At 35.1% G+C, this 69,901-nt stretch overlaps 8 protein-coding genes and 1 long non-coding RNA gene across 11 annotated transcripts; 8 read left to right on the top strand and 1 right to left on the bottom strand.

Moving 5' to 3' along the window:
- The first annotated feature begins 469 nt into the window (after window positions 1–469).
- LOC144543820 (cinnamoyl-CoA reductase CAD2-like) lies at window positions 470–3,406 on the top strand. The gene is made up of 6 exons (XM_078292235.1): window positions 470–693; window positions 952–1,121; window positions 1,496–1,687; window positions 2,011–2,173; window positions 2,335–2,521; window positions 3,195–3,406. The coding sequence occupies exons 1-6, from the start codon at window positions 579–581 to the stop codon at window positions 3,337–3,339; spliced, it is 972 nt and encodes a 323-aa protein (XP_078148361.1). The 5' UTR covers window positions 470–578; the 3' UTR covers window positions 3,340–3,406.
- Window positions 3,407–8,205: 4,799 nt separating this feature from the next.
- On the top strand, window positions 8,206–11,229 carry LOC144543785 (phenylacetaldehyde reductase-like). Of its 2 annotated transcripts, none has more exons than XM_078292194.1 (6): window positions 8,206–8,405; window positions 8,892–9,061; window positions 9,525–9,716; window positions 9,916–10,078; window positions 10,671–10,871; window positions 10,971–11,229. In XM_078292194.1, the coding sequence occupies exons 1-6, from the start codon at window positions 8,288–8,290 to the stop codon at window positions 11,048–11,050; spliced, it is 924 nt and encodes a 307-aa protein (XP_078148320.1). In that variant the 5' UTR covers window positions 8,206–8,287; the 3' UTR covers window positions 11,051–11,229. The 2 variants fall into 2 exon arrangements, with proteins under 2 accessions (XP_078148320.1, XP_078148314.1); XM_078292188.1 differs by having other exon boundaries at window positions 8,207–8,405; window positions 10,671–10,857.
- Window positions 11,230–20,040: 8,811 nt separating this feature from the next.
- On the top strand, window positions 20,041–25,283 carry LOC144543825 (phenylacetaldehyde reductase-like). Its single transcript, XM_078292262.1, has 6 exons — window positions 20,041–20,182; window positions 21,697–21,866; window positions 22,998–23,189; window positions 23,463–23,625; window positions 23,990–24,176; window positions 24,837–25,283. The coding sequence occupies exons 1-6, from the start codon at window positions 20,071–20,073 to the stop codon at window positions 24,979–24,981; spliced, it is 969 nt and encodes a 322-aa protein (XP_078148388.1). The 5' UTR covers window positions 20,041–20,070; the 3' UTR covers window positions 24,982–25,283.
- Window positions 25,284–27,718: 2,435 nt separating this feature from the next.
- Window positions 27,719–31,644, top strand: LOC144543823 (phenylacetaldehyde reductase-like). The gene is made up of 6 exons (XM_078292250.1): window positions 27,719–27,890; window positions 28,659–28,828; window positions 29,252–29,443; window positions 29,723–29,885; window positions 30,369–30,555; window positions 31,199–31,644. Exons 1-6 carry the CDS (start codon window positions 27,779–27,781, stop codon window positions 31,341–31,343), a joined length of 969 nt encoding a protein of 322 aa, XP_078148376.1. The 5' UTR covers window positions 27,719–27,778; the 3' UTR covers window positions 31,344–31,644.
- An 8,234-nt stretch (window positions 31,645–39,878) lies between these two features.
- Window positions 39,879–43,107, top strand: LOC144543797 (phenylacetaldehyde reductase-like). Its single transcript, XM_078292206.1, has 6 exons — window positions 39,879–40,067; window positions 40,484–40,653; window positions 41,223–41,414; window positions 41,680–41,842; window positions 42,152–42,338; window positions 42,578–43,107. The coding sequence occupies exons 1-6, from the start codon at window positions 39,950–39,952 to the stop codon at window positions 42,720–42,722; spliced, it is 975 nt and encodes a 324-aa protein (XP_078148332.1). The 5' UTR covers window positions 39,879–39,949; the 3' UTR covers window positions 42,723–43,107.
- Window positions 43,108–45,058: 1,951 nt separating this feature from the next.
- On the top strand, window positions 45,059–46,527 carry LOC144567465 (uncharacterized). Its single transcript, XR_013515417.1, has 3 exons — window positions 45,059–45,664; window positions 45,743–46,188; window positions 46,268–46,527. It is a non-coding gene; the product is annotated as an uncharacterized LOC144567465 (long non-coding RNA).
- Window positions 46,528–46,624: 97 nt separating this feature from the next.
- On the top strand, window positions 46,625–47,948 carry LOC144567007 (uncharacterized). 2 transcript variants are annotated; one of them, XR_013515341.1, is made up of 3 exons: window positions 46,625–46,868; window positions 46,963–47,308; window positions 47,519–47,948. XR_013515341.1 is itself a non-coding variant. In XM_078317031.1 (2 exons), exons 1-2 carry the CDS (start codon window positions 46,658–46,660, stop codon window positions 47,127–47,129), a joined length of 378 nt encoding a protein of 125 aa, XP_078173157.1. In that variant the 5' UTR covers window positions 46,625–46,657; the 3' UTR covers window positions 47,130–47,948. The 2 variants fall into 2 exon arrangements, 1 of the variants encoding a protein (XP_078173157.1); XM_078317031.1 differs by having other exon boundaries at window positions 46,963–47,948.
- A 2,380-nt stretch (window positions 47,949–50,328) lies between these two features.
- Window positions 50,329–51,325, top strand: MEE60 (maternal effect embryo arrest 60). The gene has a single exon (XM_078298563.1). The coding sequence runs from the start codon at window positions 50,513–50,515 to the stop codon at window positions 51,029–51,031; it is 519 nt and encodes a 172-aa protein (XP_078154689.1). The 5' UTR covers window positions 50,329–50,512; the 3' UTR covers window positions 51,032–51,325.
- Window positions 51,326–54,253: 2,928 nt separating this feature from the next.
- Window positions 54,254–61,863, bottom strand: LOC144543777 (ABC transporter G family member 15-like). The gene is made up of 9 exons (XM_078292175.1): window positions 61,271–61,863; window positions 60,224–60,303; window positions 59,074–59,245; window positions 58,125–58,417; window positions 57,668–57,793; window positions 57,442–57,571; window positions 55,944–56,497; window positions 55,332–55,439; window positions 54,254–54,846 (listed from the first exon to the last, which is right to left on the bottom strand). The coding sequence occupies exons 1-9, from the start codon at window positions 61,503–61,505 to the stop codon at window positions 54,487–54,489; spliced, it is 2,058 nt and encodes a 685-aa protein (XP_078148301.1). The 5' UTR covers window positions 61,506–61,863; the 3' UTR covers window positions 54,254–54,486.
- Between the last annotated feature and the right edge of the window lie 8,038 nt (window positions 61,864–69,901).

Raw genomic sequence — 69,901 nt, 5'->3', positions numbered from 1 at the left:
CCTCAAAACATTGTGATGTTGTTAGTTTATGTTTTTGAATTTATGTTGGATTTTTATTAGTGCTGCTTTAGTTTTTGTTGATTGTTTTTTGTTGATGCTATTGTTAGTTTATGTTGTTATTATTCTATTTTTGTAATACCGTTGATTTTTTTGTTATTATTTTATTTAATTGAATTATGACAATTTATTAAATTTTAGTACTCATAACTCGTGAGCCGCTCATAACTCGCTCATTTATCCGCTCGCTTGAACTCGCTCATTTATTAAATGAGCGAGCACGAGCATACCCTAACTCGCTCATGCTCGCTCATTACTCACCCCTAGAGGATACGCACTCGCCACAGGGGCCCAAGCCCAAGAGCCTAGTCAGATCCAGTGCAATACGCCAATACCAGACCGTGTAGACTGAGATCTGAATGGTCCGTTTTAAATCTGGCACTAATCTTGAAGTAGCCTGATGCCTCGAATTGATTTTGGCCTGTAAGTATTCCGGTCAGCCGGTCAGGTACGAGAGGGTATACTCCGCATTTCCGCAAGAGCGAGCGAGCGAAAAATCGAGAGAGAGGTAAGAGGGGAAGATGAGTGGAAAGGAGGTCGTATGCGTTACTGGTGCTTCGGGCTATATCGCGTCGTGGCTTGTCAAGCTTCTCCTCCACCGTGGCTACACCGTGCGCGCCACTGTTCGCGACCCCTGTACAGTTCCAAGATTATTTTTACTCTTTATTCTGCTCCGATATTTTTAATTTTGGTCAGCAATACTGCCCCGACGAAAGTTGTGCTGATGATTTGTTCAATCAGATTTCTTGCTTGATTTATTCATGCCTATGTCTAACTGTTAGGTTCTGTTTCACTTTGAATAGGATAAAGAATCAAATTAGTCTTAAAAGAAATTCAATCAGTCCAACTTCAATCTTGACAGTATTTATTTTTATTATTTATATTGGTCTGTAGCTGATGCAAAGAAAACTGAGCACTTGCGGGCACTAGATGGAGCTGGGGAGAGGCTGCACTTGTTTAAAGCAGACTTATTGGAAGAAGGCTCCTTCGATGATGTAATTGATGGCTGTGCTGGCGTTTTTCACACAGCTTCTCCTTTTTATCTGTCTGTCACTGATCCACAGGTTTGTCTGATTTGTTTTAGACTTGCGTAAATTCTAAACTCGTGCAATTTTTTTCCTTGAAAATTTGTTGTACAAATTATAATTGGTTTTCACTCTGCTTTTGTTACATAATCTCAATTGGTAAATTAGTGGGACGGGGAAGTCTTTTTAAGTCATGTATTCAACTTTATGTTGCCAGTTGGGAACTACAGTGAAATAACAATAGTGATAAAGCCAAGTTTTAAGCTTCTTAATTTTTTCCAGGCACTTCAGTTACATTTGTTCAAAATATTTTTTGAAACTGATTTACTGATTATAATTGTTTACTCTAGTCTACTTGTACCTTTTCCTTTGTATACTTTGAGCAAGCCAATTAATTAAAATACTTTCTGCAGGCCGAGTTGATTGACCCAGCTGTTAAGGGCACACTAAATGTACTCAAATCGTGTGCGAAAGCTTCCTCTGTAAAAAGGGTTATAGTGACATCATCAATGGCAGCTGTTGAGCAAAATGGAAGACCGAAGAATCCTGATGTAGTTGTTGATGAGACCTGGTTTTCTATCTCTGAATTCTGTGAGAAATCAAAGGTAATGCCAGCAGTTGATCCAATAAGTTTTCAACTGTACAATTTTATTCTATTGTTCAGATGGGTACCCTCTTAAAATGTGAAAAAAATATCCTTTTAACCGTGATGCATATTTGAAAATGACATAAATTAGTAAATTACTAAATTGTAATGCTGATTTCTAACAGAGTTTGGTAATAGCTTCGAGTATCTAATTTGTAGGAAAATCATTTGTACATCGGCAGGATGCTGGTTTTACTTGAAAAAAAAATCTCTTAGTTTCAAAATTACTTATATACAATGCTTGTTTAGCTTGGCTAACTTGTAATATTTGCATGTTACCAGCTGTGGTATCCACTGTCAAAAACCCTAGCTGAGGAAGCTGCTTGGAAATTTTCAAAGGAAAATGGAATCGACATTGTTACAATTAACCCAGGAATGGTCATTGGGCCTCTTCTGCAGCCTATACTCAATACGAGTTCTGCTACAATCCTAAACCTGATTAACGGTACCATTCTATATTAGCTGTCACCAGCTTAATTTGCAAAATTTACCCTTTTTTTGTCCGTTGTACCTAAATTGGTAATTTATCTGAGTTTTGGATGAACTTTTGGTCAAAAAATTAGGAAAAGAAATATGTTTGCAGAATTACCATTTATCATTCTATAGGATCAAAAACATTTCCGAATGCTAGTGTTCGTTGGGTTAATGTGAAAGATGTGGCATTGGCACATATTCTGGCTTACGAGGTTCCTTCTGCTTCCGGGAGATACTGTTTGGTGGAAAGAGTTGCTCACTACTCGGAAGTCGTTGAGATAATTCGCGACCTCTATCCATCTGTTGCACTTCCTGAAAAGTAAGTGATATTATTGCCTTTTTCCTTGCTCTTGTGCAGGGTGGACCCAAATAGGCCCAGGGTACCCCTGAATTTTGAAAAGAAAAAAATTAGCCCATGATTTTCTGGGCTATTTATTGCCTACTTGTGGTGAACAAGTTTTCCAGCCCAACTCATTTTCTTCCCCGTCCAACTTATTTTTTGCCTATGCCTGACCAAATTACTGGGTCCGCCCCTGCTCTTGTGGATAAAGAACAAATTCCAATACGGGTTACTTTTTTCTAAGAGTTTTTGCAAAGCTTGAATAAATCCCCAACAGAGGCAAAATTCTCTCTGGAGTTGAGGTATCTGAGCCCAAGGGAATTCATATCCTGAGTTAACTCAAATTTTGAGTTAAGATCTGGACCGTCCGATTTAGATCCACACTAGTATTGAAGGGCCCCGTGCGTTATAGGCATGAGCCAGATTGGCCTGAATTCTGATCTCACGGTCGAAAAAATAACTCAAGTGGTATGTTAATGCAGAGGATGCATATTCAGCCCAAGTTCCTCACTTGCCCACAACACTGCTAGCAACCTACCAAATTTTGACAATGAAATTTTTTCTTTGTCATCCTCATCATGTAAAACCCTTGTTACAGAAATTCTTATATATTTAAAAATATAGTGTTACCTATTCTTCATTGTACTTTCAGGTGTGCAGATGACAAGCCCTATGCGCCGATTTACCAGGTCTCAAAGGAAAGAGCAAAAAGTTTGGGGGTCAACTTTAGTCCTCTGGAGACGAACATCAAGGAGACCATAGAGAGCCTCAGAGACAAAGGTTTTGTTTCCTTCTAAATATGTCTTTAATGAGAGAGGCGACCAACTTAGTAGCAGCTGAAAATGCACTGCTCAGATATGTATTTAATAAATAAATAATGGCGCACTGATATAGTACATAAGTTTGCATATTGATGGTCTTTTGACCTTCGTCATGCTTAGTAGTAATGGCAAACAGTACATCAGATAGCTTGTAATGGTACATATCATGTTAATCAATTAGTTGAAGGTTTGGGCTGATAATTTCACCAAAAAAAAAAAATTGCGCGGACAAAGTATAAGGCTATGAAATCACATTCTTGAAACCATTAATAAATTAAAACGTAAATTGCTCGGCATTTAATACAATGATTTTTTAAACGTACAAAGTGTCGAGAATGGAATTTTGTTTTGGGGTATCAAAAAATTCGGAATGAGGCAAATTTGGAATATGAAAAATGCGCTGGATGGTTAGAATTTTTTAATCTAATTTTTATTACCTATAAAAAGGCTTTCTAATTTTTTTTTAGTATTTTGGGAGTAAATCTGCACTATCAAATTTTATTAAGGTCAATGCTCGCGTTTGTTTGGTCCTATCTAAATTCATAATCTATAAAGATACTACCTCCTTAACTATGCCATATTACATGTATTTTTATGTTGTATTATATATATAATGCAAATAATGCGTCTAGGAGCTTTTTCATTATTATGTGGGATTAGGGGTGTTAATGGAGTGGATACTATTTGATCCATATTCGAAAATAAGATACGGATGATATCCGAATATCTATGTGGATACTGATATGGATTTAAATTTTAATTATCCCAGCCCAGTCCAGTTGCCGCTCGTCTTCCTTTCTCCTTCCCCTTTAGATAGACCAATTTGGAGGTGGAATAGGAATTGTAATTCAGTCTACTTCTCGAGGTATAATTATAAATCGAGAAGCTCGACTTCAAAGAATTGGAGAAATTTTATGTTATACATGGTAATTCTAAAAAAAATAAAAAATATTCAAATAGTAGATATATATCATATAGTTTAATATATAGGGGCATGGTAATTGTCCCCCCACTCTCATCCCCCCATTATTCTCCCAATTTTATTTGTTCAATCTCGTCCACATTTCTCATGATCTATAAGGAATTTTGCGAATCTAAAACCACGAATGTCTTCTACGCAATTTTATCTTTCAAATGAGATCCATGATTACATACTTTCAAGCTCGTCATCACGCAAGTATTTATATATCGTCATTTAAATATTTATACCTAGTATTTTACACATGACACTGTTGACATTTAAAAGTATTAATATCAAGTATTACAAGTATTTATACCTATGCACTGAATTATTTATACCTATGTGGTCAATTTTTTTTGTTAGAGAAAAGTTGACGCAGGGACGATTGGGAAAGGTTGATGCGGAGATGTGGGGTCCACGATTGGGGATAAATACTTACAAGTATAGGTATAAATACTTGCACGATGAGGTATAAATATTTGTGTGACGATGAGCCCGAAAGTATATCATCATGGATCTCATTTGAAAGATAAAATTGCGTAGAATACGTTCGTGATTTTAGATTCGCAAAATTCCTCATAGATCGTGAGAAATGTGGACGACATTGAAAAAAAAAAAACTAAAAACGTGTATGATTATTTTTCCCATGTAGTTTGAGTGGGCCCCCCATATAGTCATATTAAGTTAGACATGCAAGTATTAATATCTTAGTTTGCAAGTATTAATTTATTATCTTCCAAGTATTTATACCTATGAATTTAATTAAACTTGGAAGACCACAGTGTTTTGAATAAGTTTAATTAAACTAGTTAGTTAAGTTAGTTTATGGAAGTTAAACACAATTGGAGATAAATACTTACAAGTATAGATATAAATACTTGCACGATGAGGTATAAAATACTTGTGTGACGATGAGCCCGAAAGCATGTCATCACGGATCTCATTTGAAACATAAAATTGCGTAGAATACGTTCGTGGTTTTAGATTCGCAAAATTTCACATAGATCGTGAGAAATATGGATGATATTCGCAAAATTCTACATAAATAGAGGTTTAAAAGATGGAGGGATGATGAGGGGATGGGAGTGGGGGGATTCATATAATTATTCTAATATATATTATGAAAAAAATGTATGTTATTCACTATAATAATTAGATGAATATTATGAAATTTTGATATTTTTAATAAATAATGTAATGAAAAAAATGATTTATGATAGATTTCAATGATTTTTATATAATTTAAGTAAGTTTTACATCCATATTCTTATTCAAATAATATTTGTATCCGTATCTGTCTAATAATCTGATCCATTTTCACCCTATGTGGGATCCACCTACTTTAATTTTATTAATTGAATTATTATATCGTGTGATTCTTTATTTAAAAATTTATCATATTTCAGTATTGTATTTAATTTAATACTTTATATCTCAATTAAAAAAAATAATATTCTTGCAATATATGTTTTTCTCGAGTAGAAATTTGAAAAATAATTCAAGTGTATAATGTTGAAAGAAAAATCCGGTTTTGTGGTCAATTCTGATGGAAATCAGTGACTATATAACCACAATCAAGAAAATGATGTTTTGTATGGCTTGATCTATGTCATGTGTGGCCGCCAACATAATTCACATTTCTAAGACCAATAAGTTAGTTATATCCATTAAAGATTTAATTTCTTTTGAAGCATATATATAAGTTTATTGGATTTCATCATTAACTCAAATTATCATCTGAATGTTTTTACATATGATCCTATATGACAATATATTTAGGTTAATTGCTGATTTATAATTTAAGTACATCGATATATCTTTTTTCCATTATAAAAAAACAAACTTTCTTCGATCTCATTTTTTTTTATTAAAGACTAATGTATTATTTTTCTGAATTGGAGGTCTTTCTTTTATTTTGAACTCGCCGATTAAAAAGCCAAATTGTTTTGATTCTTAAGTTTGAAACAAATTAACATAATTGCACCGAGCTAAATCAGAAATCAATTAACAAACGAGAACCTCGTAAAAGTCCAAGAAAGTGGATTTTCTATCAGGTCATGCGCTAGTCTGATTTGATTTTGTTTGGGACCAAGTGGAGCTAAATTATATATCAAACAAGAGGAGGGATCAAGTTACAACAATTTTTGAGTTACAACAAGTTACAACAACCATTTTTTACATTTTTAAAGTTCAAATTGTCGATCCAAACTGTTAGATGCGATCTTTACAATAAAATGCGCTTGGAGACCAAATTTTACATTTTTTTAGAATTTTTTTATTATTTATTAAGATGGGTAAAAACTAGTCAAATTCATATCATTGAATTTTGTATCCATCTTAATAAATACTAAAAAAATTCCAAAAAAATGTAAAATTTGGTCTCCAAGCACATTTTATTGTAGATATCACATCTAACGGTTTGGATCGACGATTTGGACTTTGAAAATGTAGAAAATGGTTGTTGTAACTTGTTGTAATTCAAAAATTGTTGTAACTCCCTCCTCATCAAACAAACAAAGTCAAACAACATTTTGTCCTTAAAAATTGGATATCCGAACTCGTAGAAAGCAATGAATAGAAGTCATTAAAATTAAATAAATGTCTTTAATTTGGGAGGAGGGTTGTATAGGTTATTTTAATTTCTAATATAAGATTAATAATAGATTAAATAAGAAAAAAAAACTTCTTATTAGGTTAACGAAGAAATACGATATTTTGATAGAAAAATATATTTTTTTTGAACGTTTGGAGCTAGAAAGTGGAGTAATTAGCCCACAAATTTATACAAGGGGCATATGAATTCCATAAAAACTATTATGATGTAGATTTTATAAAAAGTTAAATTTATATATAAAGAGTATTGTAGCGAGAAGATAATATTTCCACCATCGGATTGAAAGGTTACAGAGAGGAGAAGGAGAAAGAGAAGAAGGAAGCAGCACGGTTCAATGTCTGAAGAGGGCATAATGAGAGAATAGAAAAACAATTGGAATTTGAAATAGATTTTTATTTTATATTATTCATGTCGTGTTCAATTGAGAATGCAAAAGTAAAATAATGTAAGAGAAAAAAAATATTGATAAATAAATCAATTATATTTTTAAGTAAAGATCAATTCCTCTATTTTATCACTTTTATATAATAAAAAATGAGTTGCAAAAATACAGAGAAGAGATCTAGTTGTAAAAAGTATGAATTTAACTGCAAAATAGAAACTCAATTTCGCTTTTTTAATTTTCACAATTCCTCTTAATTTATTTTTTATTCAGTGAAACAAACCTCTATTTCAATCTATTTGTTTTTTCTTTCCAGGCAAGCCGGCCCCCGTGAATAGAAAGATCTGCAAGCGGGTCCTATTTATCAGACTACTCTACTGTAGCGACTAGCGAGAACAGTAGAAAACGCAATTCTACTGGCTAACGAATGCGATTCCGTATCCTCTCAGGTATTGCAGAGGAACACCCTCACTTTACGGTTGAGATTAAATGTCAACCGGTTTGGGATTCGGGTGCAGTATATTTGGGCTTTGAGATTCGTGCCAAGTTAAAAAGAACGATCCAGATCTAGTAATTGTAAAAGATTCCCTTATCAGGTATTGGAGAGGATGTGAGCTGAACGAATGCAAGTTGAATCAATTCATTAAATTCTGATAATGATATCGATATGTCATCATATATTGGCCCATTCGGCCATTTACCTCCCTGCTTAGAGTGCGTATCCTCTGAGATATGTCATATTTTGCGTGACCGACGTGTCCGGTGCCTATTCGGGGGTGACGTAGGGGGCCAGTATTATTTGAGCTTTGAGACTCGCGCAGAACGTATTACAACGGTTGAGATTTTCCAAAAAGTCACGCAAAATATGAGATATCTCAGAGGATGCGAATTCGCTTGGTTACCCACTTCAAATCTCCAACTTCCCAGTTCTCCGCTTCGTCGGGGTGAGAAGGAGAGACTGAGGAGGATGAGCGCGAGCGGAAGGATCGTGTGTGTGACGGGTGCTTCGGGATTCATAGCTTCTTGGCTCGTTAAGTTGCTCCTCCAGCGCGGATACACTGTGCGCGCCACTGTTCGCGACCCCTGTTTGTAACCCCAATTCTCTTTCGTTTCACATTTTAATTAATCAAGCCACTTCATTTACTAGGGTTTAGGGTTTTGTTTGGTAAAGATTGTTACCTGAATACCTGGTTTAGGGATCAGATAGTCACATAACCTACTGTGCATTCCTAGGGTACATTTTTTACTTGTAATAAGAAGGAAATGTTGAGGTGATTGAGGACCGATGTTAGGTAATACTATTTAGTCAGGAATTTCATGTTCAACATGAATCACAAGTGAATTCAGATTTTGCAAATATATATATATTTTCAGAACATGGTGGGCGTCATCAAAGCAGGGCACATTATTTATTTTTCATAAATTTACCTTATTTCATTGAATGTTAACATTTTTATTTTGATTCATTTTTCTTCTTTTAACAAGCCACATCTTTCTCTAGTGGAAGGTTTCAGCATGGCTTGCTTGGGCTACATTTATTGGGCCTCATAGAATTTTTCCTTGTATTTCAGCTGACCCAAAGAGAACCAAGCACTTGCGTGAACTGGATGGAGCCAGCGAGAGGCTCCACTTGTTTAAAGCAGATTTAATGGATGAAGGCTCATTTGATGCTGCAATTGATGGTTGTGAAGGAGTTTTTCATGCAGCATCTCCTGTTACATTTACTGTCACAGATCCACAGGTTGTTCTTGATATTTGATATCAGTAAAAGGAGTGGTACTGTATTTGTGATTAATGAACCCAAATGTTGCCAGTAGTAGTTTGTGCATAAAACCTCTTATTGAGCTCTGATCTTTAGCATAAGACCAGTATCACAAAACAAGAAATCCTGTTTAATTGGCTATATATATCATTGAATCAAGTGAATTGTAATATTAGTCGGTAGCCAACATATGCTTGACTTCGGTAATGACAATTTATTGCCAAGATCATATGTGACTGTGTGACTAACATGCTAGACCATATTTATGTACTACAAGTTTTGAGTTGTAATCATGGTATATGGTTCAGGGAGTGTAATTTTAAAGTACTATTTGGACCAACAGTATTGTTAAGAAATAATAACCTTTTCTCCTTGCACACCTTTTACTATCAAGCCATTAATTTTTCTGACAAGTAGAAAATTGCTGGATTTCCTTTTTTAGGCAGAGTTAATTGACCCAGCAGTTAAGGGCACATTAAATGTTCTGAGATCATGTTCTAAAGCTGCTACTGTGAAGAGAGTGGTGATGACATCGTCAATGGCTGCAGTATCAAACAATGGAAGGCCAAGAAGTACTGATGCAGTCATTGATGAGACCTGGTTTTCCATTCCCGAGATTTGTGAGAATTTAAAGGTAATGGTGAAAATGGTGCGAACATGGGTAGAATAGCCAAGCTGGTGGTTGTTACCATTTTTGTATCCATATCTTTTGAAAATATTCTGTTTATACATGTTGAATCATGGTCGGTAAAGTTTAATTAGCTCTGAATGTTTTCTGATGTTGAATGGCAGAACCATTTGAAAATTTTAATTAACTCTTGATTTTGGACCAGTTGTGGTATGCACTATCCAAGACACTAGCAGAGGAGGCGGCTTGGAAATTTTCGAAGGATAATGGGATTGACATGGTAACATTGAACCCGGCCATGGTCATTGGGCCCCTTCTCCAGCCTACTCTCAATGCTACCTGTGCTGATATCTTTAACTTAATCAATGGTAATTATATGAACTTTAGTTAAAAATATTATATCTTTGATGTACTTTATTGGACACGCCTCTTCCCATCCCCCACTCTCCCCCCCCCGCCCCCCCCCCCCCCCCCCCCACCCACACACACAACACACCCCAAAACCCCCCCAAAAAAATAATAAAAAAACGTAAAACGGTTGATAAATAAAGGAAGAGACAACATGAAATTTCAGGGATATTATAGTAATTTTGTGTATCTAGTGGTGTTAGCTAAAACTAAAAAGGGATATTAGCTAAAACCATCCCAGTGCATGCATGAAGGTTGGGGCCAATTGCTACAATTAAAAAGTTTCATTTTAGGAGTGTTTTGGTAGGATTTACTATTTATTTGTTGAAGAATTATGTTCCTAAATTTGTCCAGACAAACCGGCTTATTCTGGAATTGTACTGGGCACTATCAGTCAAATTATTGTTTAAACTCAATTATGTTCTTTGTTTGGAGCTTAATTGCTTCTGAGGGGGGATCCTTAATTAGAGCTTTTTCTAAAGAAAGGTTAACATGATTCTTTATTTTGAGTTGAAGATTATCGTGTTTCTTAACATATTAGTTATCCTCCAGGATCACCGACATATCCAAATTTAAACTTTGGATGGATCCATGTGAAAGATGTGGCAACAGCACATATTTTAGCTTTTGAGGTTCCTTCAGCGAGGGGAAGATATTGTTTAGTTGAAAGAGTGCTGCACTTCTCTGAGATTGTGGCAATAATTCATGAGCTTTATCCTTCTCTTCAACTCCCCAACAAGCAAGTTTTCTTAAGTAACATTTTTTCGCAACAAAAATTTAAACCTTCTATTTAGAGAAGTTGCAAAAGAAGAAAACCTCCAAATTCTCAATTTGCTTAATTTACTATTGTAGGTGCGCGGATGACAAGCCATTCGTACCACCTTATTATTTCTCAAATGAGAAGGCGAAAGAGTTGGGTCTCAGTAACTTGATTCCCCTCAAGAGCAGCCTGAAGGATACCATAGAAAGCTTGAGAGAGAAGGGTTTCATTAGTTTCTGATCATTTGCAATAAAAAGGGAATACTGATATTTCTTATTATCCAAGACAAAATAACAACCTTTTTTGTAAAATTGAAAATATCAAGACATTTACACGTTTTCGGTTCCTTTATGTTAACTTCTTGTTATCGTTTGGTTAGTATACTGCCAAAACTTACATCACAAATAAGCGCTCTAAATGCTTGCTCGCAACAACTTTATAAGGCATCTAAAATCAACATGACTAAAAGTGGGTAAAAACTTCGCCTTCGCAGAAAGCTGCGAAGATCAAAAAAAAAAAAAAAAAAAAAGTGGGTAAAATTGATGTTAGCACATGTACTGACGTACATGTATTACTTCAGTGTTCAAGGATCTCAGTCTACAGGGGAGCCGCGGTGTTACGGTGTACACCTCATCAAACAAGCGACTAACATGACTTCACTTGCTACATAAATGGGCCCAACATAAATTAGGCACAAACCAAGTCTCTTTCTGGCGGGCCCAAGGTCGGAGTCGGCGCTCTAAACCAAAAGACGGGTAACATTGAAGAATAGAAAATATGCAAAAGTTTGAGTGAGTCTATGGTACTATGCATATCACGGGTTGTTACCGTGCTACGGCTCTATATTCGAGTTTTCAAATCCTAACGGTCGATCCGAACCATTCATCTTGTTCTCCATATTAATATGTGTTTGGAGACCAAATTTTACATTTTTTTGAAAATTTTTACTATTTCTTTAGATATTTAGAAAATCACTTGATCTGAAAATTCTAGACCATCCAAAAACAGTGATTTTCAATAAATCTAAGAAAATAGTAAAAAAAATTCAAAAAATGTTAAATTTGGTCTCCAAACACATATTAATATGGAGAACAAGATGAACGGTTCGGATCGACTATTAGAATTTGAAAACTCAAATATAGAGCCGTAGCACGGTACCAAATCGTAATATGCATAGTACCATAGACTCACTCCAAAAGTTTTCTTTTTGATATTCCACAAGTACCATATTTAAGTATTTTAGGAACTCCAAGCGCATTAAAACTAAACCTGTAAATTATTTATTGTGCGATCAGTCCAATTTCCAAAATCAAGAAGCATATATTAAATCAAAATGAAATATGCGGGGAGTCTTATGAGTGCTTTTCTTATCTCAAATCTTTTAAAAAATGCTCCCTATGGAGATTATATTTGAGTATTTTTGAAGTACAGAGGGGCTGATCCTTTTGGTATTTTTTTTTTAATTTAATTATCATTCTAAGTTAACTTCGATTCTAAAATCAAAATTTCTTTCTTTTCATTGGTTAAGTTTAAACACGCAGGTATTTTTTTTTTTTTTTCTAAAATCACCTCTCCAGAATCTGTATCCTCTGAGTTAACTCAGATTTTGAGTTTAGATCCGAATCGTCCGATTTAAATCCACACAAATATTAAAGGGTCCATGCATAACAAATGTGGGACAAATTGGCCCGTATTCTGATCAGACGGTCTAGAGCTAAACTCAAAATTTGAGCGAAATATAAAAATATAGAGGTCATCCATTCATATTAAATTACTAGTAATCGTGCCCGTGCACAGCAACGAGAGCAAATTATGTAGTAGAAAACATTAAGCTCCTTAATAAGGAGGAGATATAATTTAAATCAAATTTGTAGAGAAAAATAGTTAAATACTATATTTATCTACAAGATAACACATGCGAACTCTAGTGTAGTGGTAAGAATTTTGGCACCAACAGAACCCAACTGGGTTCGAATCCCGCCTTCAGTAGAAAAAAAGAAAAAGGGTGCACGGTGCATAGGCTCGGTCCGCAGGTGCCGTGCGTGGTTCAGAGGCGCGGTCCACGGTCTACAGACACTGGGATCATATGCGGTGCGACCAATGCATACTTAAGTGTTGAAGCTCATAATTTGGAAAATTCATCTTTGTGCGATCTGGAAATTCAACGGATGAGTATCATTCCGAAAAAAAAAACAGTAAATCAGAACCCTTGTAGAATCTAGACATTAAGCTCCTTAATAAGGAGGAGAGATAAAAAAAAAAAGCAGATCGAACAAATGATAATATAATTGATATAACATGAATAAGGACTTTGAGCACTGAGCAAAGTTTATTTTTACTGTAAAATTAGCTAATAATTTTTAAAATGATTCAAAGTTTATTTTATTTCCAATTTAGAATAAAAGCATTGAGCAAAGAAACATGAAATTGAGGTAATGCATGATTTATTAGAGCTGATGAGCTGTGATTCGAAAATTTGTTTGTTTATCAATAGCATAAAAAATAAAGTTTGGACAAATGCAATTCAAACTAGACTAGTTTTGGCGGATAATAAAGAAATTCTGAAAAAAAATACTTTTATTTTTTATACAATATAACGATTTGGTGTAAATAAAATTATAATGATGTACAAGGCACAAACTTGTTAACTGAATCTTTTCTAGAGGTAATTGTCATTTTTTAGTTCAAAATAAAGAGTCCAAAAATAACAAAAAGAAACTAACTATGAAATACATCTGCACTGCGAGATGGAGCCATTTTCAAGCTCGATACTTGGCTGTCAATATATAGCGCCAGTACAATTCAATGCATGTTGAATTTATATGCGAATAATTTGTAATACAATAAACAATAACAAAAATATGTTTTATTAATTAATTTATTTTTGGATACTTATGATGACTAATCAAGTGATTAGTTTTTATTTTCGGTAAATTACTATCAAGAAAATTCATGAGCAACATCAATTAAAATGAGATTGAGATTACACAAACAAAATTTGTCTCGATCTTTTCTTTTCTTCTTCTTATTAGTGGTGCTTGATATAGGTCAACACAATATTTGACGTACAATAGGTACGTGATTAATGGCATTTATCACCACAACAATAACATAAATTCTCTTGTTCGTTATTCTATCATTTTTCTCATTCTTTTTGTTCAATATTTTTCTACTTTTGGTGGTAATTATTTTTGTTCATTATTTTTCCACTTCTAGTGGAATAATGCATATTTTCTTCATTACTACATCTGTATTTAACAGTTTGTCTATCATATTATTTTTTCACTTCTGGTGAATTATTATTCTGTTCAACCATAAGAAGACAAAAAATATACTCAAAATATTTTTAGAAATCTTCTTTATGAAGATTAAATTACTAAAAAAAAATATATGAACATCACATTCATTTTTGCATATTATTTAAATTTTCTTCATTATCTTTCCACTTCGGGTAGAAATGTGTTTTTTGTAATAATCACCATGATAATAAACTCATTCTTGTCCACGTCCACGTCCATAATTTTTTTTTTCAATACTATAGCTTCGGGCTATCAGTTAATAAAATAATAATAAATGTTAATTGAATTGGCTTCGGACCAATAAATACGACATCCGATTAAATACCAATACCATGATATGTTAAAATCAAAATTGAACTATCCAAACTTACCCTCTTTTCATTCCTTTAGTTAGAACATAGCTATATGTTGTATATTAAGTAGAAAGAAGGTTGGCTTCGGGCTAGTTTTTTTTTTTTTTTTCAATAATATGAATTGAGAAAATTGTTACAATGGCTTCGAGCGGCCATTTTTATTAATAACCCAAAAAAAAAAGTTTTTTACAAAAATAACCTCAAAATCTGATTTTTTTCAAATATAACCAAACCGCCAGGGTTGCTGGCGGTCCACTTCTATAGCGGACCGCCACGATCCCTGGCGGTCCACTATTTTTTTTTTTTTTTTTTAGAGATCTGATTTTTTCTTAATATTTTCATTTGTGAAGTTTTAGTTTTTTTTTGTTTAGGGTATTTGGGGTATTTGTCAAAAAATTAAGGACTTGGCCTTTATTAAAATTTTAAATTTCAAGTTCTGACAGCTTGGGCGGTCCACTAGGGACCAGACCGCCAGTATCCCTGGCGGTCCGCTAGCTGTCTTATAAGCACGCTTTCTCTCTCTCTCCAGCACACAGTCTCATTTGTTAAACCACAGAGAAGAAAGAGAGAGCGATTTTGGCGATTTTGAAGCGATTTTAGGCGATTGCTACAGGTATTTTATTTTTTATTTAATTATTTTCTGTTTAATTTTTAATTAATAATTATTATACCCGCAGTATGTAATACTATAAATTAGTCTTTAATTAATATTATAATTAACTTTTAAATTGCAAAAAATAATGAATCTATTATACTGTAATTCTTATGAATTTTTTTTTTAAATGTAGTTTGTTAAGGAAAAAATGTTGGTTGCACTGTACGTGGGCGGTAAGCTAACTAAGGGTGTAGAGGGCGTGTATTACTCGAAAGATGCCTCATTCGGCTTGCAGGTTAATGAAAGAACCACATTTATTGAACTTAAGCAACTAGCATACGAAAAGACTGGTGTAAACCCCAACCGGTATGACTTAGAATTGGCTACCCGAATTGACACACAACGGGCTGGGGCGGGTAAACCTTACTTTGTGAGTTTTCCTATAACAGATGAGGAGTTGTGGAAGGCTGTGTACCAACAATTTGAGTCTAGGGGGGTCGCGATGATAGACTTATATTCCAGGAGGGTTCCCCAGGCCGGGGCTAGACCTTTTAGTGCGGCTGGGGCTGGACCTTCTAGGGCTCCCCCTGCTGGACCTTCAGGTTATGACAATTCGGCTTATGACAACCAGGGGTACTACCACTCCCCTCATGACAACCAGGGGTACCACCACTCCCCTCATGACAACCAGGGGTACCACAGTCCCTGTTATGACAACCCGGGGTACCATAACTCCCGTGAGTTTACTGAAGTTGTACCACCACCACCACCACCCAGACAGGCACCCATAATCCCTACATTTCCAGCTATACCAGAGTCAGTACCAATACAGTTATCTGTTAATCAAAATGATACTAATATTGATGTTGATGCTATTGATGCCATACCGGAAAGAGAAATGGAAACTGGAGATGAATACCAAGGAATTTGGGAATCTGATGACTTATCAGATGGTGATGCAAATGTACCAGGTTTGTCCAGGGAAGAAAAATTCCCAATCAGGGGTCGAGGGAATAGGCATCCTGTCGCCACATTCAACGATACCACAGCTTTTGAAGAGGCTGACATTAGTTTCTTTGGTTCTCGTGTTGTATACAATCGTGAACTTGCCCCAGGGCAACTTTATACCAACATAGATGAACTTGTAAAGAAAATCCATGAGACTCATGTTCACGGCAACTGGGAATGTATATTACAAAAAAGGGAATCAAAAAGATTGGTTGTGATATGCAAAAATGCCCCTCGTTGCGAGTTTCGCCTTTATGCAACCCCTGCGGGTTCGGGGGAAGCATGGATAATTAAAAAGTGTGAATCACCTCATACATGCAAGTCTGCGTCCACAAGGACAGACCATTCAAATCTGACAGCATCACTAATTGCCGATGCAATTGAGGCAGACATTAAGTTGGACCCATCGATGAGCATCACGGCGGTGGCTATAGCCGTCAGACACAAATACATACATGTAATTCCAAAATATAATAGGTTGTGGAGAGGTCGTGAACTTGCGATTTGCAGAATATTCGGTAGTTGGAAGGATTCATACAACTATCTGGCACCATTGCTCCAGGCCATGGCAAGTACAAATGTTGGCACTGTATTTCAGCGGTGGCATGGCCCCATTTATGACAGTAATGGAGTACTAATAGAGGGAGTTCAACAATTCAAGGGCATAGCATGGGCTTTTGGTCCTTGTAACCAAGCTGTGCCATTCATCAGACCCGTTATCAGCATTGATGCATGCTTCATGACTGGCCGTTACGAGGGGAGGCTACTGATAGCATGTGCATATGATGCTGAGAACCAGCTGTTGCCTTTGGTGTTTGCAATTGTTCAGAAAGAGGATGGTGAGAACTGGAGATTCTTTATGCAGTTTTTAAGAAGACGGGTGATTGGGCCAACAAAGTTTTTCTCTGTAATATCAGACCAGCACAAAGGAATAAAATATGTTTTTGATCGGGAAGAATACGGTTGGTCAACACATACTGGCGAGTGTGTGCACAGGTTGTGTATGCAACACGTTGCGGAGAACCTTAGCAAGGCAACCGGACACGATACATGGGTCCTAGAAACATTCAGACGTAATTGCAAAAAGAAGAAGCCGAGAAGGGTGGAAGAGATGAGTAAAGAATTTGCAAAGGTATGTGTTTGTTAATTGTTTACATGTCTTATTGTACTTCGTGGACATATTTTTATTTTAATTGTTTACTTATATTATTTTATTTCCTTATTTATATCTAGTATATGCCGAAAGCAAATCTCTACTTAATGAAGGTGGGCAAAAATAATCCCAGAGATGTCCAAGAGCCACCAGCATACGAGAAAATATATCAAGCACGTGATGGAGGTTACCGTTGGGGAATTATGACCACCAATGGTTCTGAATCCCTGAATGTAGTCTTCAAGGAGAGCCGGACGTTGCCTGTGGCTGCAGTTGTAGAAGACACTTTCTACAAGTTAAATACCTGGTTTCAGGAACGGCGTGCTAAGGCAGCAGAATTAATAAGGATGAACCAGTCATTTTCAACAAGGGTGGAGGAGAAAGTAAGAAAACACAGGAACAAAGGTGCAACTATGACCGTGATCCCGATGGGTAATGATGGTACAGAATTCGAAGTGCACAATCCAAATGAGTACGTTCCTTCCAGCCGTAGACCAGATGGCACTATGGAGTTTGTGAAGAGGGCTTTCAAGTACGTAGTGCAATTCCGAGAGGCAAGAGAGGTGACCTGTACATGCCAAGGACCCGAACTAACACAAATACCTTGTAGTCACGTGATGGCGGTATGCCGAGTGAGAAACTTCTGCGAGGATCACTATGTCGCTGACATGTATCGTACCGATTACCTTGCTTCTACTTGGGGTGGATCTTTCCATTCTTATCCTAACCAGCATGAGTGGCCTGCGTATGTCGGTGATAGAATACTCCCTTCAGAAGGATGGATAAGGAAGGGGAGGAGGAGACACAAACGTGCTATAATGACCATGGACGAGATGGGTGGTAGGAGGCCATCGGGAAATCAGGCTTGCCGTTCCGTTTCTGACAGGCGCAGGGCAGGTATGTATCATTTTTCGGAATTAATTTATGATTTTATTATATTAATAATTGAATTCTGTTGTTATGTTCAGATGCCATAAACGAACACAATGAAAGAGAAAATGCGAGAGTTGTTGCTGAAGCAACTGGTAGAACACAACCACCTCTTGCGACCCAATCATCTAGTAGCCAAGGGTCTACAAGTACTGCTGCTCCTGCAGCTAACACCAGAAAATCTTCTCGTCTATTGGGTCTATTCCGACGTCGTGAAAGATGAACTTATTATTTTGCTTAGGTGAACTAAGTTATGAATATTTGTGAACTTCAGTTGTATCGTTGAACTTTAATTGTATTTGTGAACTTATTATTCCGACGTCGTGAAAGATACGTTGTAATTTCAGAAGACCATTTCGATGTAAAGCAGAAAAAACATAAAAACCAACATGAAATATAAAATAAAACTGCAATCATAATAAAGAGCTATAGTCCAAAATACATCATAAAAAAACTGCAATCATAATAAATACATCATAAAAAAACTGTATATGTATATATGTATGTGTATATGTATGTATGTATATATGTATGTATGTATGTATGTATGTATGTATGTATGTATGTATGTATATATGTATATATTATACATATATTATAAAAACCGAAAAAAAAAGACCAACAAGCTGTCAGAACTTGAAATTTAAAATTTTAATAAATGCCAAGTCCTTAATTTTTTGACAAAACCCCAAATACCCTAAACAAAAAAAAACTAAAACTTCACAAATGAAAATATTAAGAAAAAAATCAGATCTCTAAAAAAAAAAAAAAAAAAAAAGTGGACCGCCAGGGATCGTGGCGGTCCGCTATAGAAGTGGACCGCCAGCAACCCTGGCGGTTTGGTTATATTTGAAAAAAATCAGATTTTGAGGTTATTTTTGTAAAAAACTTTTTTTTTTGGGTTATTAATAAAAATGACCGGGCTTCGAGCCAATTGATAAAATTGAGAATTATGAGAAACAAATGACTTCAGTCCATTTTATAAAATTTAGAATTTTCTTAATATCTCTTGAAATCTTCTTCAAGAAGATTGAATTATTGAAAAAAAAATATATGAACCACTATATAATATTTGTACATCATATAAATCTTATTCAAGAAAGATTTCTTAAAGTCTTCTCAAATTAATTTTTTTATATCATATATATCTTCTTCAGGAAAATTTCTCTAAATCTTCTTCTTTCGGAAGATTAAAAAATTGCACTTTATATAAAATTATATGAACTATACTAAACATCTTAAAATAAATGTACATAAATTGATAAATTATTTCATTTAGCAATTACTAAGAAGTATTATTTATATAAATGAAATTGAAATAAAAGAGATTAAAATTACCTTGAATCTTAGAGCTCTCGTGCTGATAACGTGTTATAAAATAAAGATGAACAAACATAAAAAAGAATAAACAAGATAGAGAAGAAAATATGACAATATCTTTATTCATACATTTCTCGTATGTACAATACAAGATTCAAATGTCTCTATTTATATGCCACAAATTGTAAATAAAAGCCATTACAATAATAAATAATAATCAATTACAAATAGTAATGAGATATAAATTTCAATAATGGTAGGTAGTGAATAAGAATTAATATTAGGTGTTACAGTATAATGGACCATCCATTAATATTCATAACATTATTTCCTTTTTTGGCAATTTAAAGGGATGGTGGGTGACCTATAAATGAAACGGTTCAGATTGCGCATCATTTATGTGTGCGTCTCCGCCAGAGGACACGAACACATGCGGGTGGTATATTATCAGTTATCACTATTCCAAGCTTCCTACTTCCCACTTTCTCTAAACGACGACGGAGGAGGATCAGTCGCTCAGAAGGAGAAAGAGAGATGAGTCAGAAAGTGGTGTGCGTGACGGGTGGATCGGGTTACATCGCGTCATGGCTTGTGAAGCTTCTTCTCCAGCGCGGATTCATCGTGCGTGCCTCCGTTCGTGATGCTTGTGAGTACCTCCTCTCCGTTCCTCTCTATCTACATTTGAAGTAGGGTTACGGTTAGGATTTCTCAAAAGCACACAAGACACAAGATGTGGAGGCCAATGCCAATTTTCTAATTTCTCTCACTTAACAAAATTAGGTTACAAAGTCTTTAAATAGACGTCACAATTACAAAGAGGTTGAAACAAAAGATATTGATTACATAAACAACAAAATTTACAAATAAGTCAATGAGGTTGGGACCCAACATGAAGCTTGCTTGGAATGGGGGCATTGTACAATAATCTGTTTTTTACCGATTGCGTGATTTGAATAGGCAATTAAGTTCACAGGACTTGGCAGAACAGAAAAAAACACACACACACACACACATTTTTACATCAACATGTTCTTCTTTATTTCCTCTAGATTGATTAACCTTTGGAGCTGATATTTGGGGCAGATTGAATAGTTTGGAGTAATTAACTAATTATTGTGTGCATGTCTTTCCTTAGGGTTTGTCAAATTTGGCCAACTTGGACTCCTTTTACAATCCATGAAATGATTTGAAAATTCAAAAGAGTAGTTTAAAGAGCTTTATGAATTGTGATGGGTAACCAAAAAATTTCCAATATAATTGGAACAAATTGATACAACCATTTTCAGTTGACGAATGATGCAACCCAATTTCTATTTCTTATTTGGACAATTATCAATTACAGTTTGTCATAAGTTATCAAATTGATGTACCATGATAGGCTTGCGTGCTAGAATTATCTGAACTTATATTTATTAAGAACAAATATCAATTCAAGCAAGGCATGCATAACAAGGAAAATATTTCAGATTTTCTTTCTTTCTACATAACTTCAGTGCCATTACAATTTAGGACAGGTAACTTTTTATAACCAATGAAATGGGTAACCTTATTTTATTTTTAGAAATGATGCTGTGCAATTAAAAGTTCATTCCATTTAACAAATTGCAATGTGAAGATCAAATTATTACCCAAATTCATAGCACCTTGAAATTTGCATAAGAAAGTATAATAATAAAAGCAACATTCAGGGAATATTTTACTTCCTTCAAAACTTGAGTGTGTTAGTTAAAGCTGTAATTACCACAGATTGGGTTGATCTTTTCAAAGGAGAAGAAGTTTGTATTATAATTGCCACTACTCAAAATGTTTGATTATAGTGGTAGCTTTATAACAACAAGAACCAAGCCTTTAGTCCCAAACAAGTTGGGTAGGCTATAATAATGGTAGTTTTATCCAATAAAAAATGCTCTCAGATTTTTTTTTTCTTTTGTTGAGAACCAGGTAGCAGCTACCAGGATTACAAAAATGCTCTCAGATTAATGTGACCTCTTATGCTGTGTTCATATTTTTATTTTGTTGTTAGAAGACCTTTTTTGTAGTCAATTTCCTGGTTTATGCCATAGAATTTACAACAAACTTGATAGACACAGCTTATTTCTTTTGTTTGCTTGTCTATACTTATGTATTTATTCTTCTTATTTTTATTTTCGGCTGTCTCAGCTGATCCAAAGAAAACAGAGCACTTGCGAGCACTGGATGGAGCCAGTGAAAGGCTCCAACTATTCAAAGCCGACTTACTAGAAGAAGGCTCTTTTGATAATGTAATTGCGGGTTGTGTTGGTGTTTTTCACACTGCATCTCCTTGTTTTTACAATGCAACTGATTTTCAGGTTTGTCTTATCATTGATTCTTGTTGCCTTGGTATTTTTCAGGGCATATCCACTGGTCAGATTGCCAAACTTTTTTCAAGTTAGCATTTAAAAAAATTGAGAATCAAAAGTTAGCTACCTTTTAAAAAGAACTCAATAGTTAGCAGATATGCGTATATAGATTGGGACATTGGGCACCCAGAGGAGGGGTACGCAGGCTAGATCTGTGCACTACGAGTCACACCTCTCCTTTGGGGTGCACAGACCAGAACTCCGTATCTTTTTTTTTTTTTGGTAAAATCTGTTTGTAAAAATCGGTCCAGCTCGTCTCCTCTGCCCACACTGACCCCGATAAAATATCTCAGCTCTCTCTCAGTCTCTGTGGCACCTGTGATTTGAATAAAATATTCTTAGTCTCTCATGAGTGCCTTGGGTTCAGATAAAAAAATTCACAATTCAAAGTACTCAGAACTGTGATTTAAAAATCCAGTTTGTCTCCTTTTGTTTTGGATGCATGCATTAGGTACAGAGATTTTTTTTTTTTTTTTGAAGAGAGAGCAAAGACATCTGTACCAAATTGAGGCATTTGTTCCTTGTGCATGCATCCCAAAAAAAAAATTAGATACGCATATCAAGTCTGCGTATCTCTCTGGACAGGGTCTGCGCATCTCTTTTGAGGCATGTTGAATTGCAGATCTAGTTGGCGTGTCTACGGCTTTTGAGTTTTTTGGAAAGTCTGACTAACTTTGGATTTCGATTTTTTTTTTAAATGCTAACAAAAAAAATTCGGGTCAGATTGTATGAGTTCTAGGCAGTTAAGGTTCTCTGTTATTGGACATGATGAGCAGTCCAATAAGAAACTGGATTTTGTTGGATAGCCTTTTTGTATTTGTTGCATTTTGCTGGCCCAAACATATTCCTAATGCCTTGATTAAGCCACTGCTGCATATAAAAAAATACAATAAAGCATGCAAGAAAAGAGCCAAATGAAGAACATTGACTCAACTAATGTAGGTCGAACAGTTGGGTCTTCAATTCTTTTTACTAACAGATGAATAATATGTGTCACTAAAATAATTTTGTTATTATTTTCTTCAACTAGCAACTTCTAATACTTTGAATTTAGTAAATAAAACTCTTGTATTCTTTTAGGCTGAGCTGATAGATCCTGCAGTTAAGGGAACACTTAATGTTCTCAGATCCTGTGCGAAAGCTTCATCTGTCAAGAGGGTGGTGATGACATCATCAATGACTGCTGTTGTCTTCAATGGAAGAGCACTAAGTCCTGATGTAGTGGTTGATGAGACATGGTTCTCTGATCCTGACTTCTGTGTAAGAAACAAGGTAGGTACTTGTATATCTTATCCTCAACATACTTCACATTTCATTTCTTATTTATTTATATATTACTTTTCTTATGGCTTTATTTATAAATTATTGTTGTCATTGTTATTTGCTGATCCTTTTTTGGGGTTGGGGAGGGGGTATTGGGAGTTGTGGGAATGGATATATGACTTTATTATTGATATGGGTAAGTCTCATCACGAGGATTCATCTGATCTTATTTTTATGTTTTCTTTAATTTGATGAATTGAAATAAATTTCTTCTTTGATCAGCTATGGTATCACTTGTCAAAAACCCTCGCAGAGGAAGCTGCTTGGAAGTTCTCCAAAGAGAATGGAATCGAGTTAGTTACAATAAACCCAGGGATTGTTATTGGTCCCCTTCTGCAGCCTACACTCAATTTAAGCTCTTCATGTATCTATAACTTAATCAATGGTATATGTTTTTATGTTGCTCTTTGCTGTTAAATACACAAGTTCAAATTTCATCATTTGTATGTTTATGTTTACTCGTTTTAGTTATCTCCAGTAGTATAAATTCTGGAGAGAGATTGAGAGAAAAATAGCCTGGCCAGTGTACCAAACAATTCTCGAGAATAGCATTTAAAAGATGCTGGGGGTGTACCGGGTAGTCCATTAAGTTCTATTTGTTGGATACCACTGTACTAGCGCATGATATAATTTTTTGCTTTCAAACATGATTCATTTTTGCAGCTAGAATATTAAAGTGGTTTCTCTTAATTAGTAATAGGTGGTTATTCCTTGTGTTTATTATACTCTTCTACTGTACATGCTTTTAGGATCAACCACATTTCCAAATTCAAGTTTCCGTTGGATTCATGTGAAAGATGTTGCTATGGCACATATTCTGGCTTATGAAGTACATTCGGCAAATGGAAGGTATTGTTTAGTTGAAAGGGTCGCTCATCATTCAGAGATTGTGGAGATTATACGTAAACTCTATCCTTCTATTCCGGTTCCTGAAAAGTAAGAGTATTTTTCTTGTAAGATTGTAATGTACTTCTATTTTATTTTAAATTTCGTATGAACCATACTTAATACATTGTATGATAAGTTGAATACCTTAGTTGCAATTTACTTTCTGTGTGTCAAAACTTAAATCTACTACTTTTCTATGCTTGGGTTTCAACCTGGCTTGAGATTTACTGCACAAGAGGTGAGTGATTAGCCTATGGGCTTTTTTGTTTGAGGTTATTGGCCATTGCACCCTAGTTGTATTTCTAGAAAAATAGTTTTGACCTAGAATCTCTGTAGGCTAGGCCATTTGTCATATTATTATTTAAAGCCAAAAGATCAAATAAACTATGTGGCAAAAGTTTGTAACGTTGACCAAAATTGCACAAATATTTTAGTGTACTACTTTGGTGATTTACAGGATTGGCTGGTTTACAAGAGTAAAAAAAAAACAAAATACTCCTAATAACAGAGTTAGAAACCAATAGTCACTCTGGTGAGAACCAGTACAAAGTCTGATATTTACAGGGTTAAAATATGACATTTTGCTCTTCTGGTTTTGTCACAGTTGCAGAATCTCACTCCTTAAGTGGAGGACCTTACATGAAAACAAACTTTTCACAAGTTCTTTGCCAAAATAAGTTAATATATTTATTGGATATCTTTTATCAGGTGCGCTGATGATAAACCATTTGAGACAGTATACCAGGTCTCAAAGGAAAAGGCAAGAAGCTTGGGTTTGAAGTTCACTCCATTGGAGCAGAGCGTCAAAGAGACCATTGAGAGTCTCAAGGAGAAGGGTTTTGTTACTTCCTAATGTTAAAGAGACAATAGGCCAAGCTGAGCATGCTTGATGAAATTGTCATGAAATAAATGATTTGCAGTTCCTTGGGGCTTCTTTATGACTTTATGAATAGGACGAATACTAAATAAATCCAAAAAACTCCACTAGCTCATAGACAACTAGAAAATCTGTATCTATGCAGTAATTGAGCAATGGTAAGTATGCTAGACAACTCTCATCTTAATTTTTTCTTGAATTAGTTGAGCCATTGCAATATGATGATACTTATAATACGATAATTTGTCCTTTTAAGTGGCACAAGTTGTTGATTGAAAGTCCTCCTGTTCTTTTTGGTGCATGCATAAGCCAAAAGGAAGCTTGGCGTATTGGCACACCGTCACTTATCAGCAGTACCTTTGTCTAATGAAACATTACTATTATCTTTTGCCTATATTTACATTAATATTTTGTTTCATCCACCTAGTACATTTTGAAGTCGATCATGATTACCAAACAAAAATCAACTCGAGTATATATGTTAGCTTAAACTAACTGTTTCATAGTCTTCGTATGTAATAAATTAAATAAAAATTGATATAATATATTGGAATTTTAGGAAATGGCAAAGATGTTTTTCATCAATATATCAATATTGATCCGAAAATTGGTGCACACTAGTACATGACTTCTCCATCCCCAGAGCAACGATATTTAAAATTTGCTGGTGATACATATACGTACGCTCCATCTACGTGTAAGGGAAGTTTGATTGGGTTCAAGTATTTATGCCTCATGATTTATTTCTTGTTTCTAATTATTGTAATTAAAAACGGCTTTGTTATGAATAATTCCATGCTGTAGAGGTCGGAGGATCTTCCAAAAAAAGTGTCGGTTTCTTTATGAAAATGGGATTATAATAAATTAATAAATGAGATGAATGCCGCCGTCCGCACTCCGCACTCCGCAGTGTAAAATGTGATTATCGGGCGCGCGTGCAGTAATTTCTATACGGTCTGAGAAATTTTCAACGGCTGTTTGGAGCAAATGCTGCAAATCACGACAGTGCTTTCCTCATCTGCTTTTTAGCATTGTTCAGAGAGCTCCCTTTGAAATTTTTTTATTTTTTGAAAATAAAAAAATAAAAAAATGTAAGAAAATATTATTGTTTCTTTTCCCCCAAAAATAGCAAAGATAAGAGCAAATACTTGTACAGGTAAGAAATAATGAAAATTGGATTCGAATCATTCGATACAACCCCTGCCACGACGCTACATGCCACACCACACAGGAATGGAGTGTACCGAAGCAAATTTTCGATCCATCCCTGAACCGAATTGTTTTTTTTTTTTATGTATAACATGTATAAATAAATCGTAAAAAAATAATAAATTTCTGCAAAAATAATATGTTTATTTTATTGATGTTTTTTATTAGTATTATTACTAATTTTAATATTATTTGTATATATGTATATTGTTATTTTTTATTTTATTGTTAATGTTATTGAATTTTAATTATTCATTTTCAAATATCATATTTTGTTTGTCAAATGAAATGAATTTTTTTTTTACTGGCAATAAATATTTGTAATTAATATAAAGTAACTTGCAGCCTCAAATAAAAGTTTGAAATTTAAATGATTATACCGTTTTGACATGAAACTCCAATTTGAGTATTTGACCTTTAATTCGGAAAGCTTATAAAGAGAACTATGGAAAGATTTACAGAAAAAAGTCTGAAAGTTCCATTGTCTGATGCTTCAAAAGTTAAGTTAAAGTTTATTTAAATTATTAATAATACTAATGTTATACTAAGAGCAAAGCTAGCGTGTTCTCATCAAAATTTATTAAATTGGTATCAAATGACAAATTCCAACCGTCACAAGTGGTGCGTGTACATAATTTTTTTGAAATTGTTAAATTTATTTAATACAAAGTCAAGCGTTAAAAAAATGATGAAAAATGAATGTATTAAACTAACTTATAAAACTTCATTTTTTTTACCGTATGACTTTGTACAAAATGAATTCAATTTTTGTGAAATTTTATATGAACAAACATAACTCATGAAGTATATCGATTTTAACGGTTTAGTATCATCGCTTGAAACTAATCCGATAGATTTTTAAAATTGTGCTCACCAAATCTTTTCGATGAGCACATCACATTTAGCAAATGGCAACAATATTCGATTTTTTTTTCTAAAAATTATCTGTTAAATCTAAATTTAAATTATGCATAATTTTTATATTTAATAAAAAATTATTCGGTGAGCACATCACGTTTAGCAAATGACAACAATATTCGAATTTTATTCTAAAAATTATCAGTTAAATCTAAATTTAAATTATGCATAATTTTTATATTTAATAAAAAATTATTCGGTGAGCACATCAAGTTTAGCAGATGACAACAATATTCAAATTTTATTCTAAAAATTATCAGTTAAATCTAAATTTAAATTATGCATAATTTTTATATTTAATAAAAAATATACAAGTAAATATTTAGTAACGTCAAATTATTTATAAATCTATTTTTGAGAAATATAAACCGTGCTGTCGACTGTCGTGCATGTCAACTTTCGCTGTCAAACCTACCACAGCAAGTCCTTTCCAACAAAACAATCCGTCTCTTGTAAATTGTCCGTATGTGCAATCGAACGGTTTAGATTGCGCCATCATTTAGGATCCGTGCTCATGCTGGGTACGTTATCCGTTATCACTTATCTTTTATTTGAAAATCTTCGCAGAAGCTGCGAAGTCGTGAGGGAGAATTCAAGACGAAAGAAACGAAAGAGGAGGCATAGTCACTCAGACGGAGAAAGAGAGATGAGTGAGAAAGTGGTGTGTGTGACGGGCGGGTCGGGTTACATAGCGTCATGGCTTGTGAAGCTTCTCCTCCAGCGCGGATACACCGTGCGTGCCTCCGTTCGTGATCCTTGTGAGTACCTCCTCCTCTCCTTTCCTCTCTCTCTCTCTGTACAATTGAAGCTTGCTTGTAAACGGACATCGTGTAATAATTTGTTATTCAACGATTGCGTGATTTGGGCTTAGCAAATCTGGCCCAACTTGGACTCCTTTGGCATTCCATGAAATGATTTGGGAATTCAAAGGTGTAGTTTCAACTTTCAAGAGCTTTGTGAACTGTGATGAGTAACCAAACAAATTCCAATTGGAACAAATTGATACAACCATATTCTGTCAGCAAATGACACAACCCAATTTCGATTTCTTATTTGGACAATTTTCATATCAATTGTCATAAGTAATCAAATTGATGCATCATGAAAGGCCTGCATGCTAGAATTATCTGAACTTATAATTATTAAGAACAAATATCAGTTCAAGCAATGCATGCATAACAAGGAAAACATTTTAGATTTTCTTTTTTTCCGACACTACATAACTTCCGTGCCATTATAATTTACGAAAGGTAATTTTTTATAATTAATGAAATGCGTTATTGGATGTTCTCAAAGGGAGATAAAGTTTGTATTGCAATTGCCACTACTCAAAGGTTTAATTTAATCACAAAAATAATCTCAGATTAACTAGGGGCTATTATGTCGAGTTGATTTTTTTTTATTTTGTTGTTGCATGATCCTTTTGTGGTCAATTTCCTGGTTTATGCCATAGAATTTATAACAAACTTGATAGATGTCTATAATTGTTAAATACATTTATTCTTCTTGGTTTTGGCTGATCTCAGCTGATCCAAATAAAACGGAGCACTTGCGAGCACTGGATGGAGCCAGTGAAAGGCTGCACTTATTCAAAGCTGACTTACTAGAAGAAGGCTCTTTTGATGCTACAATTGCTGGCTGTGTTGGTGTTTTCCACACTGCATCTCCTTGTTTTTTCAATGCAACCGATTTTCAGGTTTGTCTTAGCATTGGTTTTTCTTGCCTTAGTATTTTTTCAGGGCTTATGTACCAGTCAGGTTGTATCAGTACTAGGCAGTTGAGGTTCATTGTTATGGGACATGACCAGCAGCCGATCAAGAAACTGAATTTTGTTGGATAACCTTTTTGTTTTTGTTGCATTAATTGTTGGCCCAAATACACTCTTAGTGCCTTGATTAAGCCCCTTCTATATATGAAAATACAATACAGAATGCAAGAAAAGAACCAAATGAAGAACTTTGACTCAACTAATGTAGGTCTAATATAGTCAGTATTTCTTAAAAAAGGTTTTCTACCAGGTCCACATCATGAGTCACTAAAATAATTTTGTTTTTATTTTCTTCAACTGGTAACTCCTAATACTTTGAATTTTATAAATAAAGCTCTTGTATTCTTATAGGCTGAGCTGGTAGATCCTGCAGTTAAGGGAACACTTAATGTTCTCAGATCCTGTGTGAAAGCTTCATCTGTTAAGAGGGTGGTGATGACATCATCAATGGCTGCTGTTAGGTTCAATGGAAGAGCACTAAGTCCTGATATAGTAGTTGATGAGACATGGTTCTCTGATCCTGACTTCTGTCTAAGAAACAAGGTAAGCACTTGTTTATCTTATCTTCAACATAATTTTCTTTTCATTTCTTATTTATTTATTCATTTATTTTATATATTATTATTGTTGTTGTTATTTGTTGATCTTTATTTGCGGTTGGGGGAGGGGGCGTTAGGAGTTGTGGGAATGGACATATGACTTTATTGATTGACTTTGCTAAGTACCGCTACTAACCGTAAGTCTCATCAAGAGGATTCATCGGATATTATTTTTATGCTTTCTTTAATTTGGTGAATTGAACTAAATTTCATCTTTGATCAGCTATGGTATCACTTGTCGAAAACCCTCGCGGAGGAAGCTGCTTGGAAGTTCTCAAAAGAGAATGGAGTCAAGTTGGTTACAATAAACCCAGGGATGGTTATTGGTCCCCTTCTGCAGCCTACACTCAATTTAAGCACTTCATATATCTATAACAAAATCAATGGTATATGATTTTATGTTACTTTTTGTGTTGTTAAGTATACAAGTTCGAATTTTAACTTTTGTACGTTTATGTTTACTACTTTTAGTTATCTCCGGTAGTATAAATTCTGGAGAGAGAGATAGAGAAAAAAAAAGCTTGGCCAGTGTCCAACTGTCCAAACCAAAAATATCGGTTATAAAATTATTCAAATTCTATACATTTTGAAATACTGTATATCTTGGACATTTTATTCAGAACTACTGGTTTAAACAACAAAGAAAGTTATAAGAGTGTCAATTTGAACTGCAACAGGCTGATGTTCTGTCGTTATGGTCCATTAAGTTCTATTTGTTGGATAACACCCTACCAGCATATGATCTAATTTTTTTGCTTTCAAACATGATTGATGTTTGCAGCTAGAATATTAAAGCAGGTTCTCTTAATTAGTAATATGTGGTTATTCCTTGTGTTTAATATAAACTATTCTACTGTACATGCCTTTAGGATCAACCACATTTCCAAATTCAAGTTTCCGTTGGATTCATGTGAAAGATGTTGCTATGGCACATATTCTGGCTTATGAAATACATTCGGCAAATGGAAGGTATTGTTTGGTTGAAAGGGTCGCTCATCATTCAGAGATTGTGGAGATTATACGTAAACTCTATCCTTCTATTCCGGTTCCTGAAAAGTGAGTAATTTTCTCATAAGCTTTTATTCTACTTCTATTTTATTTTAAATTTAGTATGAACCATACTCAATGCTATGTATGATTGTTCCAATGCCTTATTAGCAATTTACTCTATATGTTAAAACTTAAAACTACGACTTTGCTATCCACGGGTTGCAATCTGGCTTGAGATTATTGTGAGTGATTAGCCTATGGGCTTTTTTGTTTGAGGTTATTGGCCATTTCACTCTGGATAGATTTCTAGAACAAGAGTTTCGACCTATAATTTCTGTAGGCTAGGCATTTGCATCTTATTATTATTTAAAGCGAAAATATCAGATAAACTATGTGGGAATAGTTTGTAAAGTCGACCAAAATACCAAAAATATATTAGTGTACCACTTTGGTGGTTTACAGGATTGGCTGGTTTACAAGAGTAAAATAAAATACTCCTGATAACAGAGTTAGAAACCAATAGAGTCACTCTGGTACGTACCAGTACAAAGTCTGATAGTTACAGGGTCAAAACCTGACATTTTACTCTTCTGGTTTTGTCACAGTTGCAAAATCTTAATCCTTAAGTGGAGGACTGTACATTAAAACAAACTTTTCACAAGTTCTTTACCAAAATAAGTTAATATATTTAATGGATATCTTTTATCAGGTGTGCTGATGATAAACCATTTGAGACAGTATACCAGGTCTCAAAGGAAAAGGCAAGAAGCTTGGGTTTGAACTTCACTCCACTGGAGCAGAGCATCAAAGAGACCATTGAGAGTCTTAAGGAGAAGGGTTTTGTTAGTTTCTAATGTTAACGAGACAATTGGCCAGCTGAGCATGCTTGATGAAATTGACATGAAAAAATGATTTGCAGTTCCTTGGGGGCTTCTTTATGAATTCTGAAAATGTAAGGGGCAAATACTTAATAAATCCGAAAAACTCTTGCTATTCTGAAGACGACTAGAAAATCTGTATAGATTCAGTAATTGAGCAATGGTATGTTTGCTAGAGAACATTTTTTTTTCTTTTTATCTTTATTCTTGAATGACTTCAGCCATTATAATATAATGATACTTACAATATGAAAATTTGTCCTTGCAAGTGGCAGAAGTTGTCGATTGGAAGTCCTGCTCTTTTTGGTGCTTGCATTAACTAAAAGGAAGCTTGGCGTATTGGTACACCATCGGTTATCAGCACCTCTGTTTAATGAAACATAACTATTATCTTTTGCTTATATTTACATTAATATTTTGTTTCTGCCACTTAAAAACATTTTGAAGTTTCAAGTCGAGTATGGGCGGTTGCTTGTTGGATAAAAACTGACAATGCTCTATAAGGATATATTTGGAATTTTAGAAAATTGCAAAGATATATTCAATTAATATATCAACTAGATGCATCGTGCCGCAACTTTTTTTTTTTTTTTTTTTTTTATGTATGTTAGCGTAAATGGGCGACACTAAGCATTAGTTAATGGAAAAAAAATTGGCCCTATACAGTAACAACCTATGCGCAAATTCACTGTGGTACATAGAACACAACAGTAAACATCATCTTAGATAAAATTTGATACCATTAAGGAGTCAATCTACAAATTTACAATTGATAAAATTTACGATAGTTGTTCATATATAGCTCAGGAAAATATTTACCAACTTGATAAGAAAAAATGAAAAGGAAAGGAAAATGTTCAATGAAGCATGTGACTAAGGAAATGTCGACGTAACCAATACCTAGTTATTTCTGAAACCAATTGGAAGCTAGTCAAGTAATCAATCCTCTTTTCTATTCAAATCATTTCTTAAGGTTGCAAAGGAAAAAGCAATTCTTAGATCGATTCCTACAGAACGGAGAAGCGTTCCAATCGGATAAATCAATGAGAGATGCCATGTCTCCTATGTTAAGCTTGATCGCGCTTGAAGGATTTGTTGGTGCCATCGTTTGTGACAGTTAACGATGCAACACCATATGTTTAGCAAGTGCACATCAAAACAAACATTAATGTAGTACCTAAAAAGATAAAGAAAATAAAGTTAGATTCTATTATCTTGTAGTGTCTTGTGGGATGTTTTTGAATGTTAGAAATATGTATTCCTTTCTCGTATTAAATTGTTCTTATTTCTACGCACACAAAACCTCGCAAAATTTCAGTAATACTTTCAAATAATTATATATTTTGTAACGATCCCAGCTTGTTAACAAAAGCATGATAAGGGAAGGAATCCATTAGCACATAAGCATTGAGTCAGATAATAGGTGATGTGTTGGATCCTTTAATAAAGATAATAGGTGGTGTTGGATCCCTTTAATAGATCAGCTGCAATGTTAGTTCTTTACAATAGTAAGGAGATCACAAATGATACCAGTCTGAAAGCATCTCATATTGCCGGTCAACCGGATGCTGAGATCGTTGGTTGAGATCAGAGAAAGCTTTACACACTTGTAAGTTAATTAGATGGGGTACACCTATATGTTTTACTGTTTTATTTAGTTTGTCTTCTATTTCTTATCTAATTTGTGCTCTCATTTTCTTGACCTTTTTTTTAATGCAATTTGCCTAGATAATAACATGGAAAAGGGTAAACATTTTTTTCATGCATGCAAATAATTAACATTCAACATATTATCAAAATAGACCTTTTGTACCAGTGTGGGGTTAACATTATCCATCTGAAGCTGGAAGGCTGGAAAGAAAAAGAAATATAGAAATTAAATTTTAAAATAAAAAAATTGTCAGAAAATTTAGGATGATACACTCTAAGCCATCTGGTACAGGTTCTGGTTGACCTTTTTGGTATGCCAGTTTAGAGTTTGGGGTCTTCTTAAATTAGGATTTTTTTTGGGGGGACTATGCAGCCTATGGATGTATATTCCTTTGTTTTTTTTTTTTTTTCTTTTATAAAAAAAGTGTAAATATATAGAAGTAACTAAGCTAACTTGAGTGTTAAACACTTAAACTGTTGGTGCAAATGAAGAGCATGATAGCTTCTGGTTGCATTTTATTGATCCTAAAAATTCATGCATCGAGGTCAGACCATAGTATTGATTTTTAAGGAGTAGAACTAGGGTGCTCTTAAGCTCATCAAAGTGTTTGGTGAGCTTGACTCTAAAACCCATCAAATCAATTTCTAATGACGAATCCGAACCGTTAGAACCAGCCTACTTTACGTGTGATGCGTCTACATGTGAAATTTTTAAACATTCGAATTAGTTTAGTATAAAGTCAATTGGTCAAAATTAAAAGGTTAATAAATTAATTTTAGTGCATTCATTTTTTGAACGTTTTTTGACCGCTTGACTTTATACTAAATTAATTCGAATGTTTAAAAATTTCACATGTAGATACATCACACGTAAGGTAGGCGGGTTTCAACGGTTCGGATTCGTCATTAGAAATTGATTTGATGGGTTTTAGAGTCAAGCTCACCAAACACTTTGGTGAGCTTAAGAGCACCCTAGTTCTACTCGATTTTTAAGAAGCTAAAATTACAATCTGATTGAATCATTTTTTTTTTTCATACGAGTGACCAAAAAATCATTGATAACGCATCCATTTTTTCTTAGGATACAATTCTGAATATTGTAAAAATTGTAAGATTATTTAAATTAAAGAGACAGTTGGTAGTGGTACTCTCTGCCACTATTTTCTTTCAAAAGAGTGTTTGGAGAAAGATACAGGGCTGTTTAATGTTAGGCAGCAATTGAAGACTGGATTGCAATGGCCTAGGTTATCACTTACTACTACAGCAATCAATCTGAAATGTAGCTAAACAAAATAAAATGTGTTCAAAGTCAATGGTACCGGGGAGGGGGGGGGGGGGGGGGGGGGGAGACGGGACATGAGCTGAAATATGCATTTTGGGTAAAATGCATGACAGAGTAATGGATTGGAGGCAAGAGAGCGCATTGCTTGTGTAGGTCATAGCTGCAGTGCAACATTTGAAGCACGACCCGATCCCAACTCGTCCTATAAAAAAAGAAAATATGAATTAAAAAATCATATGCTTTCGAGGTACAACACTTCGGGTAGTTCAAATTTAAATAATAATAAAGAAATAACTTGTACCAGATCAACAATCCTGATAAAATCCATAAGTGCATTTTTTTATACGACAACTGTAATAATTATATTAAAATCAAATCAACATGGTTCAGTGTCTCATCTTAAACTTCTCTACTAAATAGTGTTATTTTCCCAAACTCTTCAAAGGGATATTGAGCAAGATATGCAAAATCTAGAATAAAGAAGAAATGAAATCTCTAGCATTTAATTCCACTCCAAATTAGTCCTTCAGGCTAATATGAAGTGCACAGATACAAGTGATGCTTTAGAGTGAAAGACAATTCTGAAACAACCCCCCTGCATTTTATTCGTCGGGGGGGGGGGGGGGGAGGGGGGGCTGCAATAGAAAATTCAGAAGATCAGTTATTTAAAAATCTGGTTTCCTCTGACAAGATGAAAGCACTTTATTAACTCTAAACACTCAGTTGATCTAGTTCATCGAATATGAGCTTGTTTTAATGAAGTGCCAGTGAGAAGTTTTATTTGATGCAAATAAGCAAAAAAAACAATATTGTAGTGTCCTCAGATACAATAATTAGCTCTTGTTCTAATGAAGTGCCAGTGAGAATTGCTTGGAACCTTGATCTGAATGATATCTGCTGGATCTTCCATCTAATTTTTAAAGTAATACCTTTATGAATACCATAATAACCTTATAAATAATTAAACAATGATATATCCTCGTGTCCTCAGATAAAATTGTACTCTATTAATAATAGATTACTTACATTATGTCAAAAGGTCCCGAGATTTTTAAATATACCATACCCCCAAAAAAGATAAACCAAACAACCACGATTTCTGAAAAATTCGAATTTTGACACGACTGCATCCCCTAGGTGCAGCCACCCTTTTTTGGGCCGCATTCCCTAGATGCGGTCCGCAAAATTCGAAATTTTCAAAAAATGTGGTGGTTCGATTTATCTTTTTTGGATTATGATATATTTAAAAATTTCGGCAAAAAGTCATATATATACATTTATGTAACTGCTGCTACAATACTACCAGGAAATTTGACTGCACATAGTCCAACATTGTTTTGGACACGTGTTCAGAAAAGAATTTTTTGGAGTTCTTTTGAGCCAGTCATATCCATAGTAACATAACTCGCGAATAATTTGCGTATAATTCATTTTTTTATGTTTCCGAATTGAACACCGAATAAAAATGCCAAAAAACGTATTATACGTTTTATTCGTAAATAAAATGCGATTTTTTTTTTTTGCTTGTGGTACCGAATCATTCTCAAATTATACTTGAATTATTTTCAAATCACAAACTTTTGACCCCACCGAACCAAATCTTAATTATTCATTTGTAACTATGGTCATATCTGAAACTTTTTTTAATTAAAGCAAGAATAGGCAATTGAAAATCTCAAAATTTGAACTCTTTCAAGTTTCAACCTAATTAATAACCTACTTAATTTATTATACTAGCAACTATGTCAATCCAGGTGACATGCAATATAAACCTAACCTGATAGTATAAATGTCATGATATTATCCATATCAGATCAAGAGGACAATAACTCCATGTGTGATTTTTTCTCATATTTCTTCCACCTCTATTCTTTTTGCCCATAATAGCTCCTTCATTATGGATGATTTCAGCTGGTCCAATCTCCTTATGCTTCAACCTATTAGTTTGTTTTCAACACATTAACAAATTTGAGTAAACCAAAAGAGTTCGACAAACTTAATCCGAAAGCAGAGAGAGACTTGTCGACAATAGTTTAGCGCGAGATAGAGAGAGCGTCATTGAGAGTCAGCGAGGGGGCGAGAGCCAGCGCGACGAATAGAGAGAAAGGAGAGTTCCAGTGCGACGGCTGAAATCGCGAGGGAAAGAGAGGGTAGAACCCTTTCATTAAAGAGAATGAAGGGAAAATCTCGAAAATGACGGGCTGCACATGTCGTTACCTTCTTCAGAAGAGGGGAAACAGGGAAGGAGTGGGGAACGCTATCCATTGCGGAGTTTTTCCGTGCGGAGCTGTGCGGAGTTTTTAATTTGGTTCGTTCGTTTCGGATCGGACGGACTGAATTAAGGGTTCACTAAATTTTGATTTTTTTTTAAATTCAGGCAAGATCTGATCTGGTCCGTGCGATTCGAAACGAACGGATCAGATTAAAAGCTCCGCACGGAAAAACTCCGCAGAGGATACTTTCCCGAAGAAGTGGAGGGTAGGAGTTACTGTTCGGAGGGGAGAAAGGAAATGTGTGGTGTTGATTTTTGACAAAATTTGTCACCCCAATTCAGAGTGTATGATTTACTGTTTGGAGATAGAGGTAGAGAAGTCTCGTTTCTCTTCCTTCTCATCCCTTTCCCTTCCGTCATTTTTATTAATACCCTAAAAAAAGATTTTGTGGAGTTTTAGTTTTCTTGTTTATGGTGTATGTCAAAAAATAAGACATTTGATATATTTATGAGTGATGTCGTAATTCTTTATAACTTTGACTCGATTTGTCAATTTGATATCACAAGTCTAAAGATAACTCTAATTAAGGACTTGACCTTGATTCTTAATAATTTATTTTATTCAAACATACACAAGGAAATATGGTTAGATTGCCTCAATGATGTCAACTTATTCTTCTTTTTTAGAGAATAATTGGATTATTTGATTATTGTCAATATATACCATTTGCTTGAATAATCAAATGTACACAATAAATAGTAAATATATTTTAAAATAATTATATGAGTAATTCTTGAATAATCTCTTAGGCTTTTTAAAAAAACTAATATCAGTCGTTGTATGTCTACCGTTGATAGAAAACTTAAACTGAATTTTTGAGGCACTAAACGACGTTTTTTTTTATTTTGATTCCTTTGGATGCCCAGGGGTTCTCCCCTGGGCAATATTCCGATCAATCTCATCCCCCCTTTTCGAATTGTGGTCATACGCGCAAATTCGACTTTCCTAGCCAAAGTTATAGTTGTTTAAAGTTTTTTAAAAAAAAAACGATGCTTCCATAAAAAAAATACCGATAACGTACACATGTTATGCCTAGCTTAACGACGGCAGAAGTGCATCGATGTTTCATTGCCAAAACATCGATGACGCACCCATGCTTTCTAAATGGCCATAACTTTATTATTGCCAAAATATCGATGACGCACCCATGCTCTCTAAACGACCATAACTTTATTATGCATTTACTATTTATTGTCTGTGTTTGTTTATTTTTTAATGGATTATGATTTCATTTATTATTCAAAGATCATTGAAATTATCTACAATTGTTCAATATATGTCATTTACACGGTAATTATTATTTTAAAAAAAATTCAAAACCGTCTCCTCTTAGATTTCACAATCTTGTTCTAAATTTTTTTGTTGATGTTTTTCATGAATTATGGTTATATTTATGATTCAAAAATCATCAAAAGCATCTTGTTTGAAATTAAAAAAATGGTTATATTTATGTAGTTAAAGGTAATTGAGGCAATCTAATCATATTTTCTTGTGTATATTTTAATAAAAATAAATTATTAAGAATCAAGGCCAAGTCCTTAATTAGAGTTATCTTTAGACTTGTGATATCAAACTGACAAATCAAGTCAAAGTTATAAAGAGTTACAACATCACTCATAAATATATCAAATGTCTTTTGGCATACACCATAAACAAGAAAACTAAAACTCCACAAAATTATTTAAATAAAAATATTGAGATCTAGAAGAAAAAAAAAGTTAACCACCCCATAGAAGCGGTCGGGTGGTCAGAGTGGGCCGCCTCTATAGGGGGGGGGGGGGGGGTTGGGTAGTTTTGAAAAAAAAAAAATCGAGAACATATTTGTTAAAATCTTTTTTTAGGGTATTAATAAAAATGATGGCTCCCCCTTCCTCTATGAGGTTCTTCAGCACACCTTTAGGGCCCGTTCGACAGCTCAATAAGGAATAGAAATGGATGTGGGAATCAAAAATTTTGAACTGAATTTTACTGTTCACCGTGGGAATAAAAACTTAGCTCTGAGCAAATTTTTTTTCCCACGGTGAACAGTAATCTGCCGAACGGGCCCTTAGAGTTTGTTCAGCAGGACTTGTTCCTATAAGATTTAACAGAATTTTGGGCAATTCTCATTTTATTTCCCGAAGACCGTTCAAAATGCCAAAATAATTTGAATGGTTCCCATATTCTCTTCCCAAAAGCGTCCCCAACAAGTCAAAAGCAAGAAAAAACTAAAATTAGGTCAAAAACAAGGAAAAACTAAAATTAGGTAGAAGTGAATTAATTTGTTCTCACCACTCTCTCTCTTCCCTCTATCCCTCCACGTTGATGGATTTGTATTTTTTATGTTTTCTCTTCTCTCTCCACAGATGCTTCATAGACATGCATGAAATGTTATATATAAACAACTTCCTTTTGTTTAATTTATGTTGTGAGACTAATCAAATCCGGATCCGGAATTTTCTTTTAATTTTTGTTTTAGTTTAGTTAGACTTTTAGTTTTTTCACTATAATAATTAATAAATTATTTCGTTATAAAATACAGTAAGTAATCATGATGCGAGGTTTATATATTTTTTTTATTTAGTGATAATTTTTCATCAAAGACCTTAAAAAATTTATTTGTCGATAGTCCTAAATTTAATTGTTGTTTTCATATTGTTTTGTATTTATTCATAAAAAAATCATTATTGTATTGTATCTATTTTAGTAATATTATTTGGAGGTAATGTTTCATCTATTTAATGTTATTATTTAATTTATTTTATTTTTTTATATTATATAATTTTATTAATACAGAACAAAATGCTATATTATTCAAAAACAATAATTAAATAAAAAATCATTTATAACTAAACTAAAACAATTAAATAAATATACATATTTTAAAATAAATAAATATTTTTCATAATTAATCTCATGATACAAACGAATACTCATTTTCTCATATTTTCATAATTAATCCCGTGAATAACGTACCCGTGAATTCTCACTTTTTTTCAAGTGAATTCTTATTTCCATTCTCATTTCCATTCTGTAATCCGGAGAAATGAAAGAGGGAGCACTCACAATTGAAATACAGATAAGAGGGGCAACGCAGAAAGAAAGATGTACAATATATTAGTTTATTTCTTTCTGTTTTAATCTCAACCATCCAATTTTAATAAACGGTGAAGACAGAATTACGTGTTACTCTAATTCTCTTTGGAATTTCAGCACACGCGGATCTGAAAAAGACCATTTGACGTCACCCGTGAGACAACACATCGCTATTTTATACACCTATATATATTTTCCACTTCCATCCCCTTCTTACCCGAACTATATAGAACTATATTCTATATATAATACCTACGGGTTTTGAATAAAAAAACAAATATAGAACTAGACGGACAGAGAGGATGAGTGGGAGCGGAAAGCTAGTTTGCGTGACTGGAGCCTCCGGTTACATTGCGTCATGGCTTGTCAAGCTCCTCCTCGATCGTGGCTACATCGTGCGCGCCTCAGTTCGCGACCCCTGTGAGTAACCCCAATCCCGTCTCTCTATCTCTTGCTGTCAGATCAGTTGCAGTCCTAGGCAAAAGTTCCGTCTTTTACCCCTATCAAATTTATGGAATTTCTTAATTTCATTGCAATCTGGAACTATTGAATCTTTTGTGGTCTTAATTGCAACTGCTTTGATCTACTGGCTTACTTGGGAAGTCTTCAATCTGGCGGCAGTGCAAAATTGATTGCTCTCTTTACGATATATATATTTTGTGAAATTGTTAAATGGAAGTTCTTTTTAAACACTACTACTACTACTACATCAAATTAGAAAGTGGAATATAAGCAAACAAAATTTGGAAGAGAAGTCGTGTCCCGAGTTCTATTTCCTTTGTAGAAGTCTGGTTCAAGGGTTTAATTAATTCTCCTTACATTTCTGTTTTTTCCAGCTGATCCGAAGAAAACTGCACATTTGCGTGCATTGGGGGGAGCCAATGAGAGGCTACACCTGTTCAAGGCAAATTTATTAGAAGAAGGTTCATTTGATTCTGGAATTGAGGGTTGTGTTGGTGTTTTTCACACTGCATCTCCTTTCTATCTCAATGTAACAAATCCACAGGTTTGTCTTCACATCCTAGTACAATTGAATCTACTTCTTATTGTGATTCTGGAAATCCTGTTACATTGAAATTTCAAGGTGTTGTATCTTTCTCTTGGTTTAGCTTAGTTTCTATCTGTTGAGAAATAGGATTTAGAATAAATTGGGGATTAGCCTCAAATCCGTATGGCTTATTGTCATCATCAGCTAATTAAGAAAAAAGTAGGAGCCACCTTTTTTAGTATAAAGAAGCTCAATCACTTTTTCCTTTTTTAGGAAGTTACTGCTATACTAGGGACAGCCATTTATTCTTTCTTCATATATAAAGCCCCAAGTAATGTATCAAATAATCAGATTGCAACAAATATTTTACAATCATCATCCTCATGTCTCAATTCTGCAAAATCAACACTACCTTGTGCACAGTACTTTGTGATTGTCACAAGTAATGTCTAAAAGAGTTAAAAGATTTGTACAATTAACAACTTGTACAGAACATTGTTCCTAGGCTTGTTGTTGGGCCTTATCAATTTGGTACAAGAGAACCTGAAGTAGCTTTAAATGAGTTTGTCTACTTATTTTTGTTCTAGGCTGAGTTAATTGATCCAGCAGTGAAGGGCACACTAAATGTTCTCAGGTCGTGTGCCAAGTATCCCTCTATAAAGAGGGTAGTTGTGACCTCATCAATGGCTGCCGTTGCCTATAATGGAAAGCCAAGAACTCCTGATGTAGTTGTTGATGAGACTTGGTTCTCCAGTCCGGAGATTTGTGAGCAATCAAAGGTAAATTTTCTTGTTCTAACATTTGGAAGCTATACTTTCTGGGGCTTTCTCTTAATTTGTGCACCTAAATGTATTTATTAAATTGTTATGTTAACAAAATTCAGAGTAACTTCTGATTCATATAGTTGAACTATCTTTGCTAGTTTTACTTCTTCCAGATCGGGGTTTATAGAGCTGTCTGCTGGAGAAAAGTAAAGACAAAAATTAAAGTAGATAACAAAAAGACTATGACCACAATTAACTCCATTTCTTTCTTAATTATCAGTTATGGTATGTGTTGTCAAAGACGCTGGCAGAAGAGGCTGCTTGGAAATTTGCAAAGGAAAATGGAATTGATATTGTCACCATTAACCCTGCAATGGTTATAGGTCCTCTTTTACAGCCTACACTCAACACAAGTGCTGCAGCTATCCTTAACTTAATTAATGGTAAGTACTCACATTACATGAAATAATCTTAAATGTCTAATTTGTCAAAAAACTTAATTTGAAACTCAATAGTCCCCATGTTGATTAATTTTCTTTGTTCCTCAAACTACAAGCAAGCTCTAAAATTACTGTCTTTTTTTTTTTTACCTGAAGCCCATAGAAATTGCTGTCTTGTTTTGCTGCTACAACTAGTCAGTGTTATTGCTAATACTTCTTTAGATGCTATTAATGGTTTCCCGGCTTACCATCACATGTAGATTTTACTATGCTTTCAAGTTTGAATTCATGACTGTACACATCTTTTTGTAGGAGCATCAACATATCCAAACACAGCCTTTGGTTGGGTGAATGTGAAAGATGTCGCAATGGCACATATACTGGCTTATGAGGTCCCTTCTGCATCTGGGAGATACTGTTTGGTGGATAAAGTTGCCCACTATTCTGAGATTGTTGAGATGATACGCGAGCTCTATCCATCTATTACCCTCCCTGAAAAGTAGGTCCATCCCCAAACACCCCCCCCGCCACCCACCCACACACACACACACAATTTTCATGGGAAAAAATTATGTTATATCTGCCTTAGAACCATGGACACTTGTTTGCACCTCATTTGAGCAACTGCTTGTTGTTGGGGGGGGGGGCTCGTAGTGAAAAGTTAAATCGTTGATATGCGGTTATGACATTCATCACTTTTTGGTGGCTGATTTATAGTTACTTTTTTTTTTTTGGCAGATGTGCCGATGACAAGCCATTTGTGCCAATCTACCAGGTTTTGAAGGAGAAGACAAAGAGCTTGGGAATTGATTATGTGCCAACAAAGATTGGTGTCAAGGAGACCATAGATAGCTTGAAAGAGAAGGGTTTTGTGAACTTCTAAAAAAATAATAAATTGCATAATAAAAGTAAATGTTGATTTACCAGAAGGAACCTTTTTTAATTAGTACATACTTCTGTCCTTAAGTGGAGCAGTGTTTAGAAGTCGTAATTTGTTGCCATGCTATACTATTTGATCCTTTAGTTAGCACCTGCAGTTTGAGCTAAAGTGTGTGGTTCCATGGGAAAATTCAGCAAGGGGACTAGCCAGGAAGGAATAATATTACCGTATATTTAATTTGCTTGTGCGACTATTTATTAATTTTTCAAGGGATGATGAGATATCTTATCTTATTAATTCAGTGTTTTTTATCTTCTTTTTTTTTTTTTTTTTGAGCGAATGTAATGTAAAGTAAAATATGGAATAAAGTGTATGGTCTTTGCTTCCATTACATTATTCTTAGGTGTGTTCAGTGCCTATGGCATGATCTCTCTCTATAACTAGCACTGTATGTCAGTATGTGGCAGCGGAGAATATCTATTAAGCCATAAATGCTTGACCGTTTAAACAAGTGCGGCCATTTTTATTAATATCTCTAAAACAAATCAAAATTTTAAATATTCTCCTATGTACCATTTTTTTTTAAAAGTGTCCTGACCGCCTGGGCTTCGGGCGGCCCAAAAATACCCTGTGAGGCGCCCCAAACCCTGGCGGCCCATATACCCTGTGAGGCACCCCACACCCTGGCGCCCCATGCCCCCTGTGAGGCGCCTCACTACCCAACATAACCCCCCCGCGCCCCATCCCTCTCTGTCTCCCTTCTGCGTTTCACCCGCCCAGACCCCCCCCCCCCCCAAAAAAGAAAAACCCTAGCCCCCCCCTGCCCCCACCCCACCCGAGCCCCACCGGCCACCCTAACTGCCGCCCTAGCTCCGCACCACGCACCTCTACCTCGCACGACGTCCGGCCTCGATTCGCTTCTCCCTCAGTTGAACAAGTAAGTTTTATTTGTTTTTGATTCGATTAGAGTTTAGGTTTTAGATTAAATGTGATTGAATTGTGTAATGTGATTCGGTTTGATTCGATTCGATATTTAGGGTTAAATGTGAGTAATTAGTTGAATTGATTGAATTGGTCGAATTGGTTCGATTGGATGCTTGAATTGTGGCAATGACATGAATTGGTTCGATTGGATGCTCGAATTGGTTCGGTTGGTCAAATTGGTTCGATTGGATGCTCAAATTGGTTCTATTGGATGCTTGAATTGGTCGAATTGGTTCGATTAGATGCTTGAATTAGATGGTTGAATTGCTTGATTGCTTGAATTAGATGCTTGAATTGCTTGAATTTAGGATTATGATTTATGGTAAAATTGCTTGAATGCCATATGGTTCAATTTAGGGTTTATAGTTGTGAATTGTGAATTTTTTTTAAATTTAGGGTTTATAATTAAATTTAGGGTTTATGTTTGTGAATTATGAATTACTTAAAAATTTAGGGTTTACGGTTCAATTTAGGGTTAGAATTTATGGTTCAAATGGTTGAACTATTTAAGAATTTAGTTGTTGGGTTTATGATTTAAAAATATGCATATTTATTTTTTGAAAATTATTTTTGTGATAGTTCATAAAAAACATGTATATATGAATATAAAAGATTTGAAGTAAAACTAATTATTTTGAAGTATATCAATATTTGTTTAAAAATAATATATATATTTTGAAGTTTATTTGTTTACAAAAAAAATGCATGCACATGCAAAATTAATTTTGTAAACAAATTGCATATACACCCAAAAAGTAAACCTAGAATTGTATATGCTTCTTATTAAAAAAAATTTATATAAATTGTATGTTTATTAATATTTTTTGGCAAATGTAGTATGCCTAGAGTTAGACGGTGGGGAGTACGAGCTGAGCCTGCAGAGGGTGCAGATGCTGTGGATCCGAGTGGAGCTGGCACGTCCTCGGTGGATCCGAGTGGAGCTGGCACGTCCTCGGTGGATCCGACTGGAGAGGGCCCGTCGTCGTATGATGATACGACTGGCAGGGGTTTTGAGGATCCGACTGGAGCGGATCCGTCGTCTCAGGCCGATTTTCCAGATGGTGTGCATGATCCTGACACATTTAGTCCTCTTCTATGGACCCATCATGTTAAGCACCGCGTCTCATTCGCATCTCTTGAGGTACGTAATTTTTATACTTAAAAAAATGACATTCTGTTGAGTTACTAAAAAAATGGCACGATTTGAGTATGACAAATTGATAATAAATACAGGATGATGTCATGCTTACGGTGAGGCACCGCAGGTCTGAGATTCCGTTCGTTCCCCATAAAGAAATGCAGCGATACATCTTGAACCTCGGGTTGTACCAGCTTGCCACCATGCCGCAGAGTAAGATCGATGTGTCTCTGATGCACGGTCTAGCGGAGAGATGGCGACCTGAGACTCATACATTTCATCTCCTGGTCAGGGAGATGACAATCAGCCTTGGTGATGTGAGCGCCTTATGGGGTTTACGTATCGATGGCGACCCATAGGTGGCATCTCAGACCATCCAGAGCTGCAGATGATGATACCGGAGTTGTTAGGGTGTGATCCGAAGACTCTGCAGAAGAAATATAAGAAGAAGGGGGAGGAGGAGGAGTTTCGTTATTCCGGGTACTGCATTTCTCTAAAGGCACTCCGGTCTCACTTCTTCCAGAATCAGATAGATGTTGATACTGATGACATTGAGGCGGTCAGGAGGTACTATTACACTCTTTAAATTAACTTAGTAGTTGCTCAACAGTCTCAATTATTTACATTGATTATTTTATATTGCAGGTATACTAGAGCATATGTGCTGGATTTGTGCGGTGCTGTCATGTTCGAGGATTCCAGCGGTGACGCGGTTCCGATGATGTACCTCTCCCTACTGAGGGACCTGGAGAAAGAATCGAGATGGAACTGGGGTGGAGCTGTCCTCGCCCACTTATACAGAGGCCTCTGTCATGCTTGTCTGGTAAGTCTGTATTAATATACGTTGTTATTGAAGGATGGATAAGAAGCACCCAGTTTTAATTTTAAGTTAAATTTTCAGGTCAAGAATAAACAGCTTTTTGGACCACTGCTTCTGCTTCAGCATTGGTCGTGGTCACATCTGCCCATAAACCGGCCAGTCATACCATTGCCGCATCCCGATTGGGGAGGCCCTGAGCCAGCCAGATGCCCCGCATACGCCGCCATATGGGGCAGTCATCACGATCATGAAGAGAGGGGCAGGGGGATTTCTTATGTCCGGGGCCAGCTCCAGATGCTCTGAGATGGGAATATCGATTGGCTTCCGTATCGTGCATGGTATCAGCGTAGATGGCTGAGCCCGCTGACATTAGAGCAGACACATCTATGGTATTATCGGGGACCGGTCGTCTGTTTCTGGATAGTGGAGTACCATTACCCCGATCGGGTATCCCGACAGTTTGGCTTGGATGCTTTCATCCCGGAGCACCCATTGATGGGCAAGGATGCTACCGACAAGTTCCACAAGTAAGTACCATCTACTTAATTTCATTATCACTTTAATATATCCACTGTTTCTCTACTTTCTAATTAATTGCACTTGCAGAACGGCGCACACTAAGGCTAAAGTCGACTGGAGCCAGCATTTCGTCATGCAGTACAACTGGGCTCGACATCCGGAGCAGCACTTATGGAGCCCGCCATGTACTACATCGTTGGGTGCTGGTCCTGGGGATCTGAGATATGTCGTATGGTACCAGAGATGGGGCATGCCGTCAGTCTACCTGACAGGCCATTATGGCGAGACCCTACGACGTAGGCTGATGGATTCATCCAGCAATTATATGCCCTGGGGTCCGATCAATGCTCGCGCGGTAAGTAAAACCGAAACATACTTTAATTTTAAATTGCAAATTTTAATTACTTACTGTTGGCATAATCATGTTGTGTGCAGCTGTTGACCGCTATGAGATGAGTTGGACACAGCTTGGCGTGCATGGCGAAGGATGCTTGGCGATATATAGGATGCCAGATGCTCGAGCACACTGCACCAATCGTGGAGACAGGCGGTTTTGAAGGCCGCCTCGTTGGCATGCTGCGCGATGCTGGGGAGAACATCAATTGGCGGGAGATAAAGTCTGCACCGCGAAATCCAGATTATCAACGAGTCCCTGTCTACGGCGATGAGATGCCGCAAGCTCCTGCAGGTAATTACAAGTTAATATTAAAAGTACGACACACACAATATTTTTATTTTCGTTGAATTGTTCGTTCTAACTCATTTAACTTCCAATTATGCAGCTGATGACTCAGGTTGGGCGTTCCACGACTGGGTGTTGAATACCCAAGGATGGGATGCTTATAAAAATAAATACGGAGTTGCAGTAGAGTTTGGCACGGTCAGTCGCCAATCACTATTTGCGACCCACACTCCCAGCAGACCGCCTGTGACAGGGGCGGTTTGCTAGGGTCCTGACCGCCTGGGCCACGGGCGGTCCACTAGGGATGCTTATTTATTCGTTTTTTATCTCTCTCTTCTCACTCCAACATCAGTCTACCTTCCACCTCAAAGGCAGAAAGAAGGGAGAAAGCGCTCAAGGCGATTTCGGGTGATTTCGGACGATTTTCTGGGCTACTACAGCTACAGGTAATTTAAATATTTTTTTAATTATTTTTTAAATATTTTTTGTAATTATTTTTTAAATATTTCTTTTAATTATTTTTAAAATATTTATTTCAATTATTTTTTATATATTTTCTAATTATTTTCTAATTAGCCGTTGATTACTGTACAGTTAGTATTTAATTACACACATAATTAGCCTTCCTAATCAATTGCTGTCACTTGAAACCCTAGTTATAATGGCACCCAAAGTTGGAAAAAATAGAGGAAGAACTGAAACCGAACGCGAAGCAAAAAGAGCACTCATTAATAATTTTTGGACGGCTGAAGCCTACGCGATGAGGAATTTGGAAAGATTGTTTTCACCCAAAAATAATAAAGAATTTCTGAGCACTCTTGATCCATCAATTAGAAAAATGCTGATGGAAGGCTGGGTGGACAGGGTCCCTCCACCTGGATGGGGACAGTGCTGCTTATGTGAGCTGAACGGAGATATGGTGGATATGTTCTTCTGTTATAAATGTGGCAAAGATGTTCATCCCAATTGCATGGATCCGCATGCAGATCTGCTGAATGACGCTCGTCTCACTACGTGGGAGTGTCCTGCGTGCGTCCGTCGGGCTGAGGAAAAAAAGGGAGCAAGCTCCTCGTCTCGTAAGGCTTAGACCCCAATTGTATGTTGTTGTAGTATTTTATGTTTTAACTGTAACGGTTTGTATAATTGCTATTTGAACTGGTTGTTGCTGTATGAATTTTATGTTACCTTATTCTATGGACTCGACGGTACTGTATTATTTAGTAATGTATTTGGATTTTATGAATTTTAAATTCCTGGTATTTAGGTTGAACATGGGCTGCATTATTTTTGAATATGCTAGAAATTTTTGAACATAGGCTGTATGTGTGTATGTGTGTATGTGTGTATGTCTATGTATGCGGGGGGTGGCAGCCCCCTGCGAGCGGTGTCTGAGGCTACGAAAATCCTTTAACCGACGGTCCAGATTAGTCAAATTATCCATGAAGATGTGCGGTCCAGATTAATCCGTTTTTCTTCACAAAATTCTTCAAATCAAAATACTAAGATCTATATAAAAAAAAAAAAAAAAAAACACCATGGGGCGCCCTAAGGACTGGCGCCTCACTTGCCTTATGGGGCGCCCCAGGGAATGGCGCCTCACTGGGTATTTTGGGCCGCCCTGGGCCCAGGCGGTCAGGGCATTTTTTTTAAAAAAAATTGGGACCAGGGGCATTTTTAAAATTTTGATTTGTTTTAGGGATATTAATAAAAATGGCCGAAACAAGTGTATATAAACATATGTGATTCTGGGGCAATTAAAATGGAGGTGTATCTTTAAGATAAAGATGAAGGCATAAACAAGGGTATACCCAGTTTGTTTTAAATGGACGGCAGCTTTTTCTTTTATTACAGTGCTCACATTAACTATAATTTGAACATTGTTAACTAGTCTTCTTTTATTTATCATGAATGTCACGGTATGCTGCAAATTTAATTTCTGAAGTAAAAGTTTATACTTCACACTATCTTTTTTTATTTTTTTAACTTTGACAGTGGCTGTCAAGTATAATTTTTTTAATTAAAACGTAAAATACATTTATCGTTCTACATCCAAAACATTATCCAAGCTACATCAACATCTAAACATTAACATGTTACAACACAAACTAAAATAACAAAAGAAACAAATCATATCCTTTAGTGGTAGACACCGATAACTTTTAGTATTGACTAGCTAGCGACCAAAGGAAATGAGACATTTTTTTTTTTCTTTCTTTTTTCTATTTGGGTTGCGGGCGGAGAAGGCAAAGTGCCGCGGTGGTGGAAGTGCAAAAAGAGATGAGAGCCGACGACTAGGACTACTGCCGCCAACTATCCTTAGTTCTCCCAACAATAGTGAAGGAAGAGAAGGTGCTGATAGACAAGAGAGATGACGATTAGAGCTATTATTATCAACTTTCTCTTCTTTCGGTTGATAGGTGCTGGGGTAGGGGGGCAGGAATGAGTAGCGCTTGTTGGCAGCTAGGATTTTTTGAAGAGAAAGCGGTGTGGACGAGAGTGGAAGAGGGCGGAGGAGGGAATGGAGAAGGCATAGAAGAAGAGGAGGAAGAGGAGAAGGTTATCGGTGCAGATCCCCCGCTCCCCGGAGAGCGAGAGGCGAGGACGGGACTGAGAATGCTTGCGGTGCGAGATGAAAGGAAGAAAATAACAGAGCCAGCTAGAATTTTCTTTTTTCTTCTAACAGAGGCGGCTCCTTTCATACTTCACACTATCAAGTTACAAATTGCTGTCTACAAGTTGAGATAAGATTTTTCATTTTTTTTTAGATTATGTATGAAGAGTTTGTGTTCCAATTAGAATAAATCACACGATTATATGCTCAAATTTTAGCTCTGATCTTGCATTAAATATCAGCGATTATTGTATCATTTTCATGTCAATTAACAAAAAAACAAAGTCCGCGAGTTAGCGTGTTCTGGGGGAAAAGACAAAGATGATTATATCATTTTCATGTTTGGTTTTGTACTGTTGTACAGCATCGCTCCAGGTCCAAAAGTCCGCGCATTATTTTTTCCCACAATTTGGTAGCACAAAAAAATTGGAATAAGAAAAAGAATTTTATCTTCTTTTTGTAACGAATTGAAAAATGAACCGAGTTGAGCCAGACTTTAACTCGTTCACACAAAATAAACCAGAATCGGTCAAACTAATTACAATTTTTTTCCGAATCGATCTGAAATGAATCCCGAGCAACAATTTTTTTTTTTTTTTTGTTAGTCGTGGAAGGGCATAGAAGGGCACGTGTGAATTAGGGAGGTCACGTGACAAGAGAATTGGGCTTCTGGGAAGAAAGCAAAATCATACACCGTTGATCTGTGATTTGTCTGGACGATTATGATCTTGCTGCGGAAGACGGATACGATGCCGTCTACTCGCTAGTTAGCGTGTTCTGTGCGACTGTGCCCCATCTTACTGCTCCCAATCAAACAAAAACAAAGAAACTCCGGCGGTGTGTTCCTATTCACCTTTACAGCTTTACTAATAATAAAAGTAAAGGTGAAAAGAAAAGGGGGCTTTAGAGAGAGTGAAAGGAGAAAGATCAGCATTGCCTCTTGGCTGGCCTGTTGGGTCTTCATTGATCGATTGATTGATCAGTAGTTTCTTGAGTAGTGCGGAGTCGGTAGAAAGAAAATAATTAAGCGAGCGAGAGCATGGCGGACAACGGCGGCGGGACGAGCATCAGCATAACGGCGCTAGACGGGATCGTGAACGTGAACTCGCTGTTCACTCTAGCGGTCTTCGCGGGGCTGGCGTGGACCCCCTCCGACGGTTCCACCACGCTCTCCTCTCCGGAATGCGCCGCCGGGGACCGCGTGGAGTCGGATCTGGTGTTCTTCCACGTGCTGGCCTTCGCTTGCTTCCTTTTCTCCAGTCTGGTCGCTCTCTGCCTCAAGCAGGCCATCCGCACCGTAAGCCACCACGGCCATGCCTCTTCCGCCCGCATCAACCGCCTTGGTCTGCGCGGTGGCATCCTGGCCTGCGCCACTGGATCAGTGTTCGCATGCCTCTTTCTCATGCTGGCTTTGATCAATCTAGTGCAGGTGCGCCTAGGCCGCATTAGCTGTGGGGGCGCCGCCTTGGGAGCCGTGCTGCCTCTCGTCATCCTCGTTCCTTCCGGCCTCTTCATCTACACTGGCATTGTGCTCTACACATTCTCCCTCACCCACTAGCGTTAACACTAACTAGCTGTCTGGCTGGCTGCTTCATTTCTCTCCTGGCTCACTACCCTGTAGTTAATTTTATAGATTTCCATTGCTATTTGGATTTAATTTCTTCATTGAGTGTAATGATCTTAGTGAGGTATTATGTCAATTTATATTTGCATTAGAATTTGCTTGCTCTTCCTTTAATAGAGGTGTGCGCTAGATTTGAGAGAAGGTGAAGATTGAAAATTGTTGTGGCTGGCTCGATTAGCTAGGAGAGAAAATGTAAATTGGGAAGATATAAAATGATTGATTGTCGTCTTATTGTACCTTACTGATTAAAAAGGTTTTATTAAGTGAACTGGTTTAGAACCTGTTGAATTTCTTTAATAAGATAAATTCAGGATTCAGGGCAAAAACTGAATTAGATATTGCAAATCATTGATTTAAAAGAAATGAAACAAATAATTAATTGTGATCCAGGAACCTCTCACAAGTCACAATTAATTCAGCTTCTGTTCTCGAGCCCTCCTCGGTCCTCAGTTGGGTATGTGAGAGGTCTTAATTCTCTTCCAATTCTGAGTTTGTGAGAACACACTGTACTGTATGGAACAAAACCAGTGGTTGGGTGTTGTAGGCCTTTCTCTGATGGAAGATTATTTTCAGAGATTTACACTGAACACCTTTCATTCATAATAACAAAAATATTAATTTAACATCCCAGCATTAAAAATATTTTGAAATGGTATAGGTATGTTTTTACCAAAATGTCAGTAAAGATAAAAAGGAATATAAAAGCATCAGTATAATCAGTAAATCAGAATGTATAATTTACATGTGCAGATGACAAGCTGTATTTATCTGTCTACCAGGTTCCAAAAGAAAGGCAAAGAGCCTAAGCATTAATTTCACTCCGTTGGAAACCAGCCTCAAAGAGACTATCGCCTTAAAGAGTTGAGCTTTGTTTCCTTCTAAAGAATAAAGGTGCATGTGATTTAACTTCTGCCTGTTTACTTCCACACACACAAAAAAAAAATTAACCTCTGCTTGCTTCTAATTATCAATAGTGAAACTGGAATCTGCACTCAAATTCTGTTGAACAAATTCAATTTACTTGAGCCCTTTTTTACCATATGGCCAGGCCAGCCATTCTGTTTAACAAATTCAAATATCCATCTGCACACCAAAATCATATCACATATACATCAAACTCAAATATTCCATCACCAGTATGAGGATCAGCAGAGTACGTTTGATCTGAAACCCAACCCCTTGCTCCTCTAAACGCGCCACTGCCACCTACTATGGGGAACTCTCTGACCTTCTCTAAAACGGAATTTCTTCCAATCACGGTGAGTGTGCTTCCATTAAATCTCCCCTCTGAAAACACTAAACTAACCACCATCAGTAACGTCAGATCTTCTTTTGAAACATGCGTGTAGAAGCCCTGTGCCTTTCCTATGAGAGTAGAGTTGAGATCTGGCTCTTTGGTTAAGGGATCATCAATGACGATTACATCACCAAAGGAGAGAGAGTTTGCGTTGGGGTGGAGGCCTGCGACACGGACGGCTGATGGGTTGGACCCGCTTAGTGTGTCGTGAAGGTAAAAGTGGAGGTGTGTTGTGTTGGTGGCGCCTTGTTCATTTAGTGTGCTAGTGAGAGAGACAGGGTAGAGAGAGAAGAGAGTTGTGGTGAAAAGAGAAAGTAATATGAGAGGCTGGTTAATTGAGGTGAAAGGTTGCCATTTAGAAGCTCAATCTCATATAATACATATATATAGAAATGAAACAGAGTCTTGATTGTCAATCATATATAGAGAAACTCACTCTCATATAATATTTTGGAATTAACAAAGCCTGCACTGCACCTGCTAAACAAAGGCGATGCACGTGTTCTTGATTTTCAATCATACACTTGTTAATTATCTGTCATGCGGACATAATTGTATGTCTTTTATTCTGTCTAATTTTAAGTTCCTGTACTGTTGAACTTAATATTTACTTGCGCTAGAATGCTTATACTGTCCAAAACTAGAAAGGCATGGATGATTTGTCAAAAAAAAAAAAAACAGAACAGGCATTTTCCACGAGTAGGTACACCACAATAAGTAGGAGTGCTGCAATTACGCAGGTGAAATAGTTTAGATTGCGTAATTAGAATCCTCAATGTCACCATATTCATTTTGTTCTTAATAAAAAAATCCATTTTGTATTAGGGGCAGTTGATAGGTTCTTATCCGAACAGAAACTTTTAAACTCAGTTAATCAACATTGTTTTTCCAAACTAAATAAGGGTGGTTTATATGTCATAATAAATAAATACAACCATATATAATAAGATGAGTAAGGCTACCATCATTTGCAAATTAAAGTGGATGTTTTAATTTGCGCTCATATCTCTAGTTTCAAAGTTCAAATAGTCAATCCGAACTTCTCAACATGTTCTTCATATTGAAATGTGTTTGGAGACCAAATTTTATATTTTTTGGAAAAATTTTACTATTTTTTTAGAATTTTTCAAAATCAGTTAAGCACAAATTAAAATACTCACTTTAATTTGCAAAGCATTGTAGCTCTAATAAGATCTGGCCTGCTCACCTGCTATAGTACTTAGAAGTGTATTGGTGAGGTACTGTTAAAAAGGCAAGTAAAGTTTTTCCAACACGTACGAGTCCCTAATGTTAGTCTCTTTGAGGCTTTGTTTGATGTACATGTGATTCCAACACGTACGAGTCCAACACGTACGAGTCCCTAATGTTAGTCTCATAAGTTGTATCCATATGAGCTTTGTTTCCTTCTAAAGAATAAAGGTGCATGTGATTCCAACACGTACGAGTCCGCTATTATAGTTTTAACTTTTTATTGGTGTAAGACCAGACTTGATGATTCATACTTTAAATTAACTCTCATATGGATACAACTTATTTGAATCAGGCAGGTCCTTTGATGATACTCTCGGATACAAGCACTTAGGAAAGGGAAAGCTCCATGGGGATTCAGATGAGGATGTTTTTTTTGGTTTAGAGGGGTCGGATCTTTCTAACTATTGACTATGGCTATTGATGGTCTCCCCAATGATTCTCCTAATGACGTTTTCTAGTTCTATGAGTGTTGTGGTTCGAAGTGATACGTCTTAATTACTTTAATTGACTTAGTTGTTATTGGTTGTATATTTTAAATTTTGTAAGAACTTGAGCGTTTCGTAATGAAACAGGTGGTATCCCCACTTTTTCAAAAAAAAAAAAAAAAGAGGCAAGTAAAGCTTAAAACAGATTTCTGAACATATCGAGTTTATCAATACATTAGCCAGTGTACAATATAAGCAAATAAATAAATTCTGTATGATGGTCACTAAAAATCACATTGAATCTTCACTTATTTTAATACTACCAACAAGACCATGTAAGTTTTTTTTTCTCTTCTTTAAAATAAGTACAAGCAAGTATCAAAGAAAAATCATTTCAAACAAATAAAACCGTTATTTCAGTATGGAAGAGGAGAGCTGAGCCCTTCTTGTATTGCCATTGGATGTGGAGGTTGGTGTCTCTTTGATGTAGATACAAATTTTTTCTTTAATGAGGGATTGTTCATGAGTTTCCTTACGGTTACCTTGGCATACACTGTGCGGTATAGAGGTGAGGCACTCTCTTTCAATTTTAGAACACAGAAAAATAGAAGCCGGTAGGCTAATAATATGACAAACATTATCCCGAGGTCAAACCATTTAGAGTGGTTGAGTTTGATCCCAAAAAGGTTTGTGATGATGTATTCTCCGGTAAGCTTCTTGTCACCAGGCCATAAAGGGTCGAATTCAAGCCCGAGTAGATCATTCTTGTAACCTCCCTATAAGCAAAGAAATGAACAGAATGAGTTTATACTGTTGCTTTATTTGCCTAAAAATATTCTTTTTGTATTGATTCTCAGACTATTTCTTCCCCAAAAAGAAAAACCATGCTAAGTGTATTTTATCTGCCCTGCGGCATAATTTTGGCCTGATGATATTAAATACTGGGAGAAAAGTTTAATAAACACCAAGAAGTAATTATGTTCGTTATCAGCTGATTAGACAAACTCTGAATAACCTTAAAAGGGAAGAATTAACAAAATCACTAATTCGGGCACACCTCTGTAATTTTAACCAAATAAAAGTTGGGTCTAGTATTTCTCTTTTGGTAAAAATATTGACTTTGGTCTTGAGCATAACAAGTCAAACTAGAACCTGACACACAGCGTAAATTGTCATGTCTGTCACAAAGAAAAGTACACCTGGAAAACATAGCATTATAATTTAATTTGAAAATTGTTACATGAAGTACATCCTCAGTTACCTGCAAAGCCCAAGATCCATAGACTATGTATGAGAGTGGATAACGCCAGACCGGCTTTGGAAGGTCAGGAAGCCGTCGAAAGAATCCAGAGACCATCATCATAATTCCCTGTTCAAACAATACCTCCATACTTCACTTGCCATGAACATTTTTTTTTTTTTTAATTTGCAGTATCTACCATTTCAAGACATGGATTTTAACACATATAGCCTTCAAGTGTACATTTCTAGTTACTTGCTGCTACCTTTTATTTGTTCAAATGCTCAAACTTTTTTTTGCAATAGCTGAATTGGCTAATTGAGTGCCTCAATGAGAAAAGGAAGGGAAGATATGTGCAGCTTTAGATCAATTTTGGCAAAATTTCAGATATTTGGTAAAATTTTATCAGTCTGTACCAAAATGAAATTGAACTATATCTTCATCCCATTCATCATGATAATTATCTTTTCAAGCTTATTTGAGGTTCATATCCCAAAGCAGCAGAATTGTCAATGGCTGAGGTGACAAAAAGAAAATTCTGGAGGATATCAATGCAAATTTTCCCAAGTTCCTAGGTATCAACATAAGTAAGCTAGCTATAAGATAGCAATATTATATTTATAATTTACTTACAATGACTCCAGCTCCAGATACTATCCCCATCAAGAAGTTTGGAACAACTCCCGCAATAACCATCATGAGGCTCTCAATTACCGAAACTCCTGCATATAAGCTTAATGCGAAGTACACATAGTGACTAAAACCATGGCCGAACTTCACCATGGGGTATACTATTGATGACGTGGCAATCGAGACTGCAAACAGAAATGGGAAAGAAGACATAAAATTGGAGAGTATGTAAACAGCCACCCCATAATGGCCATTTCGCCTCTCCCGAGTGAAAACCTTCATCTCTTCAAGGAAGGAAGGAAAACCACCTATTGACATGAAGGTCATGAAACCAGACATAAAACCTCCACATGCCGAGCGTGCCAAAATTGAAGTGTAGCTTGTGCCTATATCATGGTAGATGCTCCCAATACATACTGCAACAACTATGTAGATCACAATGCGCAACCAGTAGTAGCCAAAATCTCTAGACATGTTGACAAATGAACGGCTTGTTAGGGTACCCAATTGTTTCCACCAGCTCGCTTGGCTGCCTTTCTCTGACTCAGATGTTAGACCTTCCTAGAACCAAGAGAAAAACATACACTGTAATCAAGTGATTGGAACTAGGGCTGGGCAAAAAAGCTTGAACTCGTAACTCGCTCATTTACAGCTCGTTTAACTCGGCTCATTTACAGCTCAGCTCATTTACAACTCGAGTTGGCCAACTCGTTTAATAAATGAACCGAGTTCGAGTTGGCCCCAACTCGCTCATTTATAACTCGAGTTGCAAACTATTGGTCACAATAAATTCCAAAATAATCAAACCCGAATCTCTAGACTGTTATTTGTGCTTTGAGATTCGTGCAAAATATGTTTGAATTTGTGTTGTAATACTATCACTGGTTAAACAAGTTATAAACGAGTTGTGAGTCAACTCGAGTTGATAACGAGCTGAGTTTGAACTTGTGTTGTAATACTATCACTGGTTAAACGAGTTGTGAGCCAACTCGAGTTGATAACGAGCCGAGTTCGAGTTGGCTCTACAACTCGTTATTACCATCTCAACTCGAGTTGGCTCGCTCGTTTATTAAACGAGCCGAGTTCGAGTTGGGAGTAACTCGCTCAAACTCGACTCATTTACAGCCCTAATTGGAACCAACAGAATTATTGCATTGTCTTGGAATCAGTAGACATATTTTGGAATTTAATATTTATTTTACGTATTTCTTTATTGAAAGGTGCAATATTGTTAGTGCTTCTTGTTTGTTTGATTTTCCATCCTTTTAAGGTGCAGGACTTCTTGGATGGGGAATTAAGGATTGAGGCCCTTTTCATAAGGCTGAGCGTAACCTGCCATATTTTTTTTCCTACTTACTACACCGGGAAGCATCCAGTAATACAAAATTGCAGGTATCGCAAATATTAACAGTATAACAGTACACATTAACTAATCAAATAAATTGGTAACTATCAGGTATTAAATTCATGACCTGAAATTTTATAGAACTTGTACAGATGCTTCCTATTTTTGAGATCTCTTCAGTAGCTTTCCTAGTCATTACTGCATACTCCGATGTCTTGTATTTCTCTATCAGACTTGCTCTTATGTCAGAGGTTCTTAGTTTGGACAGGTGGTCTGACTCTGCCTCCTTCAGCAAGTAGAAAGAAAAGCACAATTTCAATTTAAAGAAAAACAAATAGCAACAATAAGCTAATAGCAAAAGAAAAGGTGACTAGATTCATACTCTTCTCAGCTTCATAGACCCTTTCAGTGTCGCACTAACAAGGTCAAAGTCAGAGTTAACGCATCTGAGGAAATGGTCTGATGGGTTTCTTCGGCTCGGGCAGGGGAACCCAACCTCAGCAAAGAACTATAAAATGGACACATAATTTGGTTAGACAACAATTAAATTATTTGTTCTCTTTTGTGAGGAAAATGATTTTTTTTTTTTTTTGCTTTCAAAAGCCGTAGGCAGAAAATGATTTGTTATCTATTAACTTTTACATGTATAGAGTGGTATCCTTCCTGACGTTCCAATCTCCTAGTCAATACTACTCATCATTTTGGAAGTCTTTTTTTCTTATAGTTTTTGTGTATATTCAATATCTAACTATTTTGCGTATATTAGGTATTATAGTATCTCTTTTGGAAATTAAAAAAAAAAAATTAATAAAATATTAGAGTTCAAAACTAACTATTACCTTAGTAGCTGATTTAGCATCACCAAAGTAAACCACCTCCCCACCAGAAAGGAGGCAGAGGTCATCAAATAGGGAAAAGACTTCGCTGCTAGGCTGATGCACAGAGGAGATTATAGTCTTGTTTCCATCAATTGCCATCTGTCTTAGAGCCTGTATAACAAAAAATGCAGAGGCACTATCCAACCCAGTGGTTGGTTCATCCAGAAAGAGGAGTCGAGGTCGTGTTAGAATCTCCAGTGCAATGCTCAATCTCTTCTTCTCTCCACCACTTATGCCTCTCAAGTGCCAGTTACCTATTATTTTTCAAATTGCAGATTCAATCAAGGTCTGTTAATTTGCCCAATAAGTATCAGAACAGAGACCAAGCTGTATGGCGAAGGTACAATTATCCTATATGATATTAACACCAGTGCTGCACCAAACTATTTAGTTATCAAAATAGAACAATGTTTAAAAAGTCACTATATACTGATAGTACATCCAACATATCTCAGCTATGATATTATGTTGAATTTGGTTGGCGTGCCATCGATAGTATGGCGACATGCCGTGCTAGCACCTTGAAAACCTATCGGATAGGTTTCGAATAACGAACCAAACCGTTGAAACCGATCTCCTTCACAAGTGATGCATTTACATATAAAATATATGAACTTTTAAATTCATTAAGTATAAAGTTTAGTGGTAAAAAAATGATAAAAAATGAATGCATTAAAATTAAATTTCATTTTTTGACAGCTTAACTTTATACTAAATGAATTCGAAAATTTATAAACTATGTATGTAAAAGCATTGCTCTTGAAATAGATCAGTTTCAATAGTTTGAATTCGTTATTTGAAGCTTCTCTAATAGATTTTGAAGACGATAACATAAGACGTCTTATACTATCGATAGCACGCTAACCAAAACTCATGTTATATCTACGTAATCCTCAATTAAAAATATTACCAATGGTACGGTCGGAGCAATCCTGGAGGCCCATTTCTTCAATTGTATTATCCACTAGATTGCGCACCTCCTCCTTTGACATTGTGGTAGGAAGCCTCAGGAGAGCAGAGTAGGTAATCGTTTCTCTCACTGTGAGAGTTCCCAGAAGCACATTTTCCTGTGTCACATAGGCCTGTGGACAACAACAAGAGATTTCAATTTTTATTGTTTCCCAATCAACCTAGATTTTTCATCCTGTTAAAAAAATGTAACAGCTAGTTCTACTCTTGAGGGTCTGAATTCTCTTTTTATTTCTGATTAGTAAACTCGAAACAGTTACATGTTTATTTTCATTCATTAATTCTACATTTCTACGTAATTATACAATTTTTCTATGCCGACTAACTTTCAAAAGAAAAATTATACAACTTTGTGTTACTCTGCCAAAATTATCAGAGTTCAACTATATGACCCGGAATACCACCAAGGAAATTCTTGATGAGGAAAAAATGTAATATCAGAGCTTTTCAGGTTGCAACTTGTCATATATAGCAATAGAATTTAAGTAGCCTAATTTTTTAAGTCCAATTTATGAAGGAATAAGTAGCTAGTTGCAAGCATCATATTTATTGGAAGCCTAAAAGAAAATTAAGTTATCATTTGCTTGGGCTTTCCTATTGTGGCCCTATAACCATACACTTTGAATTAGCCATAAACATTACATGCTATATATATATTTTTCCACAAGTATTAACCAATAAAATGAAGTACTAGTTGGAAAAATTAACACCATGCAGGCCATTGGGGCTAAAGCTTTTAAGGGGAGGCCATGATATTATTTAAAATTTAATAGCCATAACTTGCAAGGCTTAGGGTGCCACACTTTTGATTGAAATGCAGCTGTGGTAGTTGGCAATAAATCAACCAGAGTTTTTCAAAACTATTTCTCATGAATTTTAATCCAGATTAAATAGATTACCAAGTGCTTTAAGTTTAGTATTCTTTATGAAATACTAATTACTAATTGGTGTCATGTTGAAATGTTGACTAAAACTATGAAAACGGACTAAAATAGATCAGGCTGTACTTATCAATTATCATTGATAAAAAACTTTATAATCATAAATAGATGGTGATGGAGAAAATGCAAATGAAAGAGGGGGCCACTTACCACAACACCATAATCAAGCCTTCTCTTCTTGCCGTTTAAGAGCACTTTCCCTGTCAATACAACATTCCTACCTAGTCTCCCTGCTCAAAGAAAAAAATAGGTGCATACAATAACCAAAATTAGCACAAGTAAAAGATAATAATTTAGTCATATTTAAAAAAAAAAAAAAAAAAGACTTGGAACTTCACATTCCAGAATCTTACTTGAGCCAGACTATGATGTGATCAGATCTCTATTCTTTTTCTTTTTACCACTTTGGTATTTGGTTGGATAAAGTAAAGTAGAAATCAATGGACTGCTGGATTTGGATAATCCACGGTCACTTCATTAATTGATTCCAATCTAAAAACCATCTGATTATGGGGAAAATCCAAGGTGTTTAAAACAAATGGTTGGATGTATATGACAATGGTTGACGGATAGATTACCTTACTTTCGCTAAATTAATTCCTTTCTTTTGGGAAACAAAAGAAACAAATATATAGACGGTGCATGCATGAGGCATGTGATGATTTTTGATAACAAAACCGGCTCTTGCATTGGATTCAAAATTAAAGTTCAATTAATTAGTTGAAAGCAGTACAGAAATAGTCCTTTTATCCGTTTTTTTTTTTTTTATAAATCATTTTTTACTTGTGATGGGACACACAGCAAACAGCCAAAAAAAAAATTATATATATATTGCTTTTTCTTGGAAGAGTTACCAAATCAATCAAATAATTACGGAATAAACGAAAACCAACTGACATATATGTAAAGTTAAGCAAACATTGCAAATATATGACTTATCTAGATCAATTCCAACATTCAAAAATCAGAAAAAAAGCAATAGTTAGCTGGTTAAATTAGAGGAACAAAATTCCATTAAATCTATTACAGATCCATCTTGGGTATACTTCCTATCATCACTACATACATCAGTGATGACTGAGGAATACTGTGGCCAGAATTAATTAAGAAGTCTTTCTCATGCTAACAGATCTTTGAACCGTTACTCGAAATAAATAAGAAAAAGAACCATTAGCTAATTATCAAAGCTGTGCAAACCTGCTAAAGCATCGAGCAATGTCGACTTGCCAGCGCCGGACGGGCCCATGATCGCCATAATCCGACCCGGCGCTGCATAGCCGTTGATCCCCTGTAACAGCTTGCGTGGCTGCTTACGGCCACCATAACTCGGCAAAACAGCTGTCAGATCCTCCCACACAAGATAGGCTGCAGAAGGAACCGCTGCACCTGATCCGGGTAAAGGTGATCTGTCACCTCTTTGTTGCATCTCCATGGCCACTAGGTACAACCCGCAGCCAAGTGATGATGCCTTTGTTTATTGATTTTTTTTCAAGTTGTAGTTTGGAACCTTGGGATATAAGATGAGTTATAAATGTTGCTGGTACAAAAACAGTAGAGAGTGTATAGGGATGGATAGCTAACCAGTCCTCGAATATTGATGAAATGATATTGATGGGAGAATGGTAAAGGATTGATTAATTATTAATTAGATTGATTTCTGTGCTCAGAGTGCGTAATAAAGGCCATTATATGGTTGTAGCTAACTCGAGTTATTGCTCGACATAAGTGATGCCATTGTTGCCTGTTGATTTTGTTAAAATGTTAAAATAACTTGTGGATACAAATTTATGTACACGCTAGATTTTGTTGTTGTTGTTGTATATATTTTAATTAGCTACGGAGTAGAATTATTTTTTTATTATCCAATTTCTTATCAAATCTTTTATTGAGCTAATACACGAATTTATGACCTGTTTTTCATGGGTCTGGTGTGAAGAGCACATACATAGTTAACATGAACATGGATTTTCTGTAGCGGAATTGCAGGTGCCTCATCGAATGGAGCATGAGTGTCACTGACATGTGGGGACCCAACCAAAACTAACAGTTCTCAACAGTGATTCTAGCAAAAGGAATACAAAATGTTTGAAAGCAGTTTTTGAATTACGACTCTGGATTTGTACTCGTTTGGTGGTCCACACCGAATTCAAAGGATTGAAGCACTTTGTTTTTCTGTTTCGTCCTTTATTTTTTCTTTCTTTGAAAGTATAAATTATTGTTTTGATAATATTGATAAGCTTTAAAAATAATTTTTAATTTTTAAATGAGACATTTAAAATATGATGTATACTTTATACACTATCATATATATATAAAGAATGAAAAAATTATGTAAGTTTATTGTTTATCAAAGTATTAATGGTTCATATTTAACGATAGTGGATGGAATATTAAATAATATTTAATTATATAAAAGTATAATAGTCTGTCTACAATTTTTTATCTTAAAAACTTTTTAACTTGAATTGAAAAAATATATATATTACTAAACTTATCAATTAAATTATTGTTGTCAATAGACACTTTTTTAAATTAGGGATTCATCGTGAAGAAAAATGGTGAAATTGATGTAAGTTATACCGTTATCAAATTAGTAACGGTCCATATTTAACGATAATTGATGAAATATTAAATAATTCAAAAATTCATTATATAAAATGAGTAGAACTAGGATGTTCTTATGCTAACCAGGTCCTTTGGTGAGCTTAATTCTAAGACCTAACTGACTGATTTCAAACGACAAATTTAAATTATTGAAACTGACATCTATATGTAAAACTTTACAAGTGATATATTTACATGTAAAACTTATGAATTTTTTAATTAATTTATTATTAAGTCAATTGCTCAAAAAATTAAATGTATTAAAATTAATTCATAAACTTTTTTTATTATTTGATTTTATACTAAATTAATTCAAAATTTTAAAATTATACATATAAATACATCACTTATGAAGTAGATCGGTTTCAACGTTCTAGATTCATTGATTAAAGTCAATCCAATAACTTGGGAACGATTATTTGGGAACCCATCGGGAAAAAAACTAGTCAGCCGAACGGTGCTTGGAAACAAAAAGGAAATTTACCCCAATCCCATCTGATTCCCACAAAATTATAGCGTGCGGAACAAGACCTAAATTTGAAAATCTAACTAACCAATAACTTGGTGAACTTAAGAACACCCTAGTTCTACTCGTATAAAGTCCATATTTTTTACACAAACCAATCTACAAAGCTTGTAATATGTCCACATTTTTTTTAGTTTAATTGAAAAAAAATATTACTAAACTTACCATATAAATCTTACCTTTATAATGATGTAGGGATTCATCGGACAAAAATTTATGAAAATTGATGTTAATTTTACCGTTTATCAAAATATTAAATGAGTAGAGTTAAAATGTACTATTTGTTTTGTTCTCAAGTTATTCTCCACTTTTTTTTTTTTCAAAATCTAAACGGTAGATCTAAACACATGATTCTCATATTAAAATGTGCTTGGAGGTCAAAATATATATTTAGTTATTTTGAAATTGTTTTGCTAATTTTTTAAATAGATACAAAATTGTTGTTTTCAGAAGATTTTGAATCATCCAAAACAGTGATTTTATACATACTTATCTAAATAAATAGTAAAAAAAATAAAATAAAATAAAATATAAAATTTAGTCTCCAAATACATTTTAATATGAAAATCATATTAAGCATTTTGAATAGACTAGTTAAATTTTAGAAACAGAAATATATATATATATATATATATATATATATGGGCTATGGTGCATTGCAATGCATGAACCCCCTTATGCATTGCACTATAATCACGGATTTGAAGTCCAAACGACCGATCCGAACCGTTAGATGTTTAATCCATATTGAAATGTACTTGGAGACCAAATTTTACATTTTTTTGAATTTTTTTTACTATTTATTAAGCATTTTTGAAAATTGCTGTTTTGCTGTGAACAGTAAAAAACAGTAAAATTTTCTGGACCATCAGATCAACAACTTTCAAAATTGCTTAATAAATAGTAAAAAAATTCCAAAAAATATAAAATTTGGTCCCCAAGTACATATTAATATGAAGAACAAGATGAACAGTTCGGATCGGTCGTTTGGACTTTAAATCCATGATTTATAGTGCAATGCATAAGAGGATTCATGCATTGCAATGCACCATAGCCCATCTCTATATATATATATAAATCATAATTGAAACACAGAATTGAAAGTTACATGTTCGAATTTTAACAGAAATATTCCTTATCTAATATCCATGTTTGAATTCCATTATTCCTACTCTTAAATAATACTAAAATAATATAAATTAATTCACAAACCGATCTATCAGCTAATAATTAATGTCTACAAATTTGATGTAGCGATTCATCGGAAAAGAAAAACTGACGTAAAGGAAAAGGTCAAAAAAACGAAAAAGCCGGGTTGATCCAAATAATAAATGCTGGCACGGCTGGAAGCATTAAATGCGAGCGAATTGATGAAAGTGACCGAGTTTGTTGGACGTTGGCTGGAAGTAGGGTTTTATTTATCATACGCAATAATGCATGTCCGCTTTTAGATTTCTAGATGACATTGCATTTCCTATCAATATCTACTTGTGACTTCTTCAGAATATCTGCTGGCTAGCTGCTGCCATATCCACGGAATCTTTTTTTGTCAATGCCATATTTTAACATGAATAATACGATTATTTTGATTCTTAAAGTTTGACAAGAATTTATCTCAAAATTAATGTGATACAACTACAAATAGCAGGTCATTCAAGGAATAACGAACTCAAACAGTTCAAACTAATCTACTTTAAATTGTTTACAATGAAAAGACTGTAACATTATGAAAAATACAAATATGATATTAATAACTGAAGGTAATATATGAAAATAGATAACATTTAACGAGTAAATAGTATTTTCTGAATAGATGAGCAGTTTAAAATTTTAAATTACAACAATCAAATATTGTGAACATATAATTGAAATAAAGTGTGTATAATGTTAATTTGGAAATTTAGAAATATTTACAAATAAATATTTGAAAGGCAAAATTTTATATAATGTTGAAAATTAATATATAGTAATGTTTATATTTTTCTTAATTAATATTGGAAAATTATAGTGCCAATAAGAAGTGGATAAATTAGAACTGAAAATTATCAATAATATCGTTATATTATAAAGTACGGTTAACTTTATTCATTTGTATATTTTGTTTTTCTTTTCTTTCTTGGTGTGCGTGTCAGTTTTTCCTCCGTCCAGCCTATATGCTGAGTGTGGTGTTTGTATTATTTCTCTGTGTGATTCTTTTCCTCTCATATAATTAAGGTATATATTATATCTCTCTTTATCAACGAAGAAAATATATTCCAATCAAAATCTAAACGGTGCCAGTGTCCTTGATTCATTGTAAGAGAGTATATGGGCGATGGGTCTACTCTCACCCGATAGAGTTATTATTGTCTGTTATTTGGATTGCTTAATTGGTTGTATTATGTATATCCATCCTTCTCTTTTATGTTTCCTTTTTATTTGATTTAAAGTTTTGGATTTGTTAAACGACTCAAGTAATGAATATATAGCTATAATTTATGATTGAAATAGAAATAAAACTTTGAAAGCTAGTGTATTTATTAAATTCTTATGTTTTTTTTTTTTGGATATCTAGATAGAGACTATCCAGTGTACAAAAGGAGATTTATTTACAACTTCAAAAGAACTAAATCACTACACCCTCCCGCTATCAATCACTCCAACCACAACTAATAACATTCTTATTTTTCAGCACTTAAGCCACATCTCCGTCTCCTCTTTAATATCTCGTGCCAGTAACCAAGCAGGCTTCCACTGCCGACCAAAAATGCACGCATTCCTCTGTCTCCAAACACCCCACAGCACCGCCATTACTCGAGTCATCCAGACCCGTTTAGACTCATTCCCCAGCAGCCTATATCGAGCCCAAGATGCATCCCACAGTGTATCAGGAGTTGCCCCAACCTGCACCAGCTGCCCAAAACTTGCCCATACTTATCTTGCATACGTGCATTGGAAGAACAAATGGAATGAAGTTTCCAATGGACATGTAGAGCACATAGCACAGTGAGGAGTGCAAGTAAGCCCCCTGCCGAGCATAACCTCGAGAATCCTTCCATGCAAAAGCATACACAAGAAGAACTTCACTTTTGAAGGAGCATAAGCCTGTCAGACGAATTGATTTGTAAAATAATTGAATCTTAATCATTGAACTCTGCTGGAAAAGGATTAAATGACTTGGATATTTAGGAATCGTATATTATCAGAAACTTTTCGATTTGAGTTTGAGTAATTTAGACTTGTCCGAATACAAAGAGGCAAAATGTAAAAGGCTTGCTTTGGACCAAGTTAAATTTTGAATTAGATGTGGATTTTGGAATATTGAACTTTGATTATGTAAAGTTGTAAACTCTTGAACTGTTGGACAGTTTATTGAAACCGAAAATTGGATTTAATTAAAAATTATTTAAATAATGAACAAATAATTAGTACAATTAACACTGAATAACCAATACACATGTTATTATATGTAAATTGTTTGGTAATAATAATGTTATGAGTGAAAATAAAGAAAGTGTTATTCTTTCATAGGCATAGATAGTGTGGATGGACTGATGAGATAGAATGTTCAACAAGAACAGATTGCTAATGATCTCACTTATTGCTCTACTTTATCAGGTGTGAGGTTATTGGATTAGTCTGAGATTCATGACTAGAAATTAAATCGTAACTCATTGTGCATTTTGAATATTTGATTGACTGTATTGATTGAATTGTTGCATCATATGGATAGCCCAATAAAATTGAAAGTGAATTACAAGTAAGTATGTTGAATGTCATGTTGATATTGTTTATCAATTGGTTGATTATTATTATAAATGATTGATTGAGACCATGGTAATTGAATTGGCAGAATATTGAATACTGTAATCGTTGAACCTCCATAGAGTAGAGAAAAATGATTAATACATCGTAAAGTCTAGCTAGCTACTAGAATTTACTCTAGGACCCTTATGCGCATATGATAAATGGCCCCAACTAAACCCAGTACCGGTTGGGTAGGGGATATTGAATAAATGTGAATTATGATTTATGATTGTAAGACTAATGAACTATGGCAACTGTCTTATCATTGATTTTTTTTTTCTATAATGACAGTATTGTAATATTGATTTCGTATTGGTGTTGTTAACAAATTGTCAGGATAGTTAGAATGGTATAAGCTTTGACACGACAGATACAAGTTATGGTATCTGTCAGTATTATTAGACTAGAAATTATAAAATTAAGAAACCAAATATTATCAGATTTAGCGATTGTAAAGATTATATCACAAACGTTACCAGACTTTATGGTTTAAACATTTTGACCCCAAACTATTTATTCTTATAAGATTTTTAGAGTTTCTGATTTATTTATGTATTTTTTGTTGTTTAATTGGATAATGTTATTGAGCATTTGCATTCGTGCAGATATTTCATTCTGAATATGGGTTTTCTTCGAATCCAATAATCTGAGTGGCAATCAGCACTGAGAAATAATTTACTCACTAGTTTCCTCTTGTAGGTTACAGGTTCATTATGCGAAGACAGTGAAACGCTTCTGGGTTATAATTGACAGCACGACCACCTACATATATGAGATTTGGAATTATTTTATTTGACAGGATGCAGAGAATATTTCTCTAACATCATTCACTATAAATGTCAGATAATTATAGTGACAAAAATATAATAGATGCTATTGACAATATATACAAAAGATCTATACCTTGTATTACGTATATTGTTATGAAAAATATACGCGGTAGAATTGTTGCATCCCGGATCGGGGGGTGTGACAAAGACACACTAAACTTAATTAAAGGTACCGTCAAATATATTGAATTATAAATATTTGTGTTTATATCGACAGTACCCGACGATGCTAGCTACTAGTATAAATACTTCTCAGACTCGTAGAAAAAAAATGGTTTTCAGCCGAAAAACAAGAAATAAGTTCAGGCTGGTACAACAGAATTCAGATCTGGCTCGCATTAATTTAAGTTCGGCTCGTTCGATTTTTATGTTCAGACTTGGAAGCTATATTTGTAATTTTGTATGGTATGGATCTCAATTAATGGCTCTTACGGGCTTACGGCCTGCATATCATAGGCACCCAACTTCAATGGAAATTCATTTCATAATATAAAAATTATTATTTAAATGGTATGTACGACAATTGTACGTTCTCCATGATTTAAATGAAGAGTAAGGCTGAGTGCTATGGAATTATGGATAGCATAGAGGGCTACGGTGCTATGGAATTATGGATGACATAGAGGGCTACGGTGCTACGGTTTAATATTCGAGTTTTCAAAATTCTAACGGTCGATTCGAACCGTTCATCTTGTTCTTCATATTAATATGTGTTTGGAGACCAAATTTTACATTTTTTTGAAAATTTTTACTATTTTTTTAGATAGATAGAAAATCAAATATCTGAATGGTGCAGAATTTTTTAGATCAAGTGATTTTCTACTTAGCTAAAAAAATAGTAAAAAATTTTCAAAAAATGTAAAATTTGGTCTCCAAATACATATTAATATGGAGAACAAGATGAACGGTTCGGATCGACCATTAGGATTTTGAAAACTCAAATATTGAGCCGTAGCACCGTAGCTCTCTATGCTATCCATAGCACCCAAGCCTTACTCTTTAAATAAAATATATATCGAACTTGAATTCATTTGAAATTGATTGTTTTTTTTAAATAAAAATATATTAAATCATTAAAAAGTAAATTGTTTGAACAACATATTATTGGAGAAATTTCATGTATGCCCCTCAAAAATTTCAAAATTACGTATTCCTCCCTCTAAAATTCATAATATCATATTTATCTCTCTAAATTTCAAAAACTCGCAAATTTATCTAATTTATTGTCTTTTCTATTGAAACTCATTTTAAATTTATAAATTATCCATTCTTCTCTTTATTTAAAAAAAAGGACGAATTCAATGCCAAAAGCTCCCACACATTGTGAGGTATGAAGAATAATTGTGCAGTATTCTAATTAATATAGTTTGTTTAAAAGAATAAAAAAATATATGTAGTTTGTTTTAATATAATTGTGCAAAATTCTAATTAATTGATTTTTTTACACAGTCTATGGCTAAATATATATGTTACAAGTAGAGATTTTAGAAGTTTAAGAATGAAAATGGCAGCCACAATTAATTTTTGTAGTTTGTATTAGGGTTTGGATAACGGGCAGGGCACGGGCAGGCCGGGCATATCCGGGGACGGGCACGGGTAGGCACAGGCACGGATACGGTGGGTATACGGGTACCACGGGTCGGGCATTACGAGTTTTTTTTCAAAAACCTTGTCCGTCTTATACCCGTGCCCGTTGTACCCACGGGGGGCCGGGCAGTCCGATTTTTTTTCTATTTTTTTTACGGTGTTGTACGAATATTATTACGTGTTTATAATTCGACTTTTAAAATCTGAATAGTTCAATATCAAATAGTGTATATAAATAAATAAAATTTGTAACTTATATATAAAAATTATTCGTGCGAAAAATTTGTATATTTATTCGACTAAGTATAAATCTATTTATTTATTTCTTTACATGTGTTTATAATTTATTTATATCTCGAAATTTTTAGTTTACATTTTAAATTGATAATATATTTTCTAAACGTTCATTTTAAATTGATAATATATTTTTTAAATGTTCATTTATTTTTAATAGGTTAAATAAAATATAAATCAAAAATATATTAAAACAATATA

This window comes from Carex rostrata, chromosome 2 (genome assembly GCF_964058835.1).
Source record: "Carex rostrata chromosome 2, lpCarRost1.2, whole genome shotgun sequence".
In the NCBI taxonomy this organism is placed as follows: Eukaryota; Viridiplantae; Streptophyta; class Magnoliopsida; order Poales; family Cyperaceae; genus Carex; species Carex rostrata.
This window is presented reverse-complemented; position numbering and strand designations above follow the sequence as displayed.

Excerpts from the sequence above, each read along its gene's own strand:
- LOC144543820 (XM_078292235.1), top strand. The coding sequence starts at position 579 with ATGAGTGGAAAGGAGGTCGTATGCGTTACTGGTGCTTCGGGCTATATC. Across the intron at positions 1,122-1,495 it reads TGTCTGTCACTGATCCACAG|GCCGAGTTGATTGACCCAGC; the intron begins GTTTGTCTGATT and ends TACTTTCTGCAG. Across the intron at positions 1,688-2,010 it reads AATTCTGTGAGAAATCAAAG|CTGTGGTATCCACTGTCAAA; the intron begins GTAATGCCAGCA and ends GCATGTTACCAG.
- LOC144543785 (XM_078292188.1), top strand. The coding sequence starts at position 8,288 with ATGAGCGCGAGCGGAAGGATCGTGTGTGTGACGGGTGCTTCGGGATTC. Across the intron at positions 8,406-8,891 it reads CGCCACTGTTCGCGACCCCT|CTGACCCAAAGAGAACCAAG; the intron begins GTTTGTAACCCC and ends CTTGTATTTCAG. Across the intron at positions 10,079-10,670 it reads TATCTTTAACTTAATCAATG|GATCACCGACATATCCAAAT; the intron begins GTAATTATATGA and ends GTTATCCTCCAG.
- LOC144543825 (XM_078292262.1), top strand. The coding sequence starts at position 20,071 with ATGAGTCAGAAAGTGGTGTGCGTGACGGGTGGATCGGGTTACATCGCG. Across the intron at positions 21,867-22,997 it reads ACAATGCAACTGATTTTCAG|GCTGAGCTGATAGATCCTGC; the intron begins GTTTGTCTTATC and ends GTATTCTTTTAG. Across the intron at positions 24,177-24,836 it reads TCTATTCCGGTTCCTGAAAA|GTGCGCTGATGATAAACCAT; the intron begins GTAAGAGTATTT and ends ATCTTTTATCAG.
- LOC144543823 (XM_078292250.1), top strand. The coding sequence starts at position 27,779 with ATGAGTGAGAAAGTGGTGTGTGTGACGGGCGGGTCGGGTTACATAGCG. Across the intron at positions 27,891-28,658 it reads TGCCTCCGTTCGTGATCCTT|CTGATCCAAATAAAACGGAG; the intron begins GTGAGTACCTCC and ends GGCTGATCTCAG. Across the intron at positions 30,556-31,198 it reads TCTATTCCGGTTCCTGAAAA|GTGTGCTGATGATAAACCAT; the intron begins GTGAGTAATTTT and ends ATCTTTTATCAG.
- LOC144543797 (XM_078292206.1), top strand. The coding sequence starts at position 39,950 with ATGAGTGGGAGCGGAAAGCTAGTTTGCGTGACTGGAGCCTCCGGTTAC. Across the intron at positions 40,068-40,483 it reads CGCCTCAGTTCGCGACCCCT|CTGATCCGAAGAAAACTGCA; the intron begins GTGAGTAACCCC and ends TGTTTTTTCCAG. Across the intron at positions 40,654-41,222 it reads TCAATGTAACAAATCCACAG|GCTGAGTTAATTGATCCAGC; the intron begins GTTTGTCTTCAC and ends TTTTTGTTCTAG.
- LOC144567007 (XM_078317031.1), top strand. The coding sequence starts at position 46,658 with ATGGCGAAGGATGCTTGGCGATATATAGGATGCCAGATGCTCGAGCAC. Across the intron at positions 46,869-46,962 it reads GATGCCGCAAGCTCCTGCAG|CTGATGACTCAGGTTGGGCG; the intron begins GTAATTACAAGT and ends CCAATTATGCAG.
- MEE60 (XM_078298563.1), top strand. The coding sequence starts at position 50,513 with ATGGCGGACAACGGCGGCGGGACGAGCATCAGCATAACGGCGCTAGAC.
- LOC144543777 (XM_078292175.1), bottom strand. The coding sequence starts at position 61,505 with ATGGAGATGCAACAAAGAGGTGACAGATCACCTTTACCCGGATCAGGT. Across the intron at positions 60,304-61,270 it reads ATTGCTCGATGCTTTAGCAG|GGAGACTAGGTAGGAATGTT; the intron begins GTTTGCACAGCT and ends TTCTTTGAGCAG. Across the intron at positions 55,440-55,943 it reads TATCTGGAGCTGGAGTCATT|GGAATTATGATGATGGTCTC; the intron begins GTAAGTAAATTA and ends TTGTTTGAACAG.